General features: G+C 42.4%; 1 protein-coding gene across 1 annotated transcript; it reads left to right on the forward strand.

Moving 5' to 3' along the window:
• Positions 1-16,769: 16,769 nt before the first annotated feature.
• On the forward strand, positions 16,770-22,150 carry LOC310780026 (uncharacterized protein). The gene is made up of 8 exons (XM_083640562.1): positions 16,770-16,848; positions 17,416-17,517; positions 18,143-18,158; positions 18,247-18,332; positions 20,805-20,858; positions 20,968-21,030; positions 21,206-21,254; positions 22,107-22,150. The coding sequence occupies exons 1-7, from the start codon at positions 16,836-16,838 to the stop codon at positions 21,232-21,234; spliced, it is 363 nt and encodes a 120-aa protein (XP_083496688.1). The 5' UTR covers positions 16,770-16,835; the 3' UTR covers positions 21,235-21,254; positions 22,107-22,150.
• The last annotated feature ends 49,939 nt before the right edge of the window (positions 22,151-72,089 follow it).

Below are 72,089 nucleotides of genomic sequence, written 5' to 3' on the forward strand. Positions count from 1 at the left end.
CATTTTTGGAGAAATGGAAGGTCCAATCGCGATGCTTATATAGGCCTATATGTATTTTTTCACCCTGAAACCAATGCCGCCATCCGTCAGTCTCTATGAGTTACGGTTGCGGAGATACGTCCGCCCGGCCTGCAGGACTACAGGAGAGAGAGCGGTTGTCACTGACCAAACACTCTATTGCAGTGATTGCTGTCAGAGCCATAAACAAAAAGTCAAAAACATCACTGAATGCAGCTTTAAGTTTTAACCAGATTGTATATTATTTATGATTGTAAAAAGAGTAGATATCTGCACACTGGAGCAGCTCCAAATATTTAATGACTACAAGATGCAAGATGCGTAACTTGCGTAACTTCCTGCTGTATAGATGCTGATGTGATCCTGGAAAGTCCTGCTTCTGCCATGTTTGTGGGAGAGTCGCTGACTCTGCGCTGTAGGCATCGTGTTCAGGGAAATAAGAACAGAGTCAGTTTCTACAGAGATGGAGCACTAGTTAAAATGGACACAAACCACCATTCAATCAAGATATCTGAAACCACAGAAGAGATGATCATTAATCCTGTATCAGAGACAGATCAGGGATCCTACAAGTGTAAATTTGGTGAGCAGGACGGTGCAGAATCCAAAGAGAAGGAACTGAGAGTGGAAGGTAAGATGATGTCATACTATGGTGAGAAATCTGAAAGTGTTTTTGTCACGGCAACATGACATCAAGAACTCCTTAAAAAGAAGGTGTGGACCTTTCCTCTCTGATTGTGCAATATTCATCAGATCAGCTCAACTGATGATGTCTTTATGTGGGTCAGGGGCGTAAAGTGTGTGTGTGTGTGTGTGTGTGTGTGTGTGTGTGTGTGTGTGTGTGTGTGTGTGTGTGTGTGTGTGTGTGTGTGTGTGTGTGTGTGTGTGTGTGTGTGTGTGTGTGTGTGTGTGTGTGTGTGTGTGTGTGTGTGTGTGTGTGTGTGTGTGTGTGTGTGTGTGGGGGGTGGAGGAGGGTGTAGGGGGCAATGTGCTCGGATCAAATATCAGAAAACAGGAGTGAGATTCGTCATTGCCTGAATCTTTGGCAATTTGACTCATTGAGGGGGATAATAATAATTTTTATTTATTATTATTATTATAATTATTATTCATTTTTCAATTTAATCCTAACAGCACGTAGACCTCAGGCCACACTGTGGGAGAGGAGTGCTGACGAAACAGCCATACTGGGGGGCAGTGTGACACTGACCTGCTCTGTGGAGGGCTCTTCTGGCTGGAAGTTCTACTGGTACAGACAGGAGAAAGACTCTGATCCCCTGATCCCAGTAGATCATGATCCCAACTCAAATCAAATCAGCGTCTCACAGGAAGGATTCTACTGCTGCAGAGGAGCGAGAGGAGACTCACTTTACTACACAGAGTATAGTGTAGTACAGTCAATCCATATTGATACATATGGTGAGTTTAACAATGTGTGTGTGTGTGTGTGTGTGTGTGTGTGTGTGTGTGTGTGTGTGTGTGTGTGTGTGTGTGTGTGTGTGTGTGTTTGTGTGTGTGTGTGTGTGTGTGTGTGTGTGTGTGTGTGTGTGTGTGTGTGTGTGTGTGTGTGTGTGTGTGTGTAATGAAAACTGTGGGTGTTCATGATTAGTATGTAGGATTCATGTCACAGAGAATAAGTTTGATGTTGTCATTTTGTGTCCTAATTGGGTATTCTTATTATGAACAGTTGTAAACAGGGCTGTTGTGACCTCGCAACACAACTGGCCTCAGATATACTATGGAGAGAGCATCACTCTCAGATGTGACATCCAGGGAGGAGAAGACACTGAGTGGGAGTATGAATGGAGAGAGACTCGTCTGACTCGTCTACAGCATGGCTGGTCCGACTTACAAATCTTACCTCCAAAACAAAAGGAATACAGGATTAGTTCTCCATTCATAATCTCCAGTGAAGGCTATTGGTGTAAGGGCAGACAGAGAAGTGGACAGCAGGCTTCAACAGAGTGGAGCAGTGTCTTCAAATTGAACGCATCATGTAAGTCAGATCAGTCTCATTCACCAGCAGAACACACGTACCTGTGCAGTGTATTGAGTGTCATCTCTGTGTGAGTGGTGGAGACTGTGCAGCCATTTTGCAGCATCACACGTTCACCTATTAATCTGCAACCATCACAAATTAATCGTCCCTAATTACCAAATTAAAAGACGCAGCTCCATTAGATCACAGAGCTGCTCTTTACACTTCCTGAAAGATTCAGCGCCATCGCACGTAGAATGCATAGCTCACTCATTCACTCACTCACTCACTCACTCACTCACTCACTCACTCACTCACTCACTCACTCACTCACTCACTCACTCACTCACTCTCACAAAGACTTCACATTATAATATACCTTAATATTATATTTGGATGTAGCACTTTGAGAAAAATGTACGTGTTGTTGGCAGAACATTCAATAATTTGGCTGCACAGATTAATGGCTGAAGTTGTGATGCTCCACAATGGCTGCACAGCCTCCAGCGCTCACACAGGGACACACATCACTGCACAGGTGTTCTGCTACTTCTGATCAAACTTCTTTCCAACAGCTACACTCGCCACACCTGTCCTCACAGTCTCTCCTGTATGGCTGAGTCCTGGAGCCTCAGTAACTCTGAGCTGTGAGGTTGATGGTTCATCTGCAGGATGGAGGTTCTACTGGTACAAGGCTGTTCCCAAACCAAACACCTACTTCAACTCCTACACCTATGAGCTGCTGCCTGGTAGCAACGATGCCGGAGAGGGTTCCTACATCCTTCATGGACTGACACACACAGGAGGATATATGTGTAGAGCTCGGAGAGGATCAGACCCAGTGTTTTACACTCAGAACAGTGAACCTAAATTTATCTGGTCTGGAGGTGAGTGTGATACATTCACTCACTCACTCACTCACTCACTCACTCACTCACTCACTCACACAATCGCTCATCCATCCATCCATCCATTCATTCATTATGGGCGAGCCATGTGCCCATATAGCCAGGTATAGATGACAACAGCTCTATGCAGTTTCTAAGTAGAGTATCTGAGGTCAGAGGTCACAGGTCGTGTATCTAGACAACCCCTACCCCCCTCGTCTCCAGCCCTGCTGCCCCTGAGACCCGCCCCCTCTGACAGAGCTGTGCATTCTATCACCTCCCACAACCCAACTACTCCTGTTCACCTCTAAAGCCCATCCACTATCTTCAACACTAACAAGTCCTAACCTGGCACTCTTCACCTCCCATACATACTGTAAACTCCCATACATACTGTGCAAACCTTTGGGGATAGAGCCTTCAGTGTGGCGGCCCCCACTCTCTGGAACTCTCTCCCGGCAGAGATCCGCAACGCCCCATCCCTTGACTCCTTCAAGAAAACCCTCAAAACTCACCTCTTTAACAAAGCCTATGGCCTATAGTCCCCTCTGTTCTCTCTGTTCTGTTTATTTGTCTGTATTTGTGTCATTACTGTAAAGCGTCCTTGGGTTTCTTGAAAGGCGCTATATAAATCCAAGTCATTATTATTATTATTATTATTACCGTATTATTATTATTAAACTGTCTCACTTTCTAACCATTTTGTTAAACCCCAACTCTAGACAACACCCCCAAATGCCATAGAGAACCCCCCACCCCCCCCCCCACACACACACACACACTGCTACTTTTTCTGTTCAACCAAATCCTATTCTGGCAGTCTTCACCCCCCGTACATGCACCATTTCAACTTGGATTAGCCAGAACCATCAAAGTCAAAACATTGCTTGTGGGGTGAAAAGTTGATTATTATCTTTATCATCTTTAAATATCTCATATCTCTGCTCTCATTTTGACCTCTGATTGTGTGTTGTCTTTTAGATCATGGCTCATCAGTTTCTCTCACAGTGAGTCCCAACAGAACGCAGCACTTCTCCAATGAGTCTGTCTCTCTGAGCTGTGAGGGAAACTCTGATGAGTGGAGAGTGCAGAGTTACCAGATGATGTTGTGTTACGAGGGGTCAATGACTGGATCCAAATGCAACATCACCAACATATACTATGTTATAGATTTTTTGGATACTCAGATGGTGCACTATCATGAGGATCTGGTGAACTGGTGCGAGTCTGGATCAGGAGAGTTTAGCAACGCAGTCAACATCACTGTACATGGTGCGTTTAAATGATGATGATGATGATGATGATTATGAGTAATAATAAAAGTGTGTGCACAGCAGGCAGTGCTCAATACAAAAAACTAAGGCAAATGAACAACTCGTGCCGGAAGACATTTCGTGTTCACGAACCTCAGTAACTTAGGTTACTGAACACTTGCTACTTTCTTTCGTGAACATGTCTGTACTGACTATATTTTGTCAATAGAGGGGAGCAGAGAGCCATTTGAGCCATTTTGAGCCGTGTTCACCCTGCATATGTTGGTGTACACCGTGCATGCTTTATCTTTTTTTTTTTTTTTTTACCTTTATTTATACAGGGGATGTAATATGTAAAAGCTTGTATCTCAAAAACGACTCAGGCTAGGAGGCTGATATTTCAACTGCAGCTTCTCCTTATTATAGAGGACCAGCCCTGTATAGCCCATTGTAGTATAGCTTAGTACATCGTACTACAGCATAGTACAGCCTAGTACAGCCTACTCCAGCCTAGCCCAGCATAGTACATCCTATTACAACCTACTACATCCTAATAGAGCCTAGTAATTTATAGTATAGCCTAGTACAGTTGAGTATATCCTAGTTCACCCTAGTCTAGCCTAGCCCAGGCTAGTACAGCCTAGTCCAGCCCAGTACACCCAAATAGAGCCTTGTACATCATAGTATAGTTCAGTAAAGCCAAGTGCATTATAGTGTAGCTTAGCACAGCCTAGTACATTCTAGTACAGTCTAGTACATTCTAGTATAGCCTAGTACAGCTGAATATAGCCTAGTACACCCTAGTCTAGCCTAGCCCAGTCTAGTCCAGCCTAGCACAGCCTAATGGAGCCTAGTACAGCCTAGCTCATCCTAGTACAAGCTAGTACACCTTAATAGAGCCTATTACATTGTAGTATAGCCTAGTACATTGTACTACAGCATAGTACAGCCTACTCCAGCCTAGCCCAGCATAGTACATCCCATTACAACCTACTACATCCTAATAGAGCCTAGTAATTTATAGTATAGCCTAGTACAGTTGAGTATATCCTAGTTCACCCTAGTCTAGCCTAGCCCAGGCTAGTACAGCCTAGTCCAGCCCAGTACACCCAAATAGAGCCTTGTACATTATAGTATAGTTCAGTAAAGCCAAGTACATTACAGTGTAGCTTAGCACAGCCTAATACATTCTAGTATAGCATAGTACCGCTGAATATATCCTAGTACACCCCAGCCTAGTCCAGCCTAGCACAGCCTAATAGAGCCTAGTACACATTAGCCAAGCCTAGCCAAGCATGCGCGGTGTACACCAACATATGCAGGGTGAACACGGCTGTTTCTCAAGAGAGGTGAGGGCTAGAAGGCTGATCTTTTGGTATGTTTGTGGCACCCCCTGCTACTCTACGACCACCAAGTGTCAGCCTTCTAGCCCACACATTTCTTGAGAAACAGCCGTGTGCACCCGGCATATGTTGGTGTACACCGCGCATGCTTTATCATGTAATATGTAAAAGCTTATAACTCAAAAACGACTCAGGTTAGGAGGCTGATACCAAAGTATGTTAATACCACCACGGTGCTCTATTAGTGTGCTGAGTTTCCAGTCAATAGGAGCAATTTGAATTTTGGACCAAAATCTGGAAACCAGCTCTCAGCTGCCGAAGGCAAAAAATCCAACTTCTTCCAATCCTCCTGCTACTCACAGGGCTGGTCCTCTATAAAAGGGGTGGCTGCAGTTGAAATATCAGCCTCCTAGCCTGAGTCGTTTTTTAGATATAAGCTTTTACATATTACATGGTAAAGCATGCGCGGTGTACACCAACATATGCAGGGTGAACACGGCTGTTTCTCAAGAGAGGTGAGGGCTAGAAGGCTGATCTTTTGGTATGTTTGTGGCACCCCCTGCTACTCTATGACCACCAAGTGTCAGCCTTCTAGCCCACACATTTCTTGAGAAACAGCCGTGTGCACCCGGCCTATGTTGGTGTACACCGCGCATGCTTTATCATGTAATATGTAAAAGCTTATATCTCAAAAACGACTCAGGTTAGGAGGCTGATACCAAAGTATGTTAATACCACCACGGTGCTCTATTAGTGTGCTGAGTTTCCAGTCAATAGGAGCAATTTGAATTTTGGACCAAAATCTGGAAACCAGCTCTCAGCTGCCGAAGGCAAAAAATCCAACTTCTTCCAATCCTCCTGCTACTCACAGGGCTGGTCCTGTATAATAAGGAGAGGCTGCAGTTGAAATCTCAGCCTCCTAGCCTGAGTCGTTTTTGAGATATAAGCTTTTACATATTACATGGTAAAGCATGCGCGGTGTACACCAACATATGCAGGGTGAACACGGCTGTTTCTCAAGAGAGGTGAGGGCTAGAAGGCTGATCTTTTGGTATGTTTGTGGCACCCCCTGCTACTCTATGACCACCAAGTGTCAGCCTTCTAGCCCACACATTTCTTGAGAAACAGCCGTGTGCACCCGGCCTATGTTGGTGTACACCGCGCATGCTTTATCATGTAATATGTAAAAGCTTATATCTCAAAAACGACTCAGGTTAGGAGGCTGATACCAAAGTATGTTAATACCACCACGGTGCTCTATTAGTGTGCTGAGTTTCCAGTCAATAGGAGCAATTTGAATTTTGGACCAAAATCTGGAAACCAGCTCTCAGCTGCCGAAGGCAAAAAATCCAACTTCTTCCAATCGTCCTGCTACTCACAGGGCTGGTCCTGTATAATAAGGAGAGGCTGCAGTTGAAATCTCAGCCTCCTAGCCTGAGTCGTTTTTTAGATATAAGCTTTTACATATTACATGGTAAAGCATGCGCGGTGTACACCAACATATGCAGGGTGAACACGGCTGTTTCTCAAGAGAGGTGAGGGCTAGAAGGCTGATCTTTTGGTATGTTTGTGGCACCCCCTGCTACTCTATGACCACCAAGTGTCAGCCTTCTAGCCCACACATTTCTTGAGAAACAGCCGTGTGCACCCGGCCTATGTTGGTGTACACCGCGCATGCTTTATCATGTAATATGTAAAAGCTTATATCTCAAAAACGACTCAGGTTAGGAGGCTGATACCAAAGTATGTTAATACCACCACGGTGCTCTATTAGTGTGCTGAGTTTCCAGTCAATAGGAGCAATTTGAATTTTGGACCAAAATCTGGAAACCAGCTCTCAGCTGCCGAAGGCAAAAAATCCAACTTCTTCCAATCCTCCTGCTACTCACAGGGCTGGTCCTGTATAATAAGGAGAGGCTGCAGTTGAAATCTCAGCCTCCTAGCCTGAGTCGTTTTTGAGATATAAGCTTTTACATATTACATGGTAAAGCATGCGCGGTGTACACCAACATATGCAGGGTGAACACGGCTGTTTCTCAAGAGAGGTGAGGGCTAGAAGGCTGATCTTTTGGTATGTTTGTGGCACCCCCTGCTACTCTATGACCACCAAGTGTCAGCCTTCTAGCCCACACATTTCTTGAGAAACAGCCGTGTGCACCCGGCCTATGTTGGTGTACACCGCGCATGCTTTATCATGTAATATGTAAAAGCTTATATCTCAAAAACGACTCAGGTTAGGAGGCTGATACCAAAGTATGTTAATACCACCACGGTGCTCTATTAGTGTGCTGAGTTTCCAGTCAATAGGAGCAATTTGAATTTTGGACCAAAATCTGGAAACCAGCTCTCAGCTGCCGAAGGCAAAAAATCCAACTTCTTCCAATCGTCCTGCTACTCACAGGGCTGGTCCTGTATAATAAGGAGAGGCTGCAGTTGAAATCTCAGCCTCCTAGCCTGAGTCGTTTTTTAGATATAAGCTTTTACATATTACATGGTAAAGCATGCGCGGTGTACACCAACATATGCAGGGTGAACACGGCTGTTTCTCAAGAGAGGTGAGGGCTAGAAGGCTGATCTTTTGGTATGTTTGTGGCACCCCCTGCTACTCTATGACCACCAAGTGTCAGCCTTCTAGCCCACACATTTCTTGAGAAACAGCCGTGTGCACCCGGCCTATGTTGGTGTACACCGCGCATGCTTTATCATGTAATATGTAAAAGCTTATATCTCAAAAACGACTCAGGTTAGGAGGCTGATACCAAAGTATGTTAATACCACCACGGTGCTCTATTAGTGTGCTGAGTTTCCAGTCAATAGGGGCAATTTGAATTTTGGACCAAAATCTGGAAACCAGCTCTCAGCTGCCGAAGGCAAAAAATCCAACTTCTTCCAATCGTCCTGCTACTCACAGGGCTGGTCCTGTATAATAAGGAGAGACTGCAGTTGAAATCTCAGCCTCCTAGCCTGAGTCGTTTTTGAGATATAAGCTTTTACATATTACATGGTAAAGCATGCGCGGTGTACACCAACATATGCAGGGTGAACACGGCTGTTTCTCAAGAGAGGTGAGGGCTAGAAGGCTGATCTTTTGGTATGTTTGTGGCACCCCCTGCTACTCTATGACCACCAAGTGTCAGCCTTCTAGCCCACACATTTCTTGAGAAACAGCCGTGTGCACCCGGCCTATGTTGGTGTACACCGCGCATGCTTTATCATGTAATATGTAAAAGCTTATATCTCAAAAACGACTCAGGTTAGGAGGCTGATACCAAAGTATGTTAATACCACCACGGTGCTCTATTAGTGTGCTGAGTTTCCAGTCAATAGGAGCAATTTGAATTTTGGACCAAAATCTAGAAACCAGCTCTCAGCTGCCGAAGGCAAAAAATCCAACTTCTTCCAATCCTCCTGCTACTCACAGGGCTGGTCCTGTATAATAAGGAGAGGCTGCAGTTGAAATCTCAGCCTCCTAGCCTGAGTCGTTTTTGAGATATAAGCTTTTACATATTACATGATAAAGCATGCGCGGTGTACACCAACATATGCAGGGTGAACACGTCTGTTTCTCAAGAGAGGTGAGGGCTAGAAGGCTGATCTTTTGGTATGTTTGTGGCACCCCCTGCTACTCTACGACCACCAAGTGTCAGCCTTCTAGCCCACACATGTGGCCCTTGGCCCCGCCCACATTCAAGATTCTAGATTTTTATTGTCACTCCATGGTACAAGTATCACGTGTGAAATTCTTGTGCTGTGGACTCCGTTTATGACATAGTACAAATAGGCAACAAGCAATGAGCAATAGGCAATAAGAAATAGGCATCAATAAGCAATACTAAGCAGCAATAGGCAATAAGGCAGAATAGCGATAAGACAAGTCAGTGGCTTATTCATTGCACATAGGTGCACATGTCATGTGCATACGTTAGACGTGTTCAGACATTTTAAATTCGACGTATTTGACATGCAGGTGCAAATAGCATGTTTAAACATACAATTAACATTAGGCATTGTGCATACGTTGGACGTGTTCAGACATTTTAAATTCGACGTATTTGACATACAGGTGCAAATAGCATGTACCTTATTAAACATACAATTAAACATTAGGCATACATAATGGTAGCAGCTGCAGTACGGTACGGTACGACTACTACACTATTTGTGTATGTTAAGGAGTCTCGTGGCCTGCGGGAAGAAACTGTTCCTCAAGCGATTTGTGCGTGCTTTTGGAACCCTGTATCTCCTCCCTGAGGGTAGCAGGGAGAACAGGCTGTTGTGGGGATGGTTTGTGTCTTTGATGATCTTCAGGGACCTCCTGAGGCACCGCTGGTTATACAGTTCATGCAGATCTGGCAACTCATCTCCTGTTACGTGCTGGGCCGCGTGCCTCACCCTCCGTAGCGCCCTGCGGTCCATGGCGGTACAGTTCCCGTACCAGGCGGTGAAGCAGCCAGTCAGCAGGCTTGCAATGGTGCCTCTGTAGAAGTCCCTGAGGATTTCTTTCCTTAGCCCAAATTTCTTCAGGCGCCTGAGTCCGTGTATTCGCTGTTGGGCCTTTTTGACAACAGTGGCGGTGTGGCCGGCCCAGGTCAGGTCCTGGTGGATGTTGACTCCCAGGTACTTGAAGCTGTCCACCCTTTCCACCACTGCGCCGTTGATGGTGATTGGGGGGTGTGCGCCCCCCCCTCTCCTGTAGTCCACAATTATCTCCTTGGTCTTGGAGACGTTCAGAGAGAGGTGGTTGTCCTGGCACCATTGTTCCAGGACCCTCACCTCCTCTCTGTAGGCCGTCTCGTCGTCCCCTGAGATCAGCCCCACGACTGCTGTGTCGTCTGCAAACTTCACAATGGAGTTTGAAGTTTGAGTCGCCACGCAGTCGTGGGTGTAGAGGTCGTACCAGAAGGGGCTGGAGACGCACCCCTGGGGCGCTCCTATGCTGATGGTCAGTGGGGAGGAGGTGAGGTTGCCCACCCTCACCACCTGGCGGCGGTCTGTTAGGAAATCCAGGATCCAGTCGCACATTGCCGTGTTTAGTCCCAGATCCCTGAGTTTGCTTACCAGCCTGGAGGGTACTATGGTGTTGAATGCTGAGCTGTAGTCCACGAACAGCATTCTTACATAGGTGTAAGAATGGTGTGGAGCACGTGTGCTACTGCATCCGCTGTGCTCCTGTTGGGGCGGTATGCAAATTGTAGCGGGTCGTGGTCCGGCGGGAGTGTGCGGGAAGTTGCTAGCATGTTAGCTTAGCATTACCTTAGCATAAAAAAAAAGATAAAAAAAGTTAGCTTAGCATTAGCAAAAAAAAAAAAAAAAAAAAAAAAAAAAACACCAAGTACTTTTCCCATACAAAAAAAAAAAAAAGTCTCTTAGCCGTTTCACCAAACGACTCCAATCAACCCAATTCATGCTCATATGACACCCCCCCAACAACCCATATGCAAAACAGCCTAGGGTTGGCCAAAATGCCATGTTCAAAGCCTATTTACACCCACTTCCGGTCACTTCCGGCGGAAGCCCCGCCCATATTCGGGACCAGCGCATAAAACTACATAAGACTACATGTCTAACTTCCTAACCCTAGTTCCAACTTAGCCCTTCAACATGGGTGAACGGTCTACAACCCTAACAACCTAGTGCAAATTTCAGCTAGGGTTGTCAATTAACTCCCCTGGACCACCTGGAGCTATAATTTCAATTGGAGCATGTAGCCCTCCTATAGGAGAGTAGATCCTGAGAAAAGATTAGCCAAAGTCCCCTCCCCCTAGGCAGGGGGGCGGTCCAATCGTTTAAAAATGTTGAAAATAGGGGTGCTAATAACTCCTAAAGTAAAAGGACTAGAAGGCTGTCCTTTCTTGGGGGAACTCCTCTCACACCCCTCTTCCCGCCGACAAAAAATGGGAGGTCAAAACGCCCCCTAAAAATCGGAAGTCGCGTTTCGGCCATTTCCCTTGCTTTTTGGCCAAAATGAAGTCGGTTTTCGGGCTCCTCGCCAAAAATGGAGTCCTTAGAGTACCTACATGGCTATAAAAAAAAAAAAAAAAAAATTTGAAAAAAAAAAAAAAAAAAAAAAAAAAAAAAAATCAAACCTGAATAACTCCTAGGGGAAGTAACTTCAAGGTGTAATTTTTTTTGTGGGAACTCCTCTCACACTCCTCTTTCAGCCCACAAAAAATGGGAGGTCAAAACGGAACTTTTTTTCTTTACAAAAAAAATGTCGTATCTTTATATTCACTAAAATTCAGTAATTGAAGCTACAACCAAAATGACGGTTTGAGCATGTACTAGGGGTTGTCAACATACACTGTAGCCAAAATTTCGGCTCAAGGTTGAGTGGAACTGTGTCCCTGGCCCAAAAAGAGATGTAAATTTTGCAGGATTTCGTAATTTCGTGCGTTTTCTTATTTTTTTCAACTCTGCGGGACCACAGCTCGCTCAGCGTAGCTCCGATTAGCCTACCCTTTGCTGAGAGTAGGCTTTAGACTGTCTCCTACGTGTCCAGCAACTTTGAAAGGGCTAGCTTCAATTACTGATTTTTACTGAATTGTTGCATCCGACATCCGTCTTTTTTTTTTTTTTCCAAAAAACCAAAGTTATTCCAAATGACACCAAACTCGTGATGAGGGGGGAGGGGTGGCAGGGGAGGAGGGGGGGGTGATGGGGGGAGGGAGGTGGCAGGGGGGGGCGGAGAGGGGGGGTGGTGGTGGGGGGGAGGGGAGGGTGGGGGGGAGGAGAGGGTGGGAGGTGATGGGGGGGAGGGAGTGGGAGAGGGCTGGGAGAGGGGGGATGGGAGGCGCTCTGCCAGAGGGGTCGAACCTAGCGTAGAACGCGTTGAGTTCGTCCGGTAGGGTGGGTGATGTGCTGGGGTTCTGTCGTTTCACCTCTTTGAAGTCTGTAGCAGCATGGAGGCCTTTCCACAGGTGTCTGGGGTTGTTGGTGTCCAGTTTTGACTCCAGCTGCCTTCCATAGTCTCTCTGTGCTTTTTTAATAGCGGTCCGGAGGGCATATTGTGCCTGCTTGTATTGTTCTGGTGTGCCTGAACTGAAGGTGGTGGTCCTGGCGTGTAGGGCAGCCCTGACCTCGCTGTTGATCCAGGGCTTTTGGTTTGGCATTATTTTTACTTTCTTTGTGGGGACTATGTCGTTGGTACACTTCTTAATGAAGCATGACACCGTCTCTGCGTACGCGCCCAGGTCTCCTGCCGCTCTGAACTCCTCCCATGCTACTTGGTCAAAACAGTCCCTCAGGATGTCGTCCTGAGGTCCCCACATGCCACCAGGGCTACTTACTATCTAAATTGATCTCAGAAGGGTGGGGGGTGACGCCCCTTGGCCTCGCCCACTTCCATTTAAGGTTATCATTGTAGTTCAGGACCTCCGGCTGAACACACGTGCAAAGAATTTAGTCATTCTCTCCATCCGCATCAATGTTATGGCAAATTAGCTGTTCCCCGGCCTTCTGAGCGACCCTGATTGGCTCTCATCTTGGCATGGCTTAACAGAATGAGGCGATATTCGCTACACTAGTTCAGGACCTCCGGCTGAACACACGTGCAAATTTTTTTGTCATTCTATCCATCCGCTGCAATGTTATGACAAATTAGCTGTACCCCGGCCTTCTGAGCGACCCTGATTGGCTCTCATTTTGGCATGGCTTAACGGAATGAGGCGATATTCGCTACACTAGTTCAGGACCTCCGGCTGAACACACGTGCAAAAACTTTAGTCATTCTATGCATCCACTGCAATGTTATGGCCTTAAAGCTGTGTCCGCTTCTGTCAAAGTCACCTTTGTGTCATTTACCACAATTCTGTAAAAATCAGTAATTGAAAATAGCACGAAAACAACTCTTTGACAATGTACTATGGGTTCTCTAGTTACACCTTGATTGTTCTGAGTAGCCTACACTGCCCCGCCCCCAAGTAGCGAGACGGAACCCCACGTGCAGCTTCAATTAAGTACTGCAGCTGAACTCATTTTGTGCATCTAGTCTATTGAGGGTAATCTTCAGCCACATCAATCACATGGTTTCCTTCCGGTGTGCAGGGACCATATTTTCCATTGGGTAATGTGGGACGTGTGTAACACAGGTGAATTGAACATTCTGCCATATACACACTCACCTATCCACAGTCCTGTATAATGATTGGACAAGCAAAACTGTCAACTCAAACACCTGAGCCAATCGGCTGCAGGCTCTTCAGTCCTGCACCCGCCCCCTTTTCTTGGTCTGGGAAGAGGAAATCACTGCCTCACTCTCTCACTCACACCTGCTGAGAGCAGACCCCACACCTTGATGCAAGCAGGCCACAAACCTTGACTCATGTTCACGTTGACTGACATTGGACATTTGGAACCTGAATATTGGAAACTGGATGCAACACTGCTTTTTACACCACATGGGTGAGTGCATCCTCATTACAGAAAGCATGGAAATCTTCTGCCATCATTGCTAAAACCAGCAATGATAAATGCTAAGCTACATGCCAAGATAAATGCTAAGCTACCATGCCAACTACAGCCTTCACTATATATGCAAATTGTAATCAAGCCATCACTCAACAGTGTCTGATCTGAGGAACTGCTGCTGTTGTGGAGGAAACCGTGCATGCGAATACTGGATGGGCTTCATAGCTGGAGCTAAATGGATGGCGAGCTAAACCAGAAGAACCTTGAACTCTGGGCAGGCCTCAAGCCTAACTCACTCCTACCATAGGCCCCATTCCCCTTGGGTGGTAGAACTTTACACACTAGTCTTTACTCATTTTTTCTCTCCCCTTCTCCCTCATTGCACACAGGTCATATGGGTTGTGCAATTATTGTCATAACAATTGTCAAACTTGAAGCACTTTAGTCACAATAGTCACTTTATAGTGTGAACTGAATTGAAGGCTTTATGGGATTGTGCAATTGCATAGTATTTATGACGGGGAAGAAGATGGGAATGAAATGAATAGAAATGTGATTATTTGACTCAATGAATTGATTTGAACATTAATGGACTGAACGGAAATCACCACTAGTAGTGCTACTTTACAGAAGGTGTAAACCCACTCTTTTTATCTAAAAGGCCTCTTTATATTTACTTTATTTGTTGTTTTTCTTGATTTATTTTCAAGTGTTTTTTGTTATGTGTAGCCAGGCTAACTTAGAGGGCTGGCCCATGTTGTAGTCAGGTTCCCTCCCTAGTGATTTACACCCATCCAGGCCCAGGTGCTGCTGCTTAGATAATTAGGTGCACCTCAATAAATACTGTGTCTTGTGGGGCTGAGCTGTCCTTATCCCACACTCTTTGGTTTTCCCTGGAAATGGTTGCTTGGAGCTTGGTTGCTGACACTATGTGAGTAAGGTTGTATGTTGGGTGACTTGTATGCAGGTACTTCCTGGTTATTTCCACTGTTACTGTCTAACCATGACTGTTTGTAGGCAGAAGTGAACATGCGGCCTAGAACATTCATCACAGCTTGAGAATCCCAAGAGCTTTATTCTCTGTGAAGGTAAAATGTTCATAGAGGTATTTGTCACAGAACATATAGATATATGTATTAATACTTGTGTTTCGCCTGTCTCTTTACAGTAGCGGCCAGCTGCTGTTTTGCCCTTTCTTTATTGTTTTATTTATTTTGTTGTACTATTTCACTTTCTGTTATACCACTGCCTGTTTTTAATTGTTACGTTCTGACTGCAGGTTGTCCCGGCCAGGAGTGGAGAAATTGTCCCATTGAGAGGGGCTGAGTGTGTGAATCCCCGTGTTCCTAGTTATCTGTGGGTTTGTGTTTTTGGTTTGCCGTGCTGTTTGTAGTGTATCCCCACCTAGTCTTAATTTGGGATCGCATTTTAGCTTTTAGCTCCCTCTCTGGGGACTCTTAACCCCTCCTCCTGGTCGTTGAGCAGCTCCCATTTAGAACTATCTAAATGTGTTTTTAATTTATAAACAACCAGCCTTTTAGCATGTTAACCTTTTAACTTGGACTTTGTGCATTAAATAAACATGTACCCTTGTTATACTTGGAACATCTTGCCTCTGCTTTTCATTTAAGGGTAAAACTGAACTTTGGTTTAACTCTTTGGGTGAAATTCCCAAGGTGGCGTTGTCAATTTATGTAACTGGCTTCTTTGCATGGTTACATATGCATTTTCATTTTGTTGATCTAATACAAACCGGTTCTTGCAGTTCTGTGTCGGTGTGTTCATTACTCTTCCACCAGCTCCATAGTCAAACCTGGAACTAGTCCATACTCTACTGTATACTTGATTATATATGTCTCCTATTTACACTTATTCCAGCATAAGTGCTACACGTGCACACGGTGTGCACGGACCATATTTTCCATTGGGTAATGTGGGACTGTGCCACACTGTGGAACATGCTTGAACTGCAAGAAAATGGCATGAAAATGACAAAAAATCATTGTGGGTTATCTGTAGGACTGATGGGCAAACAAGTGGTGTCCACTCGCAGAGGGGGGCCCAGAAGACATGTAAAGTCCACCCCCTGATTTTTCACGCCCCCACGTGCCGCACAGTAGGGCCCGGAAATTTGCGTGTTCACCGGACAAAGGCCTATGGGCTTCGTGACCCAAAAACCTATACGAGTAACAATAATAATAATAATAATAATAATAATAATAATAATAATAATAATAACAATAACAATAACAATAATAGGAATCATTTACTTATTTATTTATTTAGTCACCCCCATGCCGATGGAAGGACGGGTGATTTTCTTTCTTTCAGAATGCTCCCAAACAATTGAAGTTGATAGGATCAAACTGCTTCCAAACTGCTCCGATGATAATAGCTGTAATCCAAGTCTCCACAAGCCCTGAGATGCCAAGTTGATTTGAAAAGACATAATTTACACCCTGTTTTTAGCTTAAATCTTGACTGTATAGCTGCAGCTAGGACAGGTTCACCAGCTCTTCTTCCTTTTTCCTATGGCTCCAGTGACGTGGGTGAATTTATCCTTTAGACGCTTTTCAGCAAGTAGCGAACAACTTAAATTATGTTCCACCCATACTGAATTGTATTTTCTAGCCAGTGATCTTTTGTAACAGTAGGTGTCCAACTTGAACAGTTGATATCTCAGTTTGGATTGAAACTCTTCATATTTATCTGTTTCACAGATGGAAATCTCATCCTGCTGAGTCCTGTCCATCCTGTGACTGAGGGAGCTTCTGTGACTCTTGGCTGTAAATCCAGGACAGAGCCATTACTTTCCAATGTGGCTTTCTATCAACATGACACACTGATCCAAAATGACACCAGAGGAGAGATGACTATCCATGCTGTGTCTGAGTCACACCAAGGCTTCTACAAGTGTCAATACTCTGGAACAGAATCACCACAGAGTTGGATGGCAATAAAATGTGAGTTGAATTAAAACAATGTATTCTAAACACCAAACCCAGGTAGAAGTGCTGCCACTTCTAGGTTAGAGTAAGATCATTTAAATGTATCTCACTAAGAAGAACACAGGTACTAAAGTTATGAAGCTACCTACAGGTATATGTTCCATGATTGTTTCTCCTTTCCAAGTGACTGAAGGTTCATTATCAGCTACTGTTGTGAAAAATGTTCCTTTTACTGTAGCTCAACAAATCCTGCATTATGGGAGATAACATTCAGAATAACTGTGTTTTGCTGTGAATGACTGATCTTATACAGTATGATCACTCCTACATCTAAAACAAAAACAAAGTAGGAGTGAATTAGTAGAAATTACTTTTTTGGTTTTGAAAGCACAGTAATTTATTGTAATCACTTTCTATTGCTGTTTTCAATGTTAGTCAGATGTGGACATTTTAAGAGTTTAATCCAAACATTTTCTTGTAGCTTGATCTGATATATCACGTTAAAATAAGTCAGTGTTCCCAGTGTCCTATACTAGTGACATCACTGTTTTAAAACTTGTAATACTACCTCTGTAATTGCAGCAAGTTCTTCATCATTTCCGGTGTGGTTGATCATTGGACTGGTTATTGTCATTTTACTGATCATACTCCTGCTGCTGCTGTGGCTCTGCAGGAAGTCCAAGGGTGAGACTTTTTCCATATTAACGCAGGAGGTTTCAACCTTTTTGGCTGTAACCCCACTTTGATGTCACAAAATATAGGGACCACAGACATTCAAATTTCGGTACATCGGTAATATAATCAGTGACATCATCAGTGACATCATGTCACGTGCAAGCAACTGACTTTTTCTCTCAGAATTCTGACTTTAATCTGATAATTACGAATTTAACAGAATTCTCACAATTCTGACTTTTTTCATAAAAATTCTGAGATTAAACAGAGAATTCTGACTTTAATTTCAGAAGTCTTCTGACTCACCCCCCCCCCCCCCCCTCAGACCATCTAACTTTATTTCTTTATTTTCAGAATTCTGACCTAAACTTAGAACTCTAAATAAATTGTTAATCCTCTTCGGTAGCTTTAGATTGTGTGTGGTGAAAAAAAAAAAGATAATAATAAATCAGGTGACCCCATTTGAATTCCAGGTGACCCCACTTGGGGTCACGACCCCAACTCTGGGAACCACTGTGGATTAAACTCTGATTATTCAAAATCACTGAGCAATCCTTCCTTATGTCATGACACTGAATAGCAGAAGAACAATTTGTAAAGCAAAACTATATAACAACAAATGTGTTTTTCACAGATACATGTTGTGGCAGGTAAGTACAGAACCAATTCTCTCATCTTAATCTTAACCATAACAGTGGTAACTTCCATGTTATTTACTACATTTACTACATTTATTAGACCCATCCAGTCTCAGAGCAGCAACCAGGGCTCCACTACAGACCAGAGAGATGATCAAGAGAATGCATACGCCCCTCTTCAACATGGTCAGCCTTCAAACCAATCATGACTGCTCTTCACAACTAAAACTACAATAACACTTCTAACAAGCACTTTCTAATCAATAGAAAGCTTTTTTTTTAAGAACAAAACATAAATAACTTTTGCTTGATCTATCGTTAAATCAAAAAAATAATCAAAATAATTTGATTTAAAACCAGCTGTTTTCATTTTATGGTGAACCTGTAAACATTTGACTATCTACCCTCGGATCAGGAGCAACTCATTACAATCACCCTATTTTTATTCTCCTGGTTGGGAAAGCTATCGGGCCCTATTCTCCCACAGGCCATCGGCGCTATTACGGGCCTTAACCGCAAAAAAACGTGCCTAGCGCCTGTTTCGGGAAAATAGCAATAGGCTTTAGGCTGCCAAATGCGCTTTAGGCCGAATGGGCGTGGCGGAGTCCCTGAATGCGCCAAAGTGGGCGTGTCGGCGCTAAATACCGGCGTACTCCTATCTTCCGACCTGCCGTTAATTTAGCGCCTTGCGCCTTTGAAAAGCAGGCCTATTCAATGGGCCAGTCCGTCCCCTCTCTCCTCTGTCACCCTTCTCTGTGTCACTCTCTCCCTCTCTCCTACTGACAGGAGCAGGCATTGGTGTGCGTTTACCAGTTTATTGTGAAATAAATCCTTCCGCGTTGAGTTACTGTCACAAGCCTGTGTGACAACGCTTCCAGCCTGGGTAAAACAACTCCGTCCGTACCGCTTTGAGGCTGCAGGCAGTCTGACAGGCACAATACGACTGTCTCTCTCTGACTGCCTGTGAATGCCCCAGCATGCAATTGGGTACTAAATTTCGCTACTAAATAGCAACCAAATGAGGCGAAATAGATATAAAAGGTCGATCTAAAATAATGTGTAATGGTAACACAGCCTGCAATTGTAGAACATTTCAATATTGGACCAAATAAATCATCGAAATTAAAACACCACCCTAAGTGAAACATATATGTCCTCCTGGGCCTATATATACCCCTTGTCGAGTTAACGTGATTTAGAGAAGTAACAGCGGAAGCGCTTCTAATGGCATCTGCTATACTGTGATGTCCCTCCAATAACTTGGCCCTATTTCACATTTAGTTTTACAATAAAAACACATTTATGCAATGACTTGACATAATGTAGGGTATATTTATGTGCATCATCCTTCCTGCAGCAGGCGAGAGAAAATGATATCTTTCTGGACAAACTTTCACCAATCTAATAGGCTATATTTTTCTAGCTGATGCATAGAACATTATTTTCACTTTGATCTTGCTATAGTGTAGCGTATTTACATGCTTGCAGTATTGAAACTGCAGTTAGATTGGTTTGAGAAGCATAATAATATGGAATAATAGCCTATAATGCAGACAGACAGGCTGGATGAAGGGAGGGGGGGGGGGGGCAGAGCGTTTGGCTTTCGTCTGGTTTTGCGGGATCACTGGAATTGGAGCTAAAAAGGCAAGCGTGCGATTCGTTTATTGCACTTATCCAATGAGCATGACGGTGCATAATTTTACGCCTAAAAGGCGTGGTTGTAATGCTTTGGGCTGCATCTAGCGCCAGCACGACGATATCAAGTGCGCCTTTCCACGCCCACTGCTTTGATCTGCGCCTGCCGCTCGGCCTAGAAACTGCGCCGATGCAACGATAGGGGCCAATTGAGATCATCTTGAAAATGTGTCACAAATTGTAAACTTTCATGGTTGAGTAGATTAATTGTGGTCTTCTAACTTGTCTAAAAAGCGAGTGTGTGTGAGTGCTCCACAGAGAGATAGTCAAATGATTCCAGGTTCACTTTCATTCATAAAACTGTTTATATACAGTGTAAAGTTAGAGTAAAGAGATGGGAAAAGACCACAAATAGTAACATCCCTTACATGAAGAACCAACCCGATCTCCAAAGAAATTGTAAAATAGCAACGTTTGTGGAGCAACGTTGCTATTTTACAATTTCGGCTCAGAAATTGTAAAATGGTAACGTATGTGTCTACAGCGGTGGGCATGGTTTGGGCGTGGTTTACGGAGATTTTCTGTTTCTAACCCCTCCCCCTACTCTAATCCTAACCCTAAAATCTCAGAACGTTGCTATTATACAATTTTCTGTGAGACTGCAACGTTGGTCCAAAACGTTGCTATTATACAATTTTCTGTGAGACTGTGTTGGAAGAACATGATTTATGATGCAAGTCTCACACTGCTGAACCAAACCAAGCCAGTACCTTTCCACTGTTGACTCTACAGTATGAAAAGACTATTGATGAAATGTGATACAGTAACATCTACAAAACAACCCAGGTCTCTAATATGAATCAAAATGTGATATATTTGCCTACATCTATCTCTAAATGATATCCCACTGAACATACTCCATTTGAACAAGACGTGTTAGAAGAGATTGGTTTAAGTTGGTATGATAGAATTAAAGTGATTAATTTGACTTTGCCTTTATTCTTATACTGACCTGTACTGTAGGTTATGCTGATGATGACTATGGCAATATCAGAGGCTCTGGAGACACTGGGAATGGTACAGTATTTACTTTATCATTAACATGCAGCAGTTGGAAATGCTAGAATCACTCAAATTAAGGTGAGTAACTGACTGATTTAAATTCCAGTGAAAATCTACATTTCAGGTGGAGCTGCAGGTGGATCCAGTGACATCATCATTTCCTTGATTGAACTCAGAAACGTTCATGGTGAGAACACAAATTCTAAACATGATGCAAACAGAACAGCCAGCAATCACTAAGTGTTGTTGTTGTTGTTGTTGTTGTTGTTGTTGTTGTTGTTGTTGTTGTTGTTGTTGTTGTTGTTGTTGTTGTTGTTGTTGTTGTTTGTGTTTAAATGCATTAATCTGATCATCCTCAACAGATGTGGATCCAGCAGAGCGCTCTGACTAAGAAAATAGTATCAACCACAGGTAAAGTTATATAAATATGATCCTCCATAACTTTCAGCCTGTTCGCTCATTTACACAAACTTTTCACTGAAAATGCATCATTATTATTTCTTTTCTTTTTTTGGATCAAGTTTTTTTCAAAATGTTCTCCCATTTTCTCAACAATTGTACTTGGCCAATTCCCCTGTTCCAGTCATTGCTCCACCCTCTCTGCCAACCTGGGAGAGTTGTAGACTAGCACATGCCTCCTCCGATACATGTGCAGTTGCCAGCCACTTCTTTTCACCTGACAGTGAGGGGTTTCACCGGCAGGACATAACGCGTGGGAGGATCACGCTATTCCCCCCAGTTCCCCTCGGTTGATCATTTCTGTTTAATCAATGAGTCTTGAGATGTCCCTTCTGTAGAGAAACACAGAGCCCAGGTTTACACCCACTTGCAGCTTGTAGTGTTATTGTGCAACATGTTGCTCTTAGACACACTTTAACATGACTTGTGTCCTCCACAAATACACTTTTATTCATGTCAATGCAAACTCTTGTGAAAACCAGGGCGCTAGATAGTGATCATTCATGTTTTCTCCTGTGTTTTAATGTTATGTATGTATTTAAAAATATGGTTCGGACAGTATACATGCACTGCACTGGTAAGTGTTGTAGGTACTTCTGAGTATTTTTCTCCCTTTTCAGCAGTTCAGTACATTGTCACTGTAAAAGGGAACTTATTCACAACTTTTTCAAGCTACTGTCATATTTCTTATCTAAATGTTTTTAGTGTTTGAGAATTTGGAGGCCGAGATTCAAAGTGCTGTGGATCTTTACACATCCATTTATGTGTCTATTAATTAAATGAATGTTTCCTCTCCATTCACAGCAGTATCAACTCCCTCGGGAACTGAAGATACTGGTTATTCTGAAGACAAACTGGGAACTGCCCGTGGTAAAATGATAGAGCTGATGCTGCCATATCATTATATTTTGACTTGTTTTTTTAATAATAATTAAATGTGTTACAGCTGAATGTAAAATGTCAGACAGCACCCATATATTTGATCCATAAAGAGAAGTGTGTCAGGCAACCAAACAAGAGAGCGATGAATTACTAGAAAACATGAAAAGTTCATACTTACATGACACATTGTATCATTTACAGTGTACAGATGTGTGCATACTATCATTGCACACATCTTTCTATTCAAACATCACACATGCATTTTCTATACCTGCTTATTCCTATTCAGGGTTCAGGGCTGGAGCCTATCCCAGCATGCATTGGGTACCAGGGAGGGAAACATGCACATTATTTTGTACAGAATGTATTTGATAGTAGATCATTTTATACAGACAGGTGATGTAGGTGAATGAAGTTTGTTGTTCCCAGCACAAACTGCAGGGCCATTGATGTTTTGTCATTCTAAGAGTTTATGGCTACAATATACTGTATATAGGCCTATATATTTACAATATATACTGTATATATATTTTGGTACAATTATATTTGTCACATTATTTTTTAAAGCTGCAGTAGGCTGTGCTGTTCACTGCTGATCAGCAGTTTGTATTTAATGCTTTTGATTCATCACTTCCTGTGGGTGGAGAAGTGTCAGATCTGCCACCAGAATATCATTTGTGCAAATAGAGAGAATCTGCTGATCTCCAATAGATGGGATGAGACTCTCTGTTCTCTTCAGGGTGTATTGTAAAAAGAAAAAGAAATGATCCAGCTTTATGTCAGTATCTTATTCAGTGTTAGATGAGAAAGTCCAGAATTGAACTAATGTCAACAGGAACATTTATCATTTCCCCCGTTTTTTTAAAACTGTATCTAGATAAGTACTTAATTGTGGAGTTCATAATGTATATTTTAAAGCTTGTTCTTTTATCAGTTTATGCAACAATAAACATTTGTTTCAGCAAGCTGTCAGTCTATGGTTTTTATATTGCTATGGTAATTTTCTCCATACAGCCATGTTTAATCTGTTCTATAATCCTCCCTCTACATTTGGGCTCAGTGGTTAGCACTGTCGCCTCACAGCAAGAAGGTCGTGGGTTAGATCCTCCACCCTGGTCCTGTGTGGAGTTAGCATCTTCTCCCCGTGTTTTCTCTGGTTTCCTCCCACATTACAAAGACATGCTGTGTTTGTGTAGTACCACAATGTAAGTAAGTCAAGACAAATGTGTAGTACTACTGTATATGATGTATGTAAGCTATGTTGTGTAGGATAGAAATATGATGTGTAGGCAATAAATCCCTTAGCCCCAAAGTGACCCTACTACTGTACTTTGTATATATAGTACACTCAGCTCCATAAGACAATAGGGGGGAACTGCTGTTCAAAACGCTCTCCTACCCGTCTCTGACGTCCGATTGCAGATCTGAAGATATGATAGTCCTCCAACGGAAGCCAGTAATTTAGCCCGTTGCTTTTAAACAACCGTTTAAAAGCAGTCTTTCCACAGCGGAGAGGAGAAGCTTCCTAGTGCCGACAGGAACCGTGGGAGTTTGAGTATTTCATGACATGTTTTGCTTCCCAGGTGCGCTGGATTTGATGAGTTGATCACTGACTGAGCCGCCGTCTCCGTGTGACTGCATGTGTTTGCTCGCCGCGTGCAAGCGGTGGTGCACCATGATAGTGAGATCAAACACACCCTGCTGTAAATTCAGCACACAGGGTGTGGAAAGACTGCTTTTAAACGGTTGTTTCACGCAGCAGTATCATTTTAACCACCCCGGCTAAATTATTGGCTTCCGTAGGAGGACTATCCTATCTTCGGATCTGCAATCGGATGTCGGAGACGGGTAGGGGAGCGTTTTGAACAGCCGTGACAGGCTATGTGACCCTAATACTGCACGAGTGTATATACACTAGTACAGTGTAGAAGTGTCACTTTATGGGGCTAAGTGTGACCGACGAGTGTACTATAGTACTATACGAAGTACAGTAGTAGGGTCACTTTGGGGCTATAAAGCCCTATGAGACATGCTTGTGTGATAAGGGGCTATACATGTCCTGTGTGGAGACTGTGATTTATGACTCTGGGTTGGGATGGGACTAATGTAGCCAGAGACAATAATGGTCTATGCCGAGAATGTATAACAATATGGTAAGCTTCAGTCTGACCGCATACAGGTAGACAGTTTTATAATTTAATACTTAGTAAACAGCGAAACATTGAAATACCCGGGGACAAAATAAACAAATAATCATCACATGGCGGTCCGAGGCTCTAATGCAGGGATGTCAGAGATACGGCCCAGGTTTCATCTGGCCCGCGAGATGTTTTGGAATATTAAAAAAAAAAAAAAATTGGAAATTATTATTATTATTAAATTCGCACCCCATTATCATGAACTACGTGTGGCTAATAAGCAAGCTAAGAGTTCATTCATAAGTTAATTAACCTGGGGGAGGTACGGTGGTGCAGTGGTAAGCACTATCGCCTCACAGCTCGAAGGTCGTGGGTTCGATTCCCACCTGGGGACGAGGTGAACGCTGAAGGAATGCGTGCCCGTCCGCATGTCCTCGAGTGCCCACCGTGCCTCCCGGGGGTTTCCTTCATATAGGAACCCCCTTCACAAAAACATGCAATATCCTGGTTGCTAGTGTGGCTCCTCCTCTGGTCGTTAAGGGCGCCTGTTCAGAGGGAGGGGAACTGGTTGGAATAGCGTGAACCTCCCACGTGCTATGTCCTACCGGTGAAGCTTCCTCTGTCAGGTGAAAAGAAGCGGCTGACTGACTGCCCATGTCTCGGAGGAAGCATGGAGCCAGTCTCGGCTCTCCCCAGATCGGCAGAGGATGGAGTAGCAACCAGGATTGAGAAATCAAATGAGCACTAATGGGGGATAAAATGGGATAAAAAAAAAAAAAAAAAAAGTTAATTAACCTGCAATACAAGGAAGTATGTCAGTAGGTCATCAGGTGTAAACAAAGCCGCCATGATGCCATGCTGGAATTGAATCGCGCATTCGGCTACCTACCAAAAAACAAAGGAATCAACAAGATGCTGTCGAAAAAGAGAAAGGTTGACACGGACTGCAGGCAGTTTCAAGAGAAATGGAAAGAGCACTATTTCTTTTGTGAAGTAAATGGGTAAAGGAGTCGAATTGATTTTAGTAAAAAAAAAAATCCGGCCCCCATGAGGTCTCAGTTGAACAAATCCGGCCCTCTACCTAATATGAGTCTGACACCCCTGCTCTAATGTCTGTCTCTCTTGGGGTTTGTAATATGAAAAATGAAAGCTGAAAGATCCTACAGTACAGTTCTGTGTCAGTTCTTGCTAATAGGAATACTTCCCTCACAGCTTTTAGAAGGCAGACATATGGGCGTGTCCCTAAGCCTGCGTCTTGTGATTGACAGCCTTGATAACCAACGGCGCCACGTTCCTTCTTTCATCACTAACACTGGGGCTGAGGAAGGGGAACAGCCTCTCGGTGAAGCAGTAGATATGAAGGCTGGCAGAAAAAGGGCAGGCACATATTGTATCTATAACTCTCTCTCTGTGCGTGTGTGTGTGTGTGTGTGTGTGTGTGTGTGTGTGTGTGTGTGCGTGCGTGCGTGCGTGCCTGCGTGCGTGCGTGTGTGTGTGTGTGTGTGTGTGTCTGTGTGTGTGTGTGTCTGTGTCTGTGTGCTTGCTCGCCTGTCTCTCTCCCTCTCTGTTTAGACACAGACTGTAAAAGTTAAAACACAACTAGAACTAACAAATATATAGGCTGAAAAGCCAATGCCATCATAGGGAGGCATATAGGGAGGCATATGACAACAATCAATGATTGACAATAAACAATTAACAACAATTGACAATGATCAACAATTAAATGATCAAATGAACTTCAAATCATTCATGTTTTTCATGTAATTCTTCTTTTTTCTTTTTCTGTTTTTCTTATTCGAAAGTCAACTTAGGCTATTCATTTGTAGGCTCCAAATCCTCTTATTTCACTCAAACAATGTGTGACACCGAAGGTCAATTGGCCCCGTCTCCCTAAAATGATGAAATTCCAAGCCTGCAGATTCAACTGGGACTTGGACTTGGACTCGGGTAATGAGAATGATAATGGGGGGTAATGGGGGTAATGAGAATGATAATGGGGGGGTAATGGGGGGTAATGGGGGTAATGGGGACTCTGACACAACTCGAGTCTTGAGACAGTGACTTGACTACAACACTGGTCTAAACGTTTCACATATTGCAACCTCAGCACCAATCTCCAGTGGTGAATAGCAGTGTATTGGTCAACCCAAACATAACAGAACATAAACCAAATAGAAATCCAAAAGAGAGTAATAAAGTCACCCTGACTGTATCTAGGTCATCAAACTTAATATCACAAACATCCTGTTTACCAACACCTATAGGACCAATCAGCGTGACGTCACTTGACACCCAGAAATGCTGAACCCTGCGGCAGTTAATAGTATGAGTTGTGCCAAACAAACCTTAATATCTCAAAAACATATACATCACATCGCTTATATTTTGACATTCTGAGTGAGAGCAGAATTAGCTCAAGAGTTTGATGTATAATATATGCATGTTGTGTTAAAGTTGTGTGAACTGTTGCAGTTTCTAAAATGTAAACAGAGTTAGCCGGCTAGAATCAGCCACTCAAGCCTCGCGCCACTTGGGCTCCATAGGGTTCCATTGCCGTTGCCACCCAGTGACGCAGTTTGTTTACCAAAATACTGCTCGGCTGATCCCTCGTATAGCACTGATCTATGAGTCATTGCGGATGTTGTCTATCTGTCTATCTATCTATCTATCTATCTATCTAATTTATTTTTCAGCACAGCTCATCTCTCTCTCTCTCTCTTCCTGCACAGAGGGTTTAAGCTCACTCTGTACAGGAAGTGGAACAGTTGGCTAGTCTGCCGGAAGCCAAAAGAAGAAAAGAAGAAGAAGTTAACGTTATGGGTCGGACACGAGTGCGGAAGGCGGATTGTTTGAACGCAGAAAGTTAATTCTAGAATTTGTAGCCTATTTGAAACAGTGGGTTTAGGATAGGATGGCGAAGAAAAAGAAGAGTAAAGAGAAGAAGAGTAAAGTTTGTTGCGCAAATGAAGGAGTGGTTGGCGGAGAGGAAATAGTATCGGAGTCAGAAGTAGGGGAGTATGAAATGGAAAGTGAGGAGGATTTGAAAGGGGTTGAGAGGAAGAAAAGGAAGAAGGAGTGTGAAGTAAGTGATACAGATGAGGAAGGTGGGGTGAAGAAAAACTTCACTGTTGGAATAGTGTCTGCGGAAAAGACGGATGGTGTTTTTAAAGATCCACATGAATTAGGCAGGTATATTGGCAGAAGAATTGGTGATGTGCGATCAATAAAGGTAACTAGGAGTGGTATGGTTGTAGTTGAATGTGTGTCAGAAAAGCAGAGGGAGGAAGCTCTAAAAATAGATAGGGTCGGCGAGAATATGAGTACCAATGTGCTTGTGGATAGTTTCCCGCTCGGGGACAAAACATGGAAGAAAGGTGTGGTAAGCGGTGTGCCAGTGGATTTGGACGTTCAAGATTTTCTCAAGGTTGAAGGTGTAAAGGAGGGAAGGAGATTGATGAGATTCCGTGAAGGGAAAAAGGAGTATAGTGAATCTGTGTGCTTGACATTTGATTGTGAATTACCAGAGAGAATATACTGTGATTATGTGTGTTATAAGGTACGACCGTTTGAAAGAGCTCCCTTGAGGTGTTACTGTTGTCAAGAATATGGGCATGTGGCTGCTGTATGTCAAAAAAAAAGAAAGTGTGGCAGATGTGGAAAGGAGAAATGCAGTGAAGAGAGGTGCATTGAGAAAGAACAAGCTAAGTGCTTACATTGTGAGGGAAATCACTATGCAGGGTCTGTGGAGTGTCCAAGGAGAAAGAAAGAAAAGGAAGTGAATAGGATAAGAGAAACTAGGGGAATGTCGTATGTGGAAGCTGTTAAGAGATGGGGGTGGGAGAGAAATGAAGAGAGGAATAGGATGGTGGTACAGAAGGAACCAGAGAAGAAAAAGAAGGAAATGGATCGAGCTGACATTCTATGTGTAGAAAAGAGGAAATTTTTGGCTTTCATTGCGATGGTGGTCAACTGTGCTGTTGATGTGACGGGGAAGACGGAGAGAATCGAGATGGTGCTGGACGCTGCCAGGAGGTTTTTGGACGTGGTGGATGTAACTGGGAAAGATCTAGACAATATACTGAGGGAAGCCTTTGATAAAACCCAGACGAGTGAGTCTGGGTGATGAAGAATGGACAATATTATGTTTTGGAGTATTTTGGGTGGACGTAGTTTTGTTTTTCACACTGAAGAGAATATTTTTGTAACTTCTAAAATCCAGAAGGTGGCGGTAATGCACAGAAGATGTTTGCCAACCGCCATAAAACACTAGAAGAAGAAGAAGAAGAAGAAGTGGAAGAGTTGGTCAGAAGCAGAGAGACAGAGTGGAGCTGAGCTGGATGTGAGGATGGGGCGCACCTGTGTGCTCGTGTCATTCTGTGAGTACAACACTGACTTTCTGTGTTCCAATGGTACAATGTTGTGGTGAAAAGAACTGTTCTGATGCTCTATGAGCAGTGGTTCCCGAACTGGGGTACGCGTATCCCATGGGCTACTTGGAGGTACTTGAGAGAAAGGGGGAAATGCAAAAATGTAAGAATAAATCATGAAAATAAATGAAATGTTAAAATAAATCTGCTCAGGAGCAGGTTTGGGAAGTAACAGAATACATGTATTCAGAATACAGTATTTAAAATACTAAATATCAGTAACTATTCCATTACAGTTTATATTGTTTAAATAGGTGGTAATCTGAATACAGTAATTTTCTTTAAAAAAATATAATATTTGAAATACTTTTGCAGTGTACCTGCCTCCCGACAACCCTGCTGCTGTACTCTGGTGGATTAAATGTTTCTTTAAACAGTATCAGTTGCAGGACAACACATACTACATTTGTGTTTACATACGTGCATCGATTATTGGAAGGATATAGAATTATCCAGCTCAGGACTGCCTTTCTGAGAGATAAGATCCATTTTAGTGCCTGTAAATCACATGAAATCTCTACAACACTTAATTACATCATTTTAAAAAATTAACCTTTATTTCACCAGGTAGTCACTTGAGATCAATGATCTCTTTTTAGAGCAAGACCACCATTTAAAATAAACAACAAGACACAAGCACAGACAAGAACATAAAATAATCAATTTCCAAAGATATGACAGATAGATTTTGACAATCTTACCTCTTTTCAGATCGCTGGCAAGGCCGAGAAATACATAATGATGATATTTATTAGTGTAACATTCTCCTCACCTGTGTTCAAATCCCTACATTATGTAGGCCTAGTACTACACTGAGGCCTGCATGAGGGGATTTTAACATAAGAAACCCTAACCCTATGTAGGCCTACTACACTACCAGCTCAGTGGCCTTGTGGTCTGAGTGTCCACCCTGAGACTGGGAGGTTGTGAGTTCGATCCCTGGCCGAGTCATACCAAAGACTATAAAAATGGGACCCATTGCCTCCCTGCTTGGCACTCAGCATCAAAGGGTTGGAATTGGGCGGTTAGATCACCAATCCCCAGGGGATGGGTCAAATGCGGAGAACAAATTTCACACATTGTGTGACAATCAGTGGGACTTTACCTTTACCTGAGGCGTGCATGAGGGGATTTTAACATAAGAAACCCTAACCCTATGTAGACCTACTACACTGAGGACTGCATGAGGGGATTTTAACATAAGAAAATGTCTCTTTTAGAAAATTAATGATTGTGAAATTGGGTGAGGCGGCTGAATCATAACCATAGTTTGTTTTACTTGATTAAGATTGTGACAGATTGGTTCATCTTCATGTGTAGGAAAACACCTAATCTGAGAACGAAGATGCTATCACAGAGCTACGGATGTTAAAAAAAAAAAAAAAAAAAAAACAGCTAGCTGATGAATATCAAACTTCAAGCTAAATTCACAGCTGTTAGCACACTGAGGTTCAGGGAAATGAGAAAGATAACAAAGTAGATATAAAAAAAAAAAAAAGGAGGGGGGGACATAATGGTACCAATAGTAAAGTGGATGTAAAAATGTCTTTAAACAGTATCAGTTGCAGGACAAAACATATCACATTTGTGTTTACTTGCATGGCATTTCCTTTGAAAACAGTAACAAGGTCGTTATAACTAAGCAAGTGTTAATTACATTCAGAGTGACCCAGACAAATGGGCTCAGCGAGACGATTTTGAAGTATTCCAAAAGTAATCCAAAGTATGCAGAATAGATTACTTAACTTGAGTATTGTAATGTGGAATACATTACATATTACAAATGATGTTTTAGGGCATGTATTCAGTATTCTGTAGTGGAATATACATTTGAAAAGTAACCCACACTGCTCAGGGGGCACTAATTGCAACTCTTTCACTCAATTTCTTACTTGTTATTTTCCTCAAAAGGTGAGTTATTCATTTACTGCATCATTATGCTATATTTTTTATCTTGCTGTTTTCTAAGCAAAATGTTGTAGTTGGGTAAATGGGGTACTTGGATTCAGAAATGAGGGAAAGGGTGTATACTGTGAAGCCAAAAAAGTTTGAGAACCACTGTTCTAGAGCAGGAGTAATCAAACTTAAGAATGACACGGCCCATTTTGAAATCTGAAAATCTTCCAGGGCACACCCAACCCTTTAATCATAACTCTGATCAACACACGAGACTAAGATGATGTATTTCCCTATATGTTTTTTTATATTATTTTTTAATTCATTAACAGAGCATGTGAAAGGGAAATTAATAATCCATACACATACAAAAACATTTTGGCAAAATACCCAAAAGCAGATAGCCAACACTCCCCCCGTACTCATCAGAAGTATTTGCATGCATAACACATTTGTTGAGACAAAATGTGATGAGCAACAACAAGAAGTCAATCCACAAGCTATTAATGCTAGGCTTTAAAAATGCTACCTTATCTGTAAAGGGGAGACTCGTGGGGTACCCATTGAACTAATTTTCATTCAGATAAATTGAGCTCAAATAGTTTTGTGTGTGTGTGTGTGTGTGTGTGTGTGTGTGTGTGTGTGTGTGTGTGTGTGTGTGTGTGTGTGTGTGCGTGCGTGCGTGCGTGCCTGCGTGCGTGCGTGCGTGCGTGTGTGTGTGTGTGTGTGTGTGTGTCTGTGTGTGTGTGTGTGTGTGCCTGTGTCTGTGTGCTTGCTCGCCTGTCTCTCTCCCTCTCTGTTTAGACACAGACTGTAAAAGTTAAAACACAACTAGAACTAAAACTAAAAACGAAAAGCCAATGCCATCATAGGGAGGCATATAGGGAGGCATATGACAACAATCAATGATTGACAATAAACAATTAACAACAATTGACAATGATCAACAATTAAATGATCAAATGAACTTCAAATCATTCATGTTTTTCATGTAATTCTTCTTTTTTCTTTTTCTGTTTTTCTTATTCGAAAGTCAACTTAGGCTATTCATTTGTAGGCTCCAAATCCTCTTATTTCACTCAAACAATGTGTGACACCGAAGGTCAATTGGCCCCGTCTCCCTAAAATGATGAAATTCCAAGCCTGCAGATTCAACTGGGACTTGGACTTGGACTCGGGTAATGAGAATGATAATGGGGGGTAATGGGGGGTAATGGGGGTAATGAGAATGATAATGGGGGGTAATGGGGGGTAATGGGGGTGATGGGGACTCTGACACAACTCGAGTCTTGAGACAGTGACTTGACTACAACACTGGTCTAAACGTTTCACATATTGCAACCTCAGCACCAATCTCCAGTGGTGAATAGCAGTGTATTGGTCAACCCAAACATAACAGAACATAAACCAAATAGAAATCCAAAAGAGAGTAATAAAGTCACCCTGACTGTATCTAGGTCATCAAACTTAATATCACAAACATCCTGTTTACCAACACCTATAGGACCAATCAGCGTGACGTCACTTGACACCCAGAAATGCTGAACCCTGCGGCAGTTAATAGTATGAGTTGTGCCAAACAAACCTTAATATCTCAAAAACATATACATCACATCGCTTATATTTTGACATTCTGAGTGAGAGCAGAATTAGCTCAAGAGTTTGATGTATAATATATGCATGTTGTGTTAAAGTTGTGTGAACTGTTGCAGTTTCTAAAATGTAAACAGAGTTAGCCGGCTAGAATCAGCCACTCAAGCCTCGCGCCACTTGGGCTCCATAGGGTTCCATTGTCGTTGCCACCCAGTGACGCAGTTTGTTTACCAAAATACTGCTCGGCTGATCCCTCGTATAGCACTGATCTATGAGTCATTGCGGATGTTGTCTATCTGTCTATCTATCTGTCTAATTTATTTTTCACCACAGCTCATCTCTCTCTCTCTCTCTTCCTGCACAGAGGGTTTAAGCTCACTCTGTACAGGAAGTGGAACAGTTGGTCAGAAGCAGAGAGACAGAGTGGAGCTGAGCTGGATGTGAGGATGGGGCGCACCTGTGTGCTCGTGTCATTCTGTGAGTACAACACTGACTTTCTGTGTTCCAATGGTACAATGTTGTGGTGAAAAGAACTGTTCTGATGATCTATGAGCAGTGGTTCCCGAACTGGGGTGCGCGTATCCCATGGGCTACTTGGAGGTACTTGAGAGAAAGGGGGAAATGCAAAAATGTAAGAATAAATCATGAAAATAAATGAAATGTTAAAATAAATCTGCTCAGGAGCAGGTTTGGGAAGTAACAGAATACATGTATTCAGAATACAGTATTTAAAATACTAAATATCAGTAACTATTCCATTACAGTTTATATTGTTTAAATAGGTGGTAATCTGAATACAGTAATTTTCTTTAAAAAAATATAATACTTGAAATACTTTTGCAGTGTACCTGCCTCCCGACAACCCTGCTGCTGTACTCTGGTGGATTAAATGTTTCTTTAAACAGTATCAGTTGCAGGACAACACATACTACATTTGTGTTTACATACGTGCATCGATTATTGGAAGGATATAGAATTATCCAGCTCAGGACTGCCTTTCTGAGAGATAAGATCCATTTTAGTGCCTGTAAATCACATGAAATCTCTACAACACTTAATTACATCATTTTAAAAAATTAACCTTTATTTCACCAGGTAGTCACTTGAGATCAATGATCTCTTTTTAGAGCAAGACCACCATTTAAAATAAACAACAAGACACAAGCACAAGAACATAAAATAATCAATTTCCAAAGATATGACACAAGTTTTGACAATCTTACCTCTTTTCAGATCGCTGGCAAGGCCGAGAAATACATAATGATGATATTTATTAGTGTAACATTCTCCTCACCTGTGTGCAAATCCCTACATTGTGTAGGCCTACTACACTGAGGTCTGCATGAGGGGATTTTAGCATAAGTAAATGTCTCTTTTAGAAAATTAATGATTGTGAAATTGGGTGAGGCGGCTGCATCATAAAGTTTTTTTTACTTGATTAAGATTGTGACAGATTGGTTCATCTTCATCTGTAGGAAAACACCGAATCTGAGAACGAAGATGCTATCACAGAGCTACGGATGTTAAGATCTACGTCAGCTAGTCACTATAGTGAATCTAAAACTCCAAACTACTAACTGTGAATGTTAGTGAGGAATATTAAAGTCTATAAAAGTGCAATATGGACAGTTTAAAATAAACCACCTCTATATTATAGACAAATTAGAGATTTTTCATACTGCCCATATATATGACCATGCAGTGGTTTTGACTTAGTCAAGATTGTGACACATTGGCTCCATCTTCCTCTCTCTTATTAAAGAAAAAAAAAAAAAGCAGCTAGCTGATGAATATCAAACTTCAAGCTAAATTCACAGCTGTTAGCACACTGAGGTTCAGGGAAATGAGAAAGATAACAAAGTAGATATAAAAAAAAGGGGGGGGGGGGACATAATGGTACCAATAGTAAAGTGGATGTAAAAATGTCTTTAAACAGTATCAGTTGCAGGACAAAACATATCACATTTGTGTTTACTTGCATGGCATTTCCTTTGAAGACAGTTACAAGGTCGTTATAACTAAGCAAGTGTTAATTACATTCAGAGTGACGCAGACAAATGGCTTCAAAAGTACAAAAGTACAAAAGTATTTCAAAATGGAATACATTACATATTACAAATTGTGTTTTAGGGCATGTATTCAGTATTCTGTAGTGGAATATACATTTGAAAAGTAACCCACACTGCTCAGGGGGCACTAATTGCAACTCTTTCACTCAATTTCTTACTTGTTATTTTCCTCAAAAGGTGAGTTATTCATTCACTGCATCATTATGCTATATTTTTATCTTGCTGTTTTCTAAGCAAAATGTTGTAGTTGGGTAAATGGGGTATTTGGATTCAGAAATGAGGGAAAGGGTGTACACTGTGGAGCCAAAAAAGGCTGAGAACCACTGTTCTAGAGCAGGAGTACTCAAACTTAAGAATGAACCACTGTTCTAGAGCAGGAGTACTCAAACTTAAGAATGAACCACTGTTCTAGAGCAGGAGTATCCAAACTTAAGAATGAACCACTGTTCTAGAGCAGGAGTACTCAAACTTAAGAATGAACCACTGTTCTAGAGCAGGAGTACTCAAACTTAAGAATGAACCACTGTTCTAGAGCAGGAGTATCCAAACTTAAGAATGCCGCGACCCACTTTGAAATGTGAAAATCTTCCGGGGCCCACCCAACCCTTTAATCACAACTCTGATCAACACACGAGACTAAGATGATGTATTTCCCTATATGTTTTTTTATATTATACATTTTTGATTTCATTAACAGAGCATGTGAACTTGGGCATAAGGGAAATTAATAATCCATACACATACAAAAACATTTCGGAAAAATACCCGAAAGCAGATAGCCAACAATTTGTCCCTCCTTACTAATCAGAAGTATTTGCATGCATAACACATTTGTTGAGACAAAATGTGATGAGCAACAACAAGAAACAACAATCCACAAGCTATTAATGCTAGGCATTAAAAATGCTACCTTATCTGTAAAGGGGAGACTTGTGGGTAGCCTACCCATTGAACTAATTTTCATTCAGATAAATTGAGCTGAGAAGTCAAGGGACACTTTGAAATAGTTTTCCCTCACCAAAATTTAACCTACAGTATGTTTGGAGCGTTATTTAGCCCCCTTCCAGACAAGCTAGCATATTATGTTTGGTACCAATGGATGCTTTCGGTCTTGTAGTTCCTTTATTCACTGTAGCTTTCAAAATGACCCTTCTACAGCCATTGCCCGCAAAAATCGGGAGTGTTGGCAGACCACTCGTGGCCCACCTGCAGTACCTCCACGGCCCACAGTTTGGGAATCACTGGTCTAGTCTAGACTCTAGAGCATCAGTGCTTTGTCTAATATCTTTGTCACTGAAAGTGTGAATCTTGTGTGTGTAATCAAGATGTTTTAATATAATGATGAAACAAAGAGTGTGGTGCACTCTGGTGCAGGTTAAAACATATTAATTTACATATTGGGCTCAAGATTCTGAGCTGTGGGTGAGTGATGCTGTTGTACAGTAAGTACAGTAGCCTGGCTGAGTGAGTGATGCTGTTGTACAGTAAGTACAGTAGCCTGGCTGAGTGAGTGATGCTGTTGTACAGTAACTACAGTAGCCTGGCTGGGTGAGTGATGTCACAAGTGTTACCTTCCATTATTGGCAGGTTTTCAGGCGCGAGTGCGTGTGTGTGTGTGTGTGTGTGTGTTGGGGCGGGATACTATTGCTACGTACCAGTCCTACATATTAATGCGATGTGGTCTCCAACCTGCACCATGCTCTGCTTTGCCTTTGTTGATTGTCATGTTGACAGTTTGATGTCTGATGATGTATCAATGTTTATTTTAGTGCTGAGTACACTCCTCTACCATGGACACACTCAAGGTGATGACACACTTTTCTCTATTCTATCTTCATTCACTCAAGATGAATCTCCACCTATCATTTCTCTTTCTACCTCGACACTTTTCCATTCACATCATTTCCCTTTGTTTCTGCACAACTTATGACAAAACTAAGCTATTTTCAGTATTTATTTATTTTTCTAATTGTACAGTGCTGTATGTGTTTGTGTTGGGAGAACAGATGCTGTGCTGACCGTTGAAGACAACCGGTCCCATGTATTTACTGGAGAGTCTGTTACCTTCATATGTGACATGAAGGAAGGAGAGGAGGCTGACTGGTGGTACACTATCTACAAGGATGGTCAAGAATTTGTCAGATACTCTCTGTCTAAATGTTTCACATCGCAACCTCTAACACCAATCTACAGTGGTGAATACCATTGTATTGGTCACCAAATACAAAATACAAATACAAAAGAGAGTAATAAAGTCAGTCTGACTGTATCAGGTAAGTCATCAAACTTAGTATCATCAACATCCTGTTTACATCACCTATCTATGCAGTGGTTCTCAAATGGGGGTCCGGGGACCCCCAGGGGTCCTTGGTGGTCTATCTGTTTATCATCTATCTATCATAATAACCCTGTTTGGTACTGTGTCTGTGTGATGTTTAAATGTAATTCTGATTTTATTGATCTTTACACTGTAAGTATTAGATTTTTTGATTCAGACCCCTTCAATTTGAACCAGATTGTATATTATTTATGGCTGTAAAAAATAATAGAAATCTGCACACTGGAGCAGCTCCACATATTTAATGACTACAAGATGCAAGATGCATAACTTCTCTACTATCACAGATTTCAACTTGAACATGTCTGTTTAGCAGGTTGAAAGCTAAGCAGATGGTGTAATCCAACATAATGTTATTTTGTGTAAAGAACTAACCATCACACACGACCATGAGGGATAAGATAAATAAAAGAAAGAAGAATGTTCACATATCTATAAGTGGGTTTGCACAACCAAATTTATAGGAATTCTCAAAAAGCTAAATCTCTATATTAATTATAATTTAAACAAGTGTGAATTTGTGTGACATCATCCACTCCATTGATATTGATTTGGCAGACTGACATTTTTTTTGGTGGACCAACCAACAGAGTGACTTATAGAGCTGGATAGGCCGGGCCCGCGGGCCAGAATCTCCCTTCTATGAGCCGGGCCCGGGCTCATGGTCAGATATTTATATAATTGGGGGGATGGTGTGATAATCAGAATGTTATAACATTGTAAGTTTATAACATTAAAACCTTATGTATTCATAAGACTGAACAGACAACAGACAACTTCTAAGAAAAATTTGGGTTCGGGCCGGACTTGGGCCCATAATTGCAGCCAATGGGCCGGGCCGGGTGCAGACAGAACGGGCTCAGGCTTGGGTCGGGTCGGGCTTGTTTTTTTGGGCCCGATCTAAGCTTTAGTACTGAAGCCAAAAAAGTTTGAGAACCACTGCTCTAGACTAGAGCATCAGTACTTTGTCTAATGTCTTTGTCACTGAAAGTGTGAATATTGTGCGTGTAATCAAGATGTTTCAATATATTGATTAAACTTCAAGTGTGGTGCAGGTTAAAAAATTATGAAATTACATTTTGGGCTCAAGATTTCTATGAAAATACCCCCCCCCCACTTCCCCATTATGAATCTTAATGCTACCAGTCCCACATATTAATGCAATGTGGTCTCCAACCTGCACCATGCTCTGTTTTGCCTTTGTTGATTGTCATGTTGACAGTTTGATGTCTGATGAGGTATCAATGTTTATTTTAGTGCCGAGTCCACTCCTCTACCATGGACACACTCAAGGTGATGACAGACTTTTCTCTATCCTATCTTCATTCACTCAAGATGAATCTCCACCTATCATTTCTCTTTCTACCTCGACACTTTTCCATTCACATCATTTTCACATGTTTCTGCACAACTTATAACTGTCAAATCACATATTGCTCCAAACAAAGCTATTTACACTATTGAGTTGTTTCTAATTGTACAGTGATGTATGTGTTTGTGTGTAGGGAGAACAGATGCTGTGCTGACCCTTGAACCCAACTGGCATGTATTTCCTGGAGAGTCTGTTACATTCATATGTGACATGAAGGAAGGAGAGGAGGCTGACTGGTGGTACACTATCTACAAGGATGGTCAAGAACTTGTCAGATACTCTCTGTCTAAACGTTTCACATGGCAACCTCTAACACCAAGCTATAGTGGTGAATACCAGTGTTTTGGTCAACACAAACATGACATATTATACCAAAATACAATTCCAAGTAATAAAGTCACTCTGATTGTATCAGGTAAGTCATCACGAACATCCTGTTTACATCACCTATCTAAAAATAGACCATCTGTCTATCATCTGCCTGTCATAACAACCCTGTTTGGTACTATATGATGTTTAAATGTAATTCAGATTTTATTGATCTTAGCACTGTAAGTATTTTATGTTTTGATTCAGACCCCTTAAAGCTGCATTCAGCGATGTTTTTGTGTTCAAATAAGTGTTAAATGGCTCTATATTCTGACAGCAATCACTGAAATAGAGTGTTTGGTCAGTAACTTGAAAACCCCCACCCCCTGCTGTCCTCTATCTCTCTCCTGTAGTCCTGCAGGCAGGGTCCGGTATCTCCGCAACTGTATTGCGATTGGACCTGTTTCTCAGAGAATGTCAACTTTTCTCTGATTGGATCAAAATTAGCGGTGACTTCAAACTATCCAATCAGAGAAAAGTCGACATTTTCGGAGAAATGGAAGGTCCAATCGCGATGCCTTCATAGGCCTATATGTATTTTTTCACCCTGAAACCAATGCCGCCATCCGTCAGTCTCTATGAGTTACGGTTGCGGAGATACGTCCGCCCGGCCTGCAGGACTACAGGAGAGAGAGCGGTTGTCACTGACCAAACACTCTATTGCAGTGATTGCTGTCAGAGCCATAAACAAAAAACCAAAATCATCACTGAATGCAGCTTTAAGTTTTAACCAGATTGTATATTATTTATGATTGTAAAAAGAGTAGATATCTGCACACTGGAGCAGCTCCAAATATTTAATGACTACAAGATGCAAGATGCGTAACTTGCGTAACTTCCTGCTCTATAGATGCTGATGTGATCCTGGAAAGTCCTGCTTCTGCCGTGTTTGTGGGAGAGTCGCTGACTCTGCGCTGTAGGCATCGTGTTCAGGGAAATAAGAACAGAGTCAGTTTCTACAGAGATGGAGCACTAGTTAAAATGGACACAAACCAGCCTTCAATCAAGATATCTGAAACCACAGAAGAGATGATCATTAATCCTGTATCAGAGACAGATCAGGGATCCTACAAGTGTAAATTTGGTGAGCAGGACAGTGCAGAATCCAAAGAGAGGGAACTGAGAGTGGAAGGTAAGATGATGTCATACTATGGTGAGAAATCTGAAAGTGTTTTTGTCACGGCAACATGACATCAAGAACTCCTTAAAAAGAAGGTGTGGACCTTTCCTCACTGATTGTGTAATATTCATCAGATCAGCTCAACTGATGATGTAATAAGTCTTTATGTGGGTCAGGGGCGTAAAGTGTGTGTGTGTGTGTGTGTGTGTGTGTGTGTGTGTGTGTGTGTGTGTGTGTGTGTGTGTGTGTGTGTGTGTGTGTGTGTGTGTGTGTGTGTGTGTGTGTGTGTGTGTGTGTGTGTGTGTGTGTGTGTGTGTGTGTGTGTGTGTGTGTGTGGGGTGGAGGAGGGTGTAGGGGGGCAATGTGCTCGGATCAAATATCAGAAAACAGGAGTGAGATTCGTCATTGCCTGAATCTTTGGCAATTTGACTTATTGAGGGGGATAATAATAATTTTTATTTATTATTATTATTATAATTATTATTCATTTTTCAATTTAATCCTATCAGCACGTAGACCTCAGGCCACACTGAGTGCTGACGAAACAGCCATACTGGGGGGCAATGTGACACTGACCTGCTCTGTGGAGGGCTCTTCTGGCTGGAAGTTCTACTGGTACAGACAGGAGAAAGACTCTGATCCCCTGATCCCAGTAGATCATGATCCCAACTCAAATCAAATCAGCGTCTCACAGGAAGGATTCTACTGCTGCAGAGGAGCGAGAGGAGACTCACTTTACTACACAGAGTATAGTGTAGTACAGTCAATCCATATTGATACATATGGTGAGTTTAACAATGTGTGTGTGTGTGTGTGTGTGTGTGTGTGTGTGTGTGTGTGTGTGTGTGTGTGTGTGTGTGTGTGTGTGTGTGTGTGTGTGTGTGTGTGTGTGTGTGTGTGTGTGTGTGTGTGTAATGAAAACTGTGGGTGTTCATGATTAGTATGTAGGATTCATGCCACAGAGAATAAGTTTGATGTTGTCATTTTGTGTCCTAATTGGGGATTCTTCATATGAACAGTTGTAAACAGGGCTGTTGTGACCTCGCAACACAACTGGCCTCAGATATACTATGGAGAGAGCATCACTCTCAGATGTGACATCCAGGGAGGAGAAGACACTGAGTGGGAGTATGAATGGAGACAGACTCGTCTACAGCATGGCTGGTCCGACTTACAAATCTTACCTCCAAAACAAAAGGAATACAGGATTAGTTCTCCATTCTCCAGTGAAGGCTATTGGTGTAAGGGCAGACAGAGAAGTGGACAGCAGGCTTCTACAGAGTGGAGCAGTGTCTTCAAATTGAACATATCAGCATGTAAGTCAGATCAGTCTCATTCACCAGCAGAACACACGTGTGCAGTGTATTGAGTGTCATCTCTGTGTGAGTGGTGGAGACTGTGCAGCCATTTTGCAGCATCACAAGTTCAGCTATTAATCTGCAACCATCACAAATTAATCGTCCCAAATTACCAAATTAAAAGACGCGGCTCCATTAGACCACAGAGCTGCTCTTTACACTTCCTGAAAGATTCAGCGCCATCGCACGTAGAATAGCATAGCTCACTGACTCACTGACTCACTCACTGACTCACTCACTGACCTACTGACTCACTCACTCACTCACTCACTCACTCTCACAAAGACTTCACATTATTATTATAGGATACTGGAAATGACAAGGATTCATTGAAAAGTTAGGCATACCTTAATATACCTTAATATTATATTTGGATGTAGCACTTTGAGAAAAATGTACGTGTTGTTGGCAGAACATTCAATAATTTGGCTGCACAGATTAATGGCTGAAGTTGTGATGCTCGACAATGGCTGCACAGCCTCCAGCGCTCACACAGGGACACACATCACTGCACAGGTGTTCTGCTACTTCTGATCAAACTTCTTTCCAACAGTTACACCCGCCACACCTGTCCTCACAGTCTCTCCTGTATGGCTGAGTCCTGGAGCCTCAGTAACTCTGAGCTGTGAGGTTGATGGTTCATCTGCAGGATGGAGGTTCTACTGGTACAAGGCTGTTCCCAAACTAGGCGGCTCTTTCAACTCCTACTACACCTACTACACCTATGAGCTGCTGCCTGGTAGCAAGGATGCTGCAGAGGGTTCCTACATCCTTCATGGACTGACACACACAGGAGGATATATGTGTAGAGCTCGGAGAGGATCAGACCCAGTGGTTTTCACTCAGGACAGTCAACCTAAATTTATCTGGTCTGGAGGTGAGTGTGATACATTCACTCACTCACTCACTCACTCACTCACTCACACAATCGCTCATCCATCCATCCATTCATTCATTCATTATGGGCGAGCCATGTGCCCATATAGCCAGGTATATAGCCGGTCCGTCGCAGGTCCTTTCTGCGTGGAGTTTGCATGTTCTCCCCGTGTCCGTGTGGGTTTTCTCCGGGTGCTCCGGTTTCCTCCCACCATCAAGAAAGACATGTATTTACGACGTTCTCTTAGCGGCCGACTCGAGGGTCCGTGCCGCGGAACATACCAAGGTGGTGACCAATCACCGGCAAACCTTAGGGTTTTTGGTGAACTGGCAGAAGAGTTGCCTCGTCCCAGCGCAGGCGGCGACCTTCCTGCGGCTCGAGCTAGACTTCCTGCGAGCCTTTCGCCAGAGCGACAGGCTCGCACGGTTCGGACAGCAAGCCAAGGACGTTAGGTCTGTGCCCTCGGTGTCAGTGCATCAGTGCACAGTGATGTTGGGCCTGATGGCCTCAGCACTGCATGTGCTCCCGCTAGGGAGGCTACACATGCTCTCGTGGTCCAAATATGGTTCTCAGGCTTCGCCTGGACTCGGCCGGGGACCGTCATCGCAGGGTTCCTCTGACAGGTCAGGCCTGGCAGGCGCTGGCTATATGGGCGGACCCCCGTTACCTCTCGAGAGGTACTCGGTGGGGCCCTGTCCCGCTCAGGATGGTGATTCGCACAGACGCCTCCCTCGGGGGAGGGGGTGCGATTTGCGGGCATTTTTCGGCGAACGGCCGGTGGGAGGCTCAGGAGCTTTGCCACATAAACGTGCTAGAGCTGAAGGCGATTCGCCGGGCTCTGCCTCAGGACAAGCCCACCATCAATGGCGCCGTGGGCCCATTGTTGGTTGGGAGCTCTCTTGGGGACCGCACTGCCGGACAAGTCCGCGTGCGGCCAGACTCGAAAGAGAACGTTGCCTCCGCAGTCCCCCCGGCCTGCGGAGGTAACACTTCCAGCGGCTCACACATGGGCACCATGTGCTGATTCGCTCGGACAATAGGGCAGCGATCGCCCACCTGAACAAACAGGGCGGTGTGCGGTCGGGGGCGCTGAACCATAGCGGGGATTCACCTGTGGGTGTATCCCCGTCTCCTTTCAGTGTCAGCGGTCTATCTGCCGGGACGGCGGAGTTACGACCGGCCTGCTGTCTCGAGGCAATCCCCATTATACGGAGTGGTGCCTCCACCCTCGGGTGATGGAACAGGTTTGGGCCAGGGTTGGTCGCGCCTGCGTCGATCTCTCGCATCGCGGCGCGCGACACACTGCCCACTGTGGTTCTCGATCCAGGAGGACAGCCCCCGTTAGGTCACGACGCGCTAAAAGCGCACGCGTGGCCGAGGGAGGGGCGCTATGCGTTTCCCCCGATCCCCTGATCCGTCAGGTGTGGGACAGGGTGAGGGAACAGCGCCTCCGGCTCGTTTTAGTCTGTTTTGGCCCAGGCAGACATGGTTTACGGACCTGGTCTCCCTGGCGCAAGATCCGCCATGGGCGTTGCCGGTACGGGCCGATCGCCTATCCCAGGCGGAGGGGGAGGTGTTCCACCCCTCCCCAGGCAGGTGGAAGCTAGCGGTCTGGCTCCTGAACCGGACCAGTTGCTAGCCCAGGGCTTGCCTGATAATGTGGGATGCACTATGCAGCAAGTAAGGGCGTGGATCCAGTGAACTGCAGTGTGCGACCAGTTCTCTGTTTCCTTCAGAGCCAGCCTGACGCGGGTCAGTCCCCGCAGTCGTTAAGGTGTACGTAGCCGCGATTCTGCTTGCCATATGGGAATTGAAGGGAGCCCCGTGGGGGCGTACCCTTTGGTCTTGCGCTTCATGAAGGGGGCGCGTAAACTGCGCCCGCCGTCGCGGTGCGTTTTTTCCCCAAATCGGACCTGGTTACGGTGCTGGACGGGCTAACGGGTCATCCGTTTGAGCCCTTGGACTCCGCCGATTTAAGGGTTCTGTCTTTAAAGACCGCGCTGCTGCTGGCCTTGTCGTCAGGAAAGAGAGTTGGTGACCTGATTGCCCTCTCGGTGCAGCAGGCCTGTGTGGTTTTGGGAATGATGGGCGCAGGGTTACGTTGCGACCTAACCCGGCTTACCAACCTAAGATTATTAATGTCAGCTTTAGGTCTATGGTCATAGACTTATCAGCATTCTGTCCCCCGCCGTTCAGTTAGAGGCGGGTGAGAAGAGACGTTTGCTCATGCTGTGCCCCGTAAGGGCGCTCTCGGCCTATGTGGCCAGGACGCGTTCTTTACGCATTACAGATCAGCTGTTGGTTTGCTTTGGGGCAAAGGGCCCAGGGCGGACCCCTTTCCAAGGATCGCTTATCACACCGGATAGTGGAGGCGATCGCGTTGGCATACTCTGCCGTGGGCAAGGTTCCCCCAGAGGGTATCAGGGCGCATTCTACGCGAGGTGTTGCGACATCCTCTGCGTTGTTGCGCGGTGTGTCGGTGGAGGACATGTGTGCCGCGGCCTCATGGTCCTCTCATCACATTTTTGTCAGGTACTACAGTCTCGACGTGTCCGGTTCGCAGTTCGCGCACGCGGTGCTGTCGGTGGCAAGAAAGTAGTATCGTTGCCACTCTAATATGTCAGACGGTTAGGCATAAACGTTGCCATATGGCCGTGGTTCACCGGTGCCTTTCGGGTCGCCCTGTGGGGTGCTCCCGGCAGCAAGGTCGGTTGAATGGAGGCACTAGTGAGAGCTTGAGTTCGAAACGAAGTAAAACATTAGGGTTGTCCTACAACCCAGGTTTTACGAGTGAGAACGAGAGCTCTCACTACCCAGCCTTGCTGTGTCGATGCGTCACGGGGTGCGTCGGATCTCAGCGGGCTGGAAGAAATTAGAGTGATTATCCCTGGGATGGCAGGACGTGACGTAGTCACGTGGATCCGTGTCAGTCCCAGGGGGTACCACGCCACCTACGGGTGGGTGGTCAGGTTTTAATGAAAAGTAATTTTGTAGCAAAATAACAGTCTTCCATAGGGCTGCGTTGCAGCGTTTAAGGCACTAGTGAGCTCTCGTTCTCACTCGTAAAACCTGGGTTGTAGGACAACCCTAATGTTTTAATGTTATGTATGTATTTAAAAAGATGATTCAGACAGTATACATGCACTACACTGGTAAGTGTTGTAGGTAATTCTGAGTATTTTTCTCCCTTTTCAGCAGTTCAGTACATTGTCACTGTAAAAGGGAACTTATTCACAACTTTTTCAAGCTACTGTCATTTTCTTATCTAAATGTTTTTAGTGTTTGAGAATTTGGAGACCGAGATTCAAAGTGCTGTGGATCTTCTTTACACATCCATTTATGTGTCTATTAATTAAATGAATGCTTCCTCTCCATTCACAGAAGTATCAACTCCCTCGGGAACTGAAGATACTGGTTATTCTGAAGACAAACTGGAAACTGCCCGTGGTAAAATGATAGAGCTGATGCTGCCATATCATTATATTTTGACTTGTTTTTTTAATAATAATTAAATGTGTTACAGCTGAATGTAAAATGTCAGACAGCACCCATATATTTGATCCATAAAGAGAAGTGTGTCAGGCAACCAAACAAGAGCGAGATGGATTACTAGAAAACATGAAAAGTTCATACTTACATGAACATTGTATCATTTACAGTGTACAGATGTGTGCATACTATCATTGCACACATCTTTCTATTCAAACATCACACATGCATTTTCTATACCTGCTTATTCCTATTCAGGGTTCAGGGCTGGAGCCTATCCCAGCATGCATTGGGCACCAGGCAGGGAAACATGCACATTATTTTGTACAGAATGTATTTGATAGTAGATCATTGTATACAGACAGGTGATGTAGGTGAATGAAGTTTGTTGTTCCCAGCACAAACTGCAGGGCCATTGATGTTTTGTCATTCTAAGAGTTTATGGCTACAATATACTGTATATAGGCCTATATATTTACAATATATACTGTATATATATTTTGGTACAATTATATTTGTCACATTATTTTTTAAAGCTGCAGTAGGTTGTGCTGTTCACTGCTGATCAGCAGACAGTTTGTATTTAATGCTTTTGATTCATCACTTCCTGTGGGTGGAGAAGTTTCAGATCTGCCACCAGAATATCATTTGTGCAAATAGAGAGAATCTGATGATCTCCATTAGATGGGATGGAAGGCTCTGTTCTCTTCAGGGTGTATTTGTAAAAAAGAAAAATAAATGATCCAGCTTTATGTCAGTATCTTATTCAGTGTTAGATGAGAAAGTCCAGAATTGAACTAATGTCAACAGGAACATTTATCATTTCCCCCGTTTTTTAAAAACTGTATCTAGATAAGTACTTAATTGTGGAGTTCATAATGTATATTTTAAAGCTTGTTCTTTTATCAGTTTATGCAACAATAAACATTTGTTTCAGCAAGCTGTCAGTCTATGGTTTTTATATTGCTATGGTAATTTTCTCCATACAGTCATGTTTAATCTGTTCTATAATCCTCCCTCTAAATTTGGGCTCAGTGGTTAGCACTGTCGCCTCACAGCAAGAAGGTCGTGGGTTAGATCCTCCACCCTGGTCCTGTGTGGAGTTAGCATCTTCTCCCCGTGTTTTCTGGTTTCCTCCCACATTACAAAGACATGCTGTGTTTGTGTAGTACCACAATGTAAGTAGGTCAAGACAAATGTGTAGTACTATGTACTGTATATGATGTATGTAAGCTATGTTGTGTAGGATAGAAATATGATGTGTAGGCAATAAATCCCTTAGCCCCAAAGTGACCCTACTACTGTACTTTGTATACTATAGTACACTCAGCTCCATAAGACAATAGGGGGGAACTGCTGTTCAAAACGCTCTCCTACCCGTCTCTGACGTCCGATTGCAGATCTGAAGATATGATAGTCCTCCAACGGAAGCCAGTAATTTAGCCCGTTGCTTTTAAACAACCGTTTAAAAGCAGTCTTTCCACAGCGGAGAGGAGAAGCTTCCTAGTGTCGACAGGAACCGTGGGAGTTTGAGTATTTCATGACATGTTTTGCTTCCCATGCGCTGGATTTGATGAGTTGATCACTGACTGAGCCGCCGTCTCCGTGTGACTGCATGTGTTTGCTCGCCACGTGCAAGCGGTGGTGCACCATGATAGTGAGATCAAACACACCCTGCTGTAAATTCAGCACACAGGGTGTGGAAAGACTGCTTTTAAACGGTTGTTTCACGGAGCAGTATCATTTTAACCACCCCGGCTAAATTACTGGCTTCCGTAGGAGGACTATCCTATCTTCGGATCTGCAATCGGATGTCGGAGACGAGTAGGGGAGCGTTTTGAACAGCCGTGACAGGCTATGTGACCCTAATACTGCACGAGTGTATATACACTAGTACAGTGTAGTAGTGTCACTTTATGGGGCTAAGTGTGACCGATGAGTGTACTATAGTACTATATGAAGTACAGTAGTAGGGTCACTTTGGGGCTATAAAGCCCTATGAGACATGCTTGTGTGATAAGGGGCTATACATGTCCTGTGTGGAGACTGTGATTTATGACTCTGGGTTGGGATGGGACTAATGTAGCCAGAGACAATAATGGTCTATGCCGAGAATGTATAACAATATCGTAAGCTTCAGTCTGACCACATACAGGTAGACAGTTTTATAATTTAATACTTAGTAAACAGCGAAACATTGAAATACCTGGGGACAAAATAAACAAATAATCATCACATGGGGGTCCGAGGCTCTAATGCAGGGATGTCAGAGATACGGCCCAGGTTTCATCCGGCCCGCGAGATGTTTTGGAATATAAAAAAAAAAAAAAAAAAAATTGAAATTATTATTATTATTTAATTCGCACCCCATTATCATGAACTATGTGTGGCTAATAAGCAAGCTAAGAGTTCATTCATAAGTTAATTAACCTGCACTACAAGGAAGTATGTCAGTAGGTCATCAGGTGTAAACAAAGCCGCCATGATGCCACGCTGGAATTGAATCGCGCATTCGGCTACCTACCAAAAAACAAAGGAATCAACAAGATGCTGTCGAAAAAGAGAAAGGTTGACACGGACTGCAGGCAGTTTCAAGAGAAATGGAAAGAGCAGTATTTCTTTTGTGAAGTAAATGGGTAAATGAGTCGAATTGATTTTAGTAAAAAAAAAAATCCGGCCCCCATGAGGTCTCAGTTGAACAAATCCGGCCCTCTACCTAATATGAGTCTGACACCCCTGCTCTAATGTCTGTATCTCTTGGGGTTTGTGATATGAAAAATGAAAGCTGAAAGATCCTACAGTACAGTTCTGTGTCAGTTCTTGCTAGGAATACTTCCCTCACAGCTTTTAGAAGGCAGACATATGGGCGTGTCCCTAAGCCTGCGTCTTGTGATTGACAGCCTTGATAACCAACGGCGCCACGTTCCTTCCTTCATCACTAACACTGGGGCCGAGGAAGGGGAACAGCCTCTCGGTGAAGCAAGCAGTAGATATGAAGGCTGGCAGAAAAAGGACAGGCACATATTGTATCTATAACTCTCTCTCTCTGCGCGCGCGTGTGTGTGTGTGTGTGTGTGTGTGTGTGTGTGTGTGTGTGTGTGTGTGTGTGTGTGTGTGTGATATTGTCAGATATTCCTTAGCTAAAAAAAAAAAAAAATTGTTATTATACTTTTTCTGTTTTTCTTATTGGAAAGTCAACTTAGACTATTCATTTGTAGGCTCCAAATCCTCTTATTTCACTCAAACAATGTGTGACACCGAAGGTCAATTAGCCCCGCCCCTAAAATGATGAAATTCCAAGCCTGCAGATTCAACTTGGACGTGGACTCGGGTAATGAGAAAGATAATGGGGGGTAATGGGGGGTAATGGGGGGTAATGGGGACTCGGACTCAACTCGAGCCTCGAGACAGTGACTTGACTACAACACTGGTCTAAACGTTTCACATAGTGCAACCTCAGCACCAATCTCCAGTGGTGAATAGCAGTGGAGACTACATTCTGTAGTGGAAACATCGTTTTTTTTACTTGATTAAGATTGTGACAGATTGGTTCATCGTCATCTGTAGGAAAACACCTAATCTGAGAATGAAGATGCTATCACAGAGCTACGGATGTTAAGATCTACGTCAGCTAGTCACTGTAGTGAATATAAAACTCCAAACTACTAACTGTGAATGTTAGTGAGGAATATTAAAGTCTATAAAAGTGCATTATGGACAGTTTAAAATAAACCACCTTTATATATAGACAAATTAGAGATTTTTCATACTGCCCATATATATGACCATGCGGTGGTTTTGACTTAGTCAAGATTGTGACACATTGGCTCCGTCTTCCTTTCTCTTATTAAAAAAAAAAAAAAAACAGCTAGCTGATGAATATCGAAGTTCAAGCTAAATTCACAGCTGTTAGCACACTGAGGTTCAGGGAAATGAGAAAGATAACAAAGTAGATATTTAAAAAAAAAAAGGGGGGGGGGGGGAGGGAGGGGGGACATAATGGTACCAATAGTAAAGTGGATATAAAAATGTCTTTAAACAGTATCAGTTGCAGGACAAAACATATCACATTTGTGTTTACTTGCATGGCATTTCCTTTGAAAACAGTTACAAGGTCGTTATAACTAAGCAAATGTTAATTACATTCAGAGTGACCCAGACAAATGGGCTCAGCGAGACGATTTTGAAGTATTCCAAAAGTAATCCAAAGTATTCAGAATAGATTACTTAACTTGAGTATTGTAATGGAATACATTACATATTACAAAGTACATTTTAGGGCATGTATTCAGTATTCTGTAGTGGAATATACATTTGAAAAGTAACCCACACTGCTCAGGGGGCACTAATTGCAACTCTTTCACTCAATCTCTTACTTGTTATTTTCCTCAAAAGGGGAGTTATTCATTCACTGCATCATTATGCTATATTTTTATCTTGCTGTTTTCTAAGCAAAATGTTGTAGTTGGGTAAATGGGGTACTTGGATTCAGAAATGAGGGAAAGGGTGTATACTGTGAAGCCCAAAAAGTTTGAGAACCACTGTTCTAGAGCAGGAGTACCCAAACTTAAGAATGAACCACTGTTCTAGAGCAGGAGTACCCAAACTTAAGAATGAACCACTGTTCTAGAGCAGGAGTACCCAAACTTAAGAATGAACCACTGTTCTAGAGCAGGAGTATCCAAACTTAAGAATGAACCACTGTTCTAGAGCAGGAGTATCCAAACTTACGAATGAACCACTGTTCTAGAGCAGGAGTAATCAAACTTAAGAATGAACCACTGTTCTAGAGCAGGAGTAATCAAACTTAAGAATGAACCACTGTTCTAGAGCAGGAGTACTCAAACTTAAGAATGAACCACTGTTCTAGAGCAGGAGTACTCAAACTTAAGAATGAACCACTGTTCTAGAGCAGGAGTATCCAAACTTAAGAATGAACCACTGTTCTAGAGCAGAACCACTGTTCTAGAGCAGGAGTAATCAAACTTAAGAATGAACCACTGTTCTAGAGCAGGAGTACTCAAACTTAAGAATGAACCACTGTTCTAGAGCAGGAGTATCCAAACTTAAGAATGAACCACTGTTCTAGAGCAGGAGTATCCAAACTTAAGAATGAACCACTGTTCTAGAGCAGAACCACTGTTCTAGAGCAGGAGTACCCAAACTTAAGAATGAACCACTGTTCTAGAGCAGGAGTACCCAAACTTAAGAATGAACCACTGTTCTAGAGCAGGAGTATCCAAACTTAAGAATGAACCACTGTTCTAGAGCAGGAGTACTCAAACTTAAGAATGAACCACTGTTCTAGAGCAGGAGTATCCAAACTTAAGAATGAACCACTGTTCTAGAGCAGGAGTAATCAAACTTAAGAATGAACCACTGTTCTAGAGCAGGAGTAATCAAACTTAAGAATGAACCACTGTTCTAGAGCAGGAGTACTCAAACTTAAGAATGAACCACTGTTCTAGAGCAGGAGTACTCAAACTTAAGAATGAACCACTGTTCTAGAGCAGGAGTATCCAAATTTAAGAATGAACCACTGTTCTAGAGCAGAACCACTGTTCTAGAGCAGGAGTAATCAAACTTAAGAATGAACCACTGTTCTAGAGCAGGAGTACTCAAACTTAAGAATGAACCACTGTTCTAGAGCAGGAGTATCCAAACTTAAGAATGAACCACTGTTCTAGAGCAGGAGTACCCAAACTTAAGAATGAACCACTGTTCTAGAGCAGGAGTAATCAAACGTAAGAATGAACCACTGTTCTAGAGCAGGAGTACTCAAACTTAAGAATGACACGGCCCATTTTGAAATGTGAAAATCTTCCAGGGCACACCCAACCCTTTAATCACAACTCTGATCAACACACGAGACTAAGATGATGTATTTCCCTATATGTTTTTTTTTATATTATTTTTTATTTCATTAACAGAGCATGTGAACTTGGGCATAAGGGAAATTAATAATCCATACACATACAAAAACATTTTGGCAAAATACCCAAAAGCAGATAGCCAACATTTTCTCCCCCCGTACTCATCAGAAGTATTTGCATGTATAACACATTTGTTGAGACAAAGTGTGATGAGCAACAACAAGAAGTCAATCCACAAGCTATTAATGCTAGGCTTTAAAAATGCTACTTATCTGTAAAGGGGAGACTTGTGGGGTACCCATTGAACTAATTTTCATTCAGATAAATTGAGCTCAAATAGTTTTGTGTGTGTGTGTGTGTGTGTGTGTGTGTGTGTGTGTGTGTGTGTGTGTGTGTGTGTGTGTGTGTGTGTGTGTGTGTGTGTGTGCGTGCGTGCGTGCCTGCGTGCGTGCCTGCGTGTGTGTGTGTGTGTGTGTGTGTGTGTGTCTGTGTGTGTGTGTGTCTGTGTCTGTGTGCTTGCTCGCCTGTCTCTCTCCCTCTCTGTTTAGACACAGACTGTAAAAGTTAAAACACAACTAGAACTAACAAATATATAGGCTGAAAAGCCAATGCCATCATAGGGAGGCATATAGGGAGGCATATGACAACAATCAATGATTGACAATAAACAATTAACAACAATTGACAATGATCAACAATTAAATGATCAAATTAACTTCAAATCATTCATGTTTTTCATGTAATTCTTCTTTTTTCTTTTTCTGTTTTTCTTATTCGAAAGTCAACTTAGGCTATTCATTTGTAGGCTCCAAATCCTCTTATTTCACTCAAACAATGTGTGACACCGAAGGTCAATTGGCCCCGTCTCCCTAAAATGATGAAATTCCAAGCCTGCAGATTCAACTGGGACTTGGACTTGGACTCGGGTAATGAGAATGATAATGGGGGGTAATGGAGGGTAATGGGGGTAATGAGAATGATAATGGGGGGTAATGGGGGGTAATGGGGCTAATGGGGACTCTGACACAACTCGAGTCTTGAGACAGTGACTTGACTACAACACTGGTCTAAACGTTTCACATATTGCAACCTCAGCACCAATCTCCAGTGGTGAATAGCAGTGTATTGGTCAACCCAAACATAACAGAACATAAACCAAATAGAAATCCAAAAGAGAGTAATAAAGTCACCCTGACTGTATCTAGGTCATCAAACTTAATATCACAAACATCCTGTTTACCAACACCTATAGGACCAATCAGCGTGACGTCACTTGACACCCAGAAATGCTGAACCCTGCGGCAGTTAATAGTATGAGTTGTGCCAAACAAACCTTAATATCTCAAAAACATATACGGTACATCACATCGCTTATATTTTGACATTCTGAGTGAGAGCAGAATTAGCTCAAGAGTTTGATGTATAATATATGCATGTTGTGTTAAAGTTGTGTGAACTGTTGCAGTTTCTAAAATGTAAACAGAGTTAGCCGGCTAGAATCAGCCACTCAAGCCTCGCGCCACTTGGGCTCCATAGGGTTCCATTGCCGTTGCCACCCAGTGACGCAGTTTGTTTACCAAAATACTGCTCGGCTGATCCCTCGTATAGCACTGATCTATGAGTCATTGCGGATGTTGTCTATCTGTCTATCTATCTATCTATCTATCTAATTTATTTTTCACCACAGCTCTCTCTCTCTCTCTTCCTGCACAGAGGGTTTAAGCTCACTCTGTACAGGAAGTGGAACAGTTGGTCAGAAGCAGAGAGACAGAGTGGAGCTGAGCTGGATGTGAGGATGGGGCGCACCTGTGTGCTCGTGTCATTCTGTGAGTACAACACTGACTTTCTGTGTTCCAATGGTACAATGTTGTGGTGAAAAGAACTGTTCTGATGATCTATGAGCAGTGGTTCCTGAACTGGGGTGCGCGTATCCCATGGGCTACTTGGTGGTACTTGAGAGAAAGGGGGAAATGCAAAAATGTAAGAATAAATCATGAAAATAAATGAAATGTTAAAATAAATTTGCTCAGGAGCAGGGTTGGGAAGTAACAGAATACAGCTCAGTGGCTTTGTGGTTTGAGTGTCCGCCCTGAGACTGGGAGGTTGTGAGTTCGATCCCCGGCCGAGTCATACAAAAGACTATAAAAATGGGACCCATCAGAATTGGGGGATTAGATCACCAAATGATTCCCGATCGCGGCACTGCTGCTGCTGCTCACCGCTCCCCCAGGGGATGGGTCAAATGCGGAGAACAAATTTCGCACACTCAGGTGTGTGACAATCGTTGGGACTTTACCTTTACATTTACATGTATTTAGAATAGGGATGTTCATCAGTTATCGAAAATCGATAATTGATCGTTAAGGAATGGAATCGATCATGTGGAATTCTTATCGATTTTGTTATGACTTAAAAATAAATAAATAATAATAATAATAATAATAATAATAATAATAATTGCGGACTAGGTTTGGGTGGAATTCGTTCCTCCTCGCCCCACTCCATTGCACAGCCGACTAACGTGAGGTGGAGCTTCATATAGTCTCTAGTTTTCTGGCTGGGCACGGGCCTTTGTGCCAACAAAACTGTTTTAAACATGGGGAATTCACACCGGCATGCGCCGGGGACAGCAGAGTGTTGGAGAGGAGACACATTAAAATAAAGAGTTCATTGAGGAGAACACGTTGTCTTTCGTATTTTCTGCCATAGCCATTCATTTTGTAAAAAAAAAAATATATATATATATATATATATATATATATATATATATATATATATATATATATATATATATATATATATATATATATATATAAATATTATTATTAATATGATCGATAATCGATAATTCATCTGTAATTTTCCCTGATTTTCGATTATGGACATTTTTCAAAATGAACATCCCTAATTCAGAATACAGTATTTAAAATACAAAATATGAGTAACTATTCCATTTAAGTTTATATTGTTTAAATAGGTGGTATTCTGAATACAGTTATTTTCTGAAAAAATATATAATACTTGAAATACTTTTGCAGTGTACCTGCCTCCCGACAATTCTGCTGCTGTACTCTGGTGGATTAAATGTTTCTTTAAACAGTATCAGTTGCAGGACAACACATACTACTTTTGTGTTTACATACTTGCATTAATTATTGGAAGGATATTGAATTATCCAGCTCAGAACTGCCTTTCTGAGAGATAAGATGTCACCTATTTTAGTGCCTGTAATTCACATGAAATCTCTACAACACTTAATTACATCATTTAATTTTTTTTACCTTTATTTCACCAGGGAGTCACTTGAGATCAACGATCTCTTTATCGAGCAAGACCTGCACCATTTAAAATAAACAACAAGACACAAGCACAGACAAGAACATAAAATAATCAATTTCCAAAGATAGGACAGATAGATTTTGACAATCTTACCTCTTTTCAGATCGCTGGCAAGGCAGAGAAATACATTATGATGATATTTATTATATAGTGTAACATTCTCCTCACCTGTGTTCAAATTGTGTAGGCCTACTACACTGAGGCCTGCATGAGGGGATTTTAACATAAGTAAATGTCTCTTTTAGAAAATTAATGATTGTGAAATTGGGTGAGGCGGCTGCATCATAAACAGTTTTTTTACTTGATTAAGATTGTGACAGATTGGTTCATCTTCATCTGTAGGAAAACACCTAATCTGAGAATGAAGATGCTATCACAGAGCTACGGATGTTAAGATCTACGTCAGCTAGTCACTGTAGTGAATATAAAACTCCAAACTACTAACTGTGAATGTTAGTGAGGAATATTATAGTCTATAAAAGTGCAATATGGACAGTTTAAAATAAACCACCTCTATATTATAGACAAATTAGAGATTTTTCATACTGCCCATATATATGACCATGAGGTGGTTTTGACTTAGTCAAGATTGTGACACATTGGGTCCGTCTTCCTCTCTCTTATCAAAGAAAAAAAAAAAAAGCAGCTAGCTGATGAATATCAAACTTCAAGCTAAATTCACAGCTGTTAGCACACTGAGGTTCAGGGAAATGAGAAAGATAACAAAGTAGATATAAAAAAAAAAGGGAGGGGGGGGGGACATAATGGTACCAATACTAAAGTGGATGTAAAAATGTCTTTAAACAGTATCAGTTGCAGGACAAAACATATCACATTTGTGTTTACTTGCATGGCATTTCCTTTGAAGACAGTTACAAGGTCGTTATAACTAAGCAAGTGTTAATTACATTCAGAGTGACCCAGAGAAATGGGCTTCAAAAGTACAAAAGTACAAAAGTATTTAAAAATGGAATACATTACATATTACAAATTATGTTTTAGGGCATGTATTCAGTATTCTGTAGTGGAATATACATTTCAAAAGTAACCCACACTGCTCAGGGGGCACTAATTGCAACTCTTTCACTCAATCTCTTACTTGTTATTTTCCTCAAAAGCTGAGTTATTCATTCACTGCATCATTATGCTATATTTTTATCTTGCTGTTTTCTAAGCAAAATGTTGTAGTTGGGTAAATGGGGTATTTGGATTCAGAAATGAGGGAAAGGGTGTATACTGTGAAGCCAAAAAAGGCTGAGAACCACTGTTCTAGAGCAGGAGTACTCAAACTTAAGAATGAACCACTGTTCTAGAGCAGGAGTACTCAAACTTAAGAATGAACCACTGTTCTAGAGCAGGAGTATCCAAACTTAAGAATGAACCACTGTTCTAGAGCAGGAGTACTCAAACTTAAGAATGAACCACTGTTCTAGAGCAGGAGTACTCAAACTTAAGAATGAACCACTGTTCTAGAGCAGGAGTATCCAAACTTAAGAATGAACCACTGTTCTAGAGCAGGAGTACTCAAACTTAAGAATGAACCACTGTTCTAGAGCAGGAGTACTCAAACTTAAGAATGAACCACTGTTCTAGAGCAGGAGTACTCAAACTTAAGAATGAACCACTGTTCTAGAGCAGGAGTAATCAAACTTAAGAATGAACCACTGTTCTAGAGCAGGAGTACTCAAACTTAAGAATGAACCACTGTTCTAGAGCAGGAGTACTCAAACTTAAGAATGCCGCGACCCACTTTGAAATCTGAAAATCTTCCGGGGCACACCCAACCCTTTAATCACAACTCTGATCAACACACGAGACTAAGATGATGTATTTCCCTATATGTTTTTTTATATTATACATTTTTGATTTTATTAACAGAGCATGTGAACTTGGGCATAAGGGAAATTAATAATCCAACACATACAAAAACATTTCGGAAAAATACCCAAAAGCAGATAGCCAACAATTTCTCCCTCCTTACTAATCAGAAGTATTTGCATGCATAACACATTTGTTGAGACAAAATGTGATGAGCAACAACAAGAAACAACAATCCACAAGCTATTAATGCTAGGCATTAAAAATGCTACCTTATCTGTAAAGGGGAGACTTGTGGGTAGCCTACCCATTGAACTAATTTTCATTCAGATAAATTGAGCTGAGAAGTCAAGGGACACTTTGAAATAGTTTTCCCTCACCAAAATTGAACCTACAGTATGTTTGGAGCGTTATTTAGCCCCCTTCCAGACAAGCTAGCATATTATGTTTGGTACCAATGGATGCTTTCGGTCTTGTAGTTCCTTTATTCACTGTAGCTTTCAAAATGACCCTTCTACAGCCATTTGATTGCCCGCAAAAATCGGGAGTGTTGGCAGACCACTCGTGGCCCACCTGCAGTACCTCCACGGCCCACAGTTTGGGAATCACTGGTCTAGTCTAGACTCTAGAGCATCAGTGCTTTGTCTAATATCTTTGTCACTGAAAGTGTGAATCTTGTGTGTGTAATCAAGATGTTTTAATATAATGATGAAACAAAGAGTGTGGTGCGCTCTGGTGCAGGTTAAAACATATGAATTTACATATTGGGCTCAAGATTCTGAGCTGTGGGTGAGTGATGCTGCTGTACAGTAAGTACAGTAGCCTGGCTGGGTGAGTGATGCTGCTGTACAGTAAGTACAGTAGCCTGGCTGAGTGAGTGATGCTGTTGTACAGTAAGTACAGTAGCCTGGCTGAGTGAGTGATGTCACAAGTGTTATCTTCCATTATTGGCAGGTTTTCAGGCACGAGTGCCAGCTGCTTTACAGAAACGGGTCTAGATGCAGATATGGTGTGTGTGTGTGTGTGTGTGTGTGTGTGTGTGTGTGTGTGTGTGTGTGTGTGTGTGTGTGTGTGTGTGTGTGTGTGTGTGTGTGTGTGTGTGTGTGTGTGTGTGTGTGTGTGTGTGTGTGTGTGTGTGTGCGTGCGTGCGTGCGTGCGTGCGTGCGTGTGTGTGTGTGTGTGTTGGGGCGGGATACTATTGCTACATACCAGTCCCACATATTAATGTAATGTGGTCTCCAACCTGCATGCTGTTTTGTTGATTGTCATGTTGACAGTTTGATGTCTGATGAAGTATCCATGTTTATTTTAGTGCTGAGTACACTCCTCTACCATGGACACACTCAAGGTGATGACAGACTTTTCTCTATTCTATCTTCATTCACTCAAGATGAATCTCCACCTATCATTTCTCTTTCTACCTCGACACTTTTCCATTCACATCATTTCCCTTTGTTTCTGCACAACTTATGACAAAACTAAGCTATTTTCAGTATTTATTTATTTTTCTAATTGTACAGTGCTGTATGTGTTTGTGTTGGGAGAACAGATGCTCTGCTGACCCTTAAAGACAACTGGTCGCATATATTTACTGGAGATTCTGTTACCTTCATATGTGACATGAAGGAAGGAGAGGAGGCTGACTGGTGGTACACTATCTACAAGGATGGTCAAGAATTTGTCAGATACTCTCTGTCTAAACGTTTCACATCGCAACCTCTAACACCAAGCTACAGTGGTGAATACCATTGTATTGGTCACCAAATACAAAATACAAATACAAAAGAGAGTAATAAAGTCAGTCTGACTGTATCAGGTAAGTCATCAAACTTAGTATCATCAACATCCTGTTTACATCACCTATCTATGCAGTGGTTCTCAAATGGGGGTCCGGGGACCCCCAGGGGTCCTTGGTGGTCTATCTGTTTATCATCTATCTATCATAATAACCCTGTTTGGTACTGTGTCTGTGTGATGTTTAAATGTAATTCTGATTTTATTGATCTTTACACTGTAAGTATTAGATTTTTTGATTCAGACCCCTTAAATTTGAACCAGATTGTATATTATTTATGGCTGTAAAAAATAATAGAAATCCGCACACTGGAGCAGCTCCACATATTTAATGACTACAAGATGAAAGATGCATAACTTCTCTACTATCACAGATTTCAACTTGAACATGTGTGTTTAGCAGGTTGAAAGCTAAGCAGATGGTGTAATCCAACATAATGTTATTTTGTGTAAAGAACTAACCATCACACACGACCATGAGGGATAAGATAAATATATCTATAAGTGGGTTTGCACAACCAAATTTATAGGAATTCTGAAAAAGCTAAATCTCTATATTAATTATAATTTAAACAAGTGTGAATTTGTGTGACATCATCCACTCCATTGATATTGATTTGGCAGACCGACGTTTTTTTTGGTGGACCAACCAACAGAGTGACTTATAGAGCTGGACAGGCCGGGCCCGCGGGCCAGAATCTCCCTTCTATCAGCCAGGCCCGGGCTCATGGTCAGATATTTATATAATTGGGGTAATGGTGTGATAATCAGAATGTTATAACATTGTAAGTTTATAACATTAAAACCTTATGTATTCATAAGACTGAACAGACAACAGACAACTTACTAAGAAAAATTTGGGTTCGGGCCGGACTTGGGCCCATAATTGCAGCCAATGGGCCGGGCCAGGTGCAGACAGAACGGGCTCAGGCTTGGGTCGGGTCGGGCTTGTTTTTTTGGGCCCGATCTAAGCTTTAGTACTGAAGCCAAAAAAATTTGAGAACCACTGCTCTAGACTAGAGCATCAGTACTTTGTCTAATGTCTTTGTCACTGAAAGTGTGAATCTTGTGCGTGTAATCAAGATGTTTCAATATATTGATTAAACTTCAAGTGTGGTGCAGGTTAAAAAATTATGAAAGTACATTTTGGGCTCAAGATTTCTATGAAAATACCCCCCCCCCCCACTTCCCCATTATGAATCTTAATGCTACCAGTTCCACATATTAATGCAATGTGGTCTCCAACCTGCACCATGCTCTGTTTTGCCTTTGTTGATTGTCATGTTGACAGTTTGATGTCTGATGATGTATCTATGTTTATTTTAGTGCCGAGTACACTCCTCTACCATGGACACACTCAAGGTGATGACACACTTTTCTCTATTATATCTTCATTCACTCAAGATGAATCTCCACCTATCATTTCTCTTTCTACCTCAACACTTTTCCATTCACATCATTTTCACATTGTTTCTGCACAACTTATAACTGTCAAATCACATGTTGCTCCAAACAAAGCTATTTATACTACTTAGTTGTTTCTAATTGTACAGTGCTGTATGTGTTTGTGTGTAGGGAGAACAGATGCTGTGCTGACCCTTGAACCCAACTGGCATGTATTTACTGCAGAGTCTGTTACATTCATATGTGACATGAGGGAAGGAGAGGAAGCTGACTGGTGGTACACTATCTACAAGGATGGTCAAGAATTTATCAGATACCTTCTGTCTAAACGTTTCACATGGCAACCTCTAACACCAAGCTATAGTGGTGAATACCAGTGTTTTGGTCAACACAAACATGGCATATTATACCAAAATACAATTCCAAGTAATAAAGTCACTCTGACTGTATCAGGTAAGTCATCACGAACATCCTGTTTACATCACCTATCTAAAAATAGACCATCTGTCTATCATCTGCCTGTCATAACAACCCTGTTTGGTACTATATGATGTTTAAATGTAATTCAGATTTTATTGATCTTAGCACTGTAAGTATTTTATGTTTTGATTCAGACCCCTTAAAGCTGCATTCAGCGATGTTTTTGTGTTCAAATAAGTGTTAAATGGCTCTATATTCTGACAGCAATCACTGAAATAGAGTGTTTGGTCAGTAACTTGAAAACCCCCACCCCCTGCTGTCCTCTATCTCTCTCCTGTAGTCCTGCAGGCAGGGTCCGGTATCTCCGCAACTGTATCGCGATTGGACCTGTTTCTCAGAAAATGTCAACTTTTCTCTGATTGGATCAAAATTGGCGGTGACTTCAAACTATCCAATCAGAGAAAAGTCGACATTTTCGGAGAAATGGAAGGTCCAATCGCGATGCCTTCATAGGCCTATATGTATTTTTTCACCCTGAAACCAATGCCGCCATCCGTCAGTCTCTATGAGTTACGGTTGCGGAGATACGTCCGCCCGGCCTGCAGGACTACAGGAGAGAGAGCGGTTGTCACTGACCAAACACTCTATTGCAGTGATTGCTGTCAGAGCCATAAACAAAAAACCAAAATCATCACTGAATGCAGCTTTAAGTTTTAACCAGATTGTATATTATTTATGATTGTAAAAAGAGTAGATATCTGCACACTGGAGCAGCTCCAAATATTTAATGACTACAAGATGCAAGATGCGTAACTTGCGTAACTTCCTGCTCTATAGATGCTGATGTGATCCTGGAAAGTCCTGCTTCTGCCGTGTTTGTGGGAGAGTCGCTGACTCTGCGCTGTAGGCATCGTGTTCAGGGAAATAAGAACAGAGTCAGTTTCTACAGAGATGGAGCACTAGTTAAAATGGACACAAACCAGCCTTCAATCAAGATATCTGAAACCACAGAAGAGATGATCATTAATCCTGTATCAGAGACAGATCAGGGATCCTACAAGTGTAAATTTGGTGAGCAGGACAGTGCAGAATCCAAAGAGAGGGAACTGAGAGTGGAAGGTAAGATGCTGTCATACTATGGTGAGAAATCTGAAAGTGTTTTTGTCACGGCAACATGACATCAAGAACTCCTTAAAAAGAAGGTGTGGACCTTTCCTCACTGATTGTGCAATATTCATCAGATCAGCTCAACTGATGATGTAATAAGTCTTTATGTGGGTCAGGGGCGTAAAGTGTGTGTGTGTGTGTGTGTGTGTGTGTGTGTGTGTGTGTGTGTGTGTGTGTGTGTGTGTGTGTGTGTGTGTGTGTGTGTGTGTGCGTGTGTGTGTGGGGTGGAGGAGGGTGTAGGGGGGCAATGTGCTAGGATCAAATATCAGAAAACAGGAGTGAGATTCGTCATTGCCTGAATCTTTGGCAATTTGACTCATTGAGGGGGATAATAATAATTTTTATTTATTATTAGGGGTTCAAGCCCCGAAGGGGCTGAAACCCTATTGTTTTTGCTCTGGTTTATTAGGGGTTCAAGCCCTGAAGGGGCTGAAACCCTATTGTTTTTGTGCCGGTTTATTATTATTAGGGGTTCAAGCCCTGAAGGGGCTGAAACCCTATTGTTTTTGTGCCGGTTTATTATTATTATTATTAGGGGTTCAAGCCCTGAAGGGGCTGAAACCCTATTGTTTTTGTGCTGGTTTATTATTATTATTCTTGTTCTTGTTGTTCATCTGCCCCGACGCAAATTCCCGTGAGTTGGTAAATGGTAGAGACCTGACATTTGGCCCAATGACAGATATTAGGTGCTAGTTTCTGCTCAAGAAAGATTTTTCGAATCGGCCTGAAGGTGGCGCTATAATCGATGGTTTTACGTTAAAGGCCTTAACTTCCACGCCGTTGGGCCGATTTTCAAACTTTTTTTTTCCAGATGTTCAGGTGAACCTGCTCTACAAGTTTGCCATAAGGACCCTCAATGTCCGCCTGGAAAGTTTTTGAGATATTTGGAAAAGTTTGGAAAACACATTTTTTGCATCTCCTCCTAGACCGTTTGACCGATTTGCACTAGAATCTTCAGGAAGCATCTTTGGAGCAAGCTCTACAACCGTGCTTTTTGCATTTTTGAAAATCTACTTTAGTTTCGGAGATATTGATCGTTAAAGTTGAGAGAGGGCGTGGCCTCACAGCTAAATTGTCATAACTTCATGACCGATTAAGGAATCTTCACCAAACTTGCAGGAGGTCTTCGGAGACCATCCTAGACCATGTGTGTCAAATTTGGTGCAATTCCACCAAAAGGGGGCGCCATAAACGCCAGAAATGGGCGTGGCTTAACATAAAAAAGGCTGTAACTCCACACCTGTTTGTCCAATGATCGCGAAACTTGTCAGATATATCAAGGAGGATGTCCTAGTCAGAATCAGAAGCTTTGTCATCTGCGCAAGGCTTGAACCCCGCCCATCGCCGCTTGCGGATGGCGGCGTTGGACTCGGGGTGGAAAAGTAACTGAACGAGGCCTGGAATCACCATTGCACCTTCCGTTTCCCAGATAAAAGCAATAATTATTGTGCTTGCTGACAAGCAAGGCACAATCTTAAAGTCCGACATACTTATTATTAGGGGTTCAAGCCCCGAAGGGGCTGAAACCCTATTGTTTTTGTGCCGGTTTATTAGGGGTTCAAGCCCTGAAGGGGCTGAAACCCTATTGTTTTTGTCTTGTATTAAGCGTCATGTGATACGTGTGTTTTATTTATGTTTGTCCATTGATACCTGTAGCCTTTTATGAGATCAGCGTCCCTTCAAAAGCTTTAAATAGCTTCCTGGGAGACCTTCAATTAAATTCAAAAAACTTTATTAGTCCCGCAAGGGGCAATTTAAGGCATGAATACTGCAAACAAGCTGTACTTTGTACACATCCAAAAACAATACAAAAAACAAGACAATAAATACAATAAATGGCACTGATAAAGCAAGATCCCTGATTACAATGTGTCCAACACCACAAGGAATATAGGTGTCAGATCAATACAAATTAAATTCAGTCAATACAATCCAAGTGCATATTAGACTTGTTCAAGGGTTCAAATCAAAAGGTCAAGGTGCAGACTTAGCCTAGATAAACTGACCATTTCTTGTACTGTGGCTGTTCACGAATGGCCTCTGGAACAAAACCAAACTTCCTTCTGTTTGTTTTGCAGGCAGGCTGTCTAAAGCGCTTTCCTGATGGCATTAAACCTACAGCATTATTGATGTGACATGTAGCCTATTTTTGCATTAGTATTTTTGTAATATATCATCATGTATGAATCTCTGCTAGTTCTGTCTACCTTAGTAGAGCAGACCATTTCCTCTGACGTCAGGGCTCTGCCCCCTTCACGTCACTCCACACTACCTGTGCCACGTAGGCTATGTTCTCTATTTAACCTGGTGCGGTGGCCGACGCCCTCCCATACAGCCTGATGAAAACCAACGGTTGAAACGCGTTGCGTTTGTGCCTTGCCCGTATCACCTAATTGAAGATGTACACTGTTTGTTAACTGTGAAGTACGCAGGTATATTACTTCTTATTAAATTGATTTACCTTTAAAACTCTAAGCAGCTCATTTTTTGCTTTGATATTATAGTTGCCTGCTGAGTTGCTTTGGTCCACACCTTTTTGTGCGTTCTATTAAATCAAAACAGACATGAAGGACATGTGTGGAGTCATTGATTATCTTGTGCGCTTTCTTGAGCACTTGTGCACTATTAAACTGTAGGCCTACTAGGGATCTTTGTGTTTTGCCTATAATTTTAGAGCTAAGGTTGACACACTGGCACACTCCCATTGTTAATCTGATGTTGGTGATGATTATGATGACGATGATAATGGTGATGATAACGATGATGTTATGTATGTGTGTGTGTGTGTGTGTGTGTGTGTGTGTGTGTGTGTGTGTGTGTGTGTGTGTGTGTGTGTGTGTATGTGTATGTGTGTGAATACATTTAATTTAATTGCAAGTGTAAACACAAATGGAACTTCTGATGGTCTACTCTACTTCCTGTAATTACTCTTTTATCATGCTGGGCTGTCTTCTACATGAGGTGAATTGGGGAGAGAGAGAGAGAGAGAGAGAGAGAGAGAGAGAATACACTAAAAAGATAGGCTATTGGTCACCTAACTGTAGGCCTATAGCCTACTGTAAATAGAGGTGTGTGTGTGTGGGGGGGGGGGGGGGGGGGGGGGAGGGGCAGACTTGAAGCTTTTATGAGAGCAAAGGCAAAATCTGTGGTGGTGTAAGAGATAGTATTCCAGCTTTTGGGAGGCTATTTGTAAGTTGCCTAACCTATCTTCACGTCTAAATTACAATTTGTTCTTATTCATTTGGGTATTTTGGCAGTTTAGATGCTGGAGGGCCTAAGTGAACACACTATTATTATTATTATTATTATTATTATTATCATCATCATCATCATCACCACATTATTGTTGGAATTTCTCATGTGGACTGCATGGATGATGGATGAGACAGCCGGACACAGCTGCAGTCAGGCTCACGACATTAAACTGTAAACATCAATATGACCGCGACCAGCTTGTCTCGCTGAGCTTTAAGAATGAAACGGCCCGCACTGAAAAAGGCACTTCCTTATAACGCAGCACGCACGGCTACCGTCATACATTACGCTGCACGCAGCCACAGAGCTGCACCTTACAGTAGCCTTAAAAAATAAAAGCATAGAGCGCTACAACATGTCAGTTTCAATTTGATTTGACAGTGTTTGTGTCAACTTTTGTATCTGTTCTTGCAATTTTGTTGTTCATAAATTGATCCAATAATGTACGATTAGCCTATGTGATTAGAAGAAGAAGGAGTACGGTATGTGATTAGAAGTAGCCTACGTTTATTTTGAAAAGCAACGAGAGGAAGTCCTGCAAGTAATTTTTGGTAACTTACTTTCTTCCTGACTCCAGGAAGATTGACCGACCTCACTGAGCCACAACCTAACTTCCACGGTAAGTCTGTTAATTAATCATCTTAATCACATGAAAATCATTTGCCAACATGTTGAGAGTACAATTGGCCTCTGTGGAACAACTTGAAAGTCACTTTTGTAACGTAACACAAGAACTGTAGCCTCAATTTGGTATGGTCCGGCCGACCGGCAGATCAATGCTAGGGTTAGCCTCTGATGTGCCGACACTGACGCGTCTGAGTGTCTACTCAGGCAAACTGCTATCGTTAATAAACTAACCCGGTCCGGAGTTTTAATTTAACTGCTCTCAGTCACACCCGTCAAGATAGTCACCAATGCAAGCGTGGTAGGGATGTCAGGTTAACCACACAGAATAGTTTGGAGCAGTTACATTTGTCAGTCTTGTGGGCGCTGTCTGTCAGCCTCACATAACGTTAAACACTGGGGACAGATCTCCTCCTGGAGAAAAGAAACTAACGTCATTAGCCACAAATCTGGTGATTTCTTCTGGCCATGGGATTAACGTGACCAGCAAGCAGCAGTAAGCCAGGCAATGACGATAGCTGAGTAGCATGTGCTTTTATCACAGCTAAGTCATCAATGCTAATTATTACCATCAATGTTAGCGGAGGTTTAGCTAACATATTAGCATCAATCCTAGCGGAGATTTTTCTCTGTTAAAACCACATTTCCAGAAATGGCAGTGGCAAGAGAATACACACAAGCTTAGATAAGGGGCTTACCTACATGTCTATGAGGGGGGATTGTGTTCACAACATGTACAACTAACGTTACTTGCTGGTATGTCTAACCAGAGAGATACGAGGAACAGTACAGCCACACTCAGACAGCCAGGATAGGAGGGAGCGCTTGTAATTTACACCAGCGCAGCTGAGCGCATGCTGAAACTGTCACGGGTGGAGTTGAAGGTGTTACCGGTGGGCATGTTATGTAATCGGTGTAAGGCTCCCCACCGTGTAACACCGGTAACACCTAATATCGTGGCAAGCCTAGTGCCCAGTTGAGAACGGGTACCCTCCCTTTGGCTATTGAGGTTGGCAGGTTGAATTCTATTGCTCAGGAGGAGAGACTTTGTACTGTATGTGAATTAGGTGTTGTGGAAGAGTATTTTAATTTTTTGTTTCATTGTACGCTATATGAGGAACCAAGATTGTCTCTATTTCAGTTAATGCAAAATAAGAAACCGGAACTATTTTGGTCAGGAGATGATGCTAAGTTGGAATGGCTATTCAGAGATTAAGTCTTCAGTTTGGCCAGGTTTATTGGGAGTGCTTGGAAACTCAGAATGGAGAAGTTGTTCATCTGAATATACAACTCTGTCTTGTTTATGTTTGAGCTTTTTGTAGCTTGTTTGTTGATTTGTTTGTATTGTTGAACTTGAATGATTTGTGTCTTGTAAGCCCAGATGGGTTGGGCACCATGAATATGGTGCATGACACAGAAATAAAAATGTATCTATCTATCTATAGATATAATCAACTCAATTGAATCATCAATCATGAATGCAGACAAAATGAATTCAGGTCGAGCAATGTTTATTTGTGCCATTTCAGATGCCAAAAAAAAGCAGAATGGCAGAGATTGCCCGAAAGAGATTCACCAAAGCAAACGTAAGTAATTTCAGCAAAAGCCAAGGTATGGCAAGGTAGGTGGTGGGGGGTGAAGGGTGGTGGATTAAGTGTGTGAAATCGGTTGTGGAATAGTCCATTTCGGTGAGTCACTTCTATATGCAATTGAGTTAGCCTATGTGACATGTAGGCTATAGTAAACATATATTTTTTAATTCCAGTGAATGATATAGCCTACATGTAGAGATGCTGCGATCGAGATTTTTCAATTCCGATCCGATTTCGATATTTTAGCTCAAAACCGATCCAATTCCGATCAAATTTCGATACCCGATTCAATACCGATTTCGATCCGATACCGATACAGCACATATTTAAGTTTCTCTATGCTGTCTGATAGCTAGCAGGCAACAAACATTTTTAGGGTTAGGTATGTATGTGTGTGCTTTGGTAATATAGTATGTAAACGATTTAGTTCATCTAATTCATTTGATGTAAAACTACGGTAAAACATAACAATCAAATTAGGGTTGGGCGAGATGGATGATTTAATATTCCATAGCTCTGACCTAAGCAAATCTGACATCACTATTGTGATATAATATTTTTTTTAGTAAAGTGTATCACTCAATAGTCAATACAAAAAATAATGGCTTTTATAGAACCGAAAGCCTAGCTGCTTAGTCTGCAGATAAAACATAAAAAATTACATTTAGAGTCTTATTGCGGACGCGTGATTTCGAATCGCACATAGGTTAAGGACGGGTGTGTCTGACGTTTTGGCCCTGGCCATCCTAGGCTCAACGCGGCCTCTGTGCTGCTGCTGCTGCATGCTGGATAGAAATCCTGGAGCGGAGTCATGGAATGGAGTGCTTATATCGGAGCCTTGGATCGGTCATTTTCGCTGGAATCCGATCCGATCCGATCCATGTTTTTTGGCTGATATCGCGCCGATATCCGATCACATGATCGGATCGCAGCATCTCTACCTACATGTAGTGTTATTATTTAATAATAATCTGTCACCGCTGATTGCTGGCGGTGCGGGATTGCAAATTTGCATAATAGATTACGGGTGGAACACACTTTGAAACACGCAGCATAAATAAGACCAGAAATGCATGTTACTATTATTATCAATGTCAGTCTTGATTCGGCAGCAACCATAACTTGTGACCGTTAACATTATACAGCCAAATATTTCTAAAGATGACATGTTTTAAACAAGGGGGAGAAGGAAAAAACGTTTCTTTTTTAGTCCAATCCATTGAAATACAGTCCCTAAATATGAATAGGAAAATGAATTAGTGAAGATTAAGCTTTTTTGAATAGACTATACAGAATAGAACACATGCACTACAAATTAGTTTAGTTCCAGCTCAAATATAATATATAATTCAGTTAGTATGATGCTTTTATTGATTTATATATTACAGATGGCTGAGGGTGCAAGAAGCAAGGTGTTTAAACTAAATATTGTAATTTTAAACTAAAATATCCTGCTTCCAATACATATCTTTGTCACATGTGTGAATAACCATATTTTTAGGGATCATTACTGCAAAAGAAATTGTGTTTATGTATATATTACGCATATGTAAAGAATATCGGCCGATATAATATCAGTATCAGACATTTTTTATTCCATAAAATCGGTATCGGTTTGAAAAATCCCATATCGGTCGGCCTCTAATTTATATAATAATAATCTGTCATGCTGGCTTTCTGTCCCTCTCCCCCGCCTCATACTCACGGAGCTCTGGAGGGGGGAGGGGGGGGGGGGGGCGACAGCGACCATTCCGCCCCTGATACTAGGGTAGGAGCTTGTCTTAGAGCCGGAGAGTAGGAGGGTCGCGGGAGCGCGCATAGCTCACCAAAATGTGTTCATACATACACCGCCACCCAGATCCCCTGTAATAGGGATGTTGAAAATGATTCTTTTTTGGACCAACAACTGACCCTCATTAGCAGACTATTGTTCGGTTAAATTAGAATATTAAAATGTGCTATTTGACTGTCTGTGCCCCATTAAACCATTACCACAAAAAATGCTTTATTTTTGGCCAGCGCAAGCGGGCCCTTTATCTGGCTTTGTCCTGCCGATCCTGTCACGGATTTACAAGCCAATTTCCTCAGACATGCGCACCCCCCCAACCCCTTCTTGTTATTTTTAACACGTTCACTGCCAATGACGTATTAATCCGTCAAAAAAAATCCAACGGTTGACTGCCAATGACGTATTAACACGTTCACTGCCAATGACGTGTTTTTACGTCAAACAGGATCCAACCGTTCACTGCCAATGACGTGTTTTTACGTCAAAAAAATCGATTTTGTTTTTTTGACGGTGGGATGTGCATCTAGCCCTTTTACATCTCTTATATAGGTATTGGACGTGTACAACGTGTACAACCCATTCCACCGACCCACTAAGTGGCGACAGTGCTTTCCTGACTAGAGGAAGGCAAGCAAAAAGCAGTGTGACTGAAGCCATTCTCATGAAGGTGGATTGGCGAAGGCGCTTTCGTTTTCGCGCTGATTGCTGGCGGTGCGGGATTGCAGATTTGCATAGTGGATTGCGGGTGGGACACACTTTGAAACACGCAGCATAAATATGACCAGAATCGCAAAAGCTTCATCAAAGCTCTCAGCCAAAACTCCAAGAAGCGAGCGAGTCCATCCAGACTTCCTCAAAGAGCGGCCGCGCAGACAGGCACAGCAGCAGCAAAGCAATGAGACTGGTGACGCGAGGTTACAGCAGCAGCAACGAGCTTGTGGCACGGCCGCTGCGGCCAAGAGGACACACACGGAGGGAGGAGTTGGAAGCGGAGGGGGGTTTCCTGCTGTTATGGAGGAGGTTGCTGTTAGAACTATTGTTTGGATGTCTGACGTCTTACTGATGCCAGGGATGAATGGTTGAAGTGACTGTTCTATCGAATTTCACAAAAAGCCGTTTATCTCTGAATAATTTTTCTGACGCTGAAACCATGCTGTATTCAACTGCTAATGCTTACATGACTGCTAACTCTACAAACTAACTCTTTTAGACAGAGAAAGCACACATTCTATTAGTTCTTTTGAGATATTGTGTGTTCACAAAATCTTAGCAGAAAAGAATCCTCGGGTCTTGAAAGATGAGCCAGAATCCTCAAGGAAACCCTCTGGCAGAACCTACCTACAGTGAAAAAAAAACGGCTGGCAGTGAATGTGTTAACACATTGAGTGCCAGCCATTTTTTCATCCTGTAGGTAAGTTGTGCCAGGGTTTTTTTTGAGGATTCTGGCTCATTTTACAAGAGCCGAGCATAATTTTCTGGTTGGACTTTGTGAACACAAAGTTCAGAAAAGTACTAATAGAATGTGTGCTTTCTCTGTCTAAAAGAGTTAGTTTGTAGAGTTAGTAGTTATGTAGATATTAGCCGTTGAGTACAGCATGGTTTCAGCGTCTGGAAATTTATTCAGAGATAAATGGCTTTTTGTGAAATTCGAAAGAACATTCACTTTAACCATTCATTTTTGGCATCAGTAAGACCGTCAGACATTCTAAACAATAGTTTTGAACAGTAATTTCCTCCATAACAACAGGAAACACCCCTCTCATTCAAACTCCTCCCTCCGTGTGTCTTCTCCTCCTTCCTCCTGGCTCTACAGCGGGCGTGTCAGAAGCGCATTGCTGCTGCCTGCCTGCCTGCCTGCGTGCCTGCCTGCCTGCTTGCCTGCGTGCGGACGCTCCTTGTGCGAGTCAAGATGGGCCGGGGAATGCATGGGCGATGGGCAGATGTTGATTCTGGCCTTTCTGAGGTGTTTCAAAGTGTGTTTCACCTATAATCTATTTTGCAAATCGCTCTCCGCTCTCTGTGTGCTGCTGCCTGCGCGGCCGCTCTCGGGCAAGACAAGTCTGGAATGGATTACTGTAAAATCGCCTCGCCATTTCCTTGAATGGCTTGCTCCCGCGGCAGTTTTTTCTTTGATTTCGCTCGTCTGGGGGAGCACTGTCAACACTTAGTGGGTCGGTAAAATAGATTATACACATTCTCTTGCTCCAATAGTGATCTCGAAGATGTAAAAGTTGTTGATTGATGTCCCAACGTCAAAAAAAAAAAATGTTTATGTAAGACGAGATATCTCGGCTCTGGCACTCAAGCGTTGGATTATGTAAGACGAGATATCTCGGCTATGGCACTTAACGTGTTAATACGTCAAAAAAATGAAAAAAAAAAATTTTGACCGTGGGATGTGCATCTAACCCTTTTACATCTCTTATATAATTATTGGAGCCACCGAACATGTACAACCCATTCCACCGACCCACTAAGTGGCGACAGTGCTCTCCCAGACTAGAGGAAGGCAAGCAAAAAGCAGTGTGAGGAAGCCATTCTCTTGAAAATGGATTGGCGAAAACGCTTTCGTTTTCGCGCTGATTGCTGGCGGTGCGGGATTGCAAATTTGCATAATAGATTACGGGTGGAACACACTTTGAAACACGCAGCATAAATAAGACCAGAATCGCAAAAGCTTCATCAAAGCTCTCAACACAAACCCCAAGAAACGAGCGAGCCCATATCCAGACTTGCACAGCGGCCGCCAGCAGACAGGCAGCAGCAACTCGTTTGTCACAGACCCGCTGCAGAGCCAAGGAGGGCGGAGGAGAACGCCCACGGAGGGAGGAGTTGGAAGCAGAGGGGGGTTTCCTGCTGTTATGGAGGAAATTACTGTTCAAAACTATTGTTTAGATGTCTGACGTCTTACTGATGCCAAAAATGAATGGTTAAAGTGACTGTTCTATCGAATTTCACAAAAAGCCGTTTATCTCAAAATAATTTTTCAGACGCTGAAACCATGCTGTATTCAACTGCTAATGCTTACATAACTACTAACTCTACAAACTAACTCTTTTAGACAGAGAAAGCACACATTCTATTAGTTCTTTTGAGATATTGTGTGTTCACAAAATCTTAGCAGAAAAGAATCCTCAGGTCTTGAAAGATGAGCCAGAATCCTCAAAAAAAACCTCTGGCAGAACCTACCTACAGTAAAAAAAAAAAACGGCTGGCAGTGAATGTGTTAAGAGAGAGAAAAAAATTGTTGTTGGTTGTTGGTTGTCGGTTCTTTTCATTATTTTTAAGGGAAGAAAGAAAAAAACAGTTGCAAAATCTTAATGGGTGCGTTTTTATTATTAATTTAAATATCCAGAATTATATAAGAATTTAAATCTACCACTGCCAATACCAACATTCAGCTAGGGAAAGCATAGCCTAAATAAAGCATGACAGTATCTGTCTGCTGCACTTGCCCCCCAAATGACTAAATATCCTCCCCTGCTCTGGAAGTAACATTTCTTTAGGACAACTGAGAGATGATGCTTTGTTGATTTATTTCAGAGTGGATTTTTAATTATTAACACACCCAAACAGCTGGATAATGTTTACTACTCTGGTCTTAATCATCCATGTTCACATAGTCCTACCTGATGACGAGGTGGGTCCCTGGATCACGGGTAACCACAACCGGGTCATTGTTGACAGATGATGAAGTCCTGTGAGCTAGGGTTGTCAAAAGTATCGATAGTATCGATAAAAGTCAATACTAAAAATTTGAAACGGATACAATACTCATTTG

The sequence above is a fragment of the Poromitra crassiceps genome (assembly GCF_964638095.1).
Source record: "Poromitra crassiceps genome assembly, chromosome: 7".
NCBI lineage: Eukaryota > Metazoa > Chordata > Actinopteri > Beryciformes > Melamphaidae > Poromitra > Poromitra crassiceps.

Excerpts from the sequence above, each read along its gene's own strand:
- LOC310780026 (XM_083640562.1), top strand. Across the intron at positions 18,333-20,804 it reads ATACGCCCCTCTTCAACATG|GTTATGCTGATGATGACTAT; the intron begins GTCAGCCTTCAA and ends CCTGTACTGTAG. Across the intron at positions 20,859-20,967 it reads CTCTGGAGACACTGGGAATG|GTGGAGCTGCAGGTGGATCC; the intron begins GTACAGTATTTA and ends TCTACATTTCAG.